At 37.5% G+C, this 72,089-nt stretch overlaps 2 protein-coding genes, 1 long non-coding RNA gene and 1 pseudogene across 4 annotated transcripts; 3 read left to right on the forward strand and 1 right to left on the reverse strand.

Moving 5' to 3' along the window:
• Positions 1-117: 117 nt before the first annotated feature.
• Positions 118-5,307, forward strand: LOC122027883. Of its 2 annotated transcripts, none has more exons than XR_006124558.1 (6): positions 118-674; positions 742-820; positions 898-999; positions 1,590-1,656; positions 4,834-4,913; positions 5,024-5,307. It is a non-coding gene; the product is annotated as an uncharacterized LOC122027883 (long non-coding RNA). The 2 variants fall into 2 exon arrangements; XR_006124559.1 differs by having other exon boundaries at positions 5,041-5,307.
• A 22,237-nt stretch (positions 5,308-27,544) lies between these two features.
• LOC122027054 (ABC transporter I family member 20-like) lies at positions 27,545-37,773 on the forward strand. The gene is made up of 7 exons (XM_042585857.1): positions 27,545-27,832; positions 27,936-28,069; positions 36,293-36,412; positions 36,582-36,677; positions 36,770-36,922; positions 37,008-37,085; positions 37,407-37,773. The coding sequence occupies exons 1-7, from the start codon at positions 27,640-27,642 to the stop codon at positions 37,644-37,646; spliced, it is 1,014 nt and encodes a 337-aa protein (XP_042441791.1). The 5' UTR covers positions 27,545-27,639; the 3' UTR covers positions 37,647-37,773.
• Positions 37,774-38,010: 237 nt separating this feature from the next.
• Positions 38,011-40,908, reverse strand: LOC122028091 (tRNA (adenine(58)-N(1))-methyltransferase catalytic subunit TRMT61A-like). The gene is made up of 3 exons (XM_042587108.1): positions 40,060-40,908; positions 38,866-39,110; positions 38,011-38,367 (listed from the first exon to the last, which is right to left on the reverse strand). The coding sequence occupies exons 1-3, from the start codon at positions 40,506-40,508 to the stop codon at positions 38,129-38,131; spliced, it is 933 nt and encodes a 310-aa protein (XP_042443042.1). The 5' UTR covers positions 40,509-40,908; the 3' UTR covers positions 38,011-38,128.
• A 2,231-nt stretch (positions 40,909-43,139) lies between these two features.
• Positions 43,140-43,294, forward strand: LOC122028439 (annotated as a pseudogene).
• The last annotated feature ends 28,795 nt before the right edge of the window (positions 43,295-72,089 follow it).

Below are 72,089 nucleotides of genomic sequence, written 5' to 3' on the forward strand. Positions count from 1 at the left end.
GTAGAGTTATTGGAGAAAGCCTGTTTGGAATATCCCTTAAGTGGGAGTTGATTAATCTCATTAACATAAGATTGGAATTATTTAACCCTAAGTAATAAATTCCATTAATTCGACCGAAGCCCTCTTTCCTTACCCGAGCTCGTCCTCTATCCGTCACAGACGCGCTGCTTCCTCCTCCCCGATTTCGCTAAACTTGCCTTCGGTCGAACCCCTCTTCCCCGACCATCTTCCCTACCTGATTCGCCTGATTACTCCTCCTTAACCCCTCTACTCACTAGGCCTCCTCCATCCTGATCATCGACGCCGAGCTCTTCCGACCACGCCACGCCACACGACGTCGCCGGATCACCGCGAGCACCAGCGACGTTACTCCTTCGCCTCCGGCTATCCGTCGTCGTCCCTCCTTTGTCCCTAATCTGTGCCCTAAATCTTTGCTGATCGCCTTCTCCTTTGTGTCGCCGCGATCATGCCGACCGCCCGCGAGCTTACAGCAGGCAATGATCTCCTACACGAGCACACACCTCGCCATCGTCGAGTCTTGGCTATCATACTACTAAGATTCCAGCGGCCCTCTCGATACCGACGACATTGCTACGCCGACACAGTTTCTTCATCGCCGTGCCCTAGTTTCCGGGTGCCGAGTCTTTCTTCCTCTTCACTAATCTGGATCAGGGGTAAGTCATGGTTCGATCTCATTTTCTGTTTGTGATGTGATGATTGATTGTTGACTGAACGATGTAGCTCCGGCCAAAAATCCTTGTGATGGCTGGGATACTTGTAGATATTAGCGATACGAACAGAACCTAAAGATCAATGGAAGGTAGGGTTCTTGTTTTAGGTTTGTGGACTTGGATTTGGGGCTAATACTCAACTGTAGATGATTTGATTATGTTGTAGGGTAATTGTTTTGGAAATCCACATCTTCACCCCGCTACGACTATATTTCCGGCAGCAAGCACACCTTCGGCTGTGGATCACCAGCTGATCGTCCGTGTTTAGGTGAGTTTCGTAGGTAGTTTCATGTCTACATTTGATACGATTACTGTGATGTGGATTGGATTGATTAATAGATAAGAGTGGATGAAGTTTGTGATCAGTTGTGTTAGATATTGGAATGTGTTTCTATGGAATTGGAAATTATCTCCTGTATTGCTTTGGTTAATTAGTTGTTGATGGTGATTGGTTGATATAGATTGTTATGTGATCATTCTTAGGATCATTGGATTGATTGTTGGTTGGATTATTAGATGTGGTGGTTAGAGATTGATTATGTGGAAGAATTATGCATGTTTGATTCATGATACTTAGTAATTGATGAAATTAAACTAGATTGGATAATTAGCGTAGGTAAAGGAAGTTGTTTTAAGAATAGATGTACCATTTGTTCCATAATGGGTTTGATTGAATCATTAGATTAGTTAACAGGTGGTTATTATTATTATATGAAGGAAAAGGGAAATTAAGTGAAGTTAATCCTTAATGCGAATTAATTAATGATCATTAATTAGGGGTTTCCCTAATTAGGCTTGGGGATTTTATTTAGCTATCTTATTTATATGGATGTAGCTAAGTAAAATACATTGATGCAGGACTCTAATTTTGAGATGGACATTTTTGACGAGGGATTGGTTTAGCATGATCAACAGTTAAAGGCAGGTACTTCCTACTTTGCTTCTTTTAATATTTTGATCTTAATGAATGAACTGTAATTTCGGATAGTTCCTGTATTTTCCTTGACTACACTCGTATTTTTCTTATGCTTAATACTTATCCACTCGATCTTTGAGTTACTCGTTTCTATATCTATACAATCTCACATTGTTGTCTATGATATTTAGCAGATACTAGATACCAGATGCTAGATATTAGATATTGGATATATATATATATGAAAACTAGATACCATGTTTACTTGTTTTGAATGTTGTATGTTTACATACCTTATTGAGCATGCTGGCTTCATGTAGCATACCTGAGTTCTGCTTATATATATATGATGGTTGTTACATTTTACGCATCATGTCATTGCATGCATGCCGGTGATTGGTAGCTATCCAAACATATGTCACAAATAAACTCCCAAATTAATGTAATAATCGAAAACCCATAACTACACAAGGAAATGTTTTAGTATAAGGGCCGGGTCAAATTTTTCGAGGATCATGCTAGCAACGTGCTTGTCTCGGATTTAGAACACTCTTTTTGGGTTTTCTAGTTATGAACTGTGATTTGACATTAAAGTGAAATATAAGACTTGAAATGAATTTGCAATCACTACAACTACCTCCTACAGTAGTAAATCCTTACTGAAAAAGAAATCAAACACCACATACCACACTTGCAATGAATAAAACTCAACCAAACTGAAATAACCAAAACTTACAATTTTGAATTAATCTAAAACAAACTAGAGAACTAATCTTAAGCTATCAGCATTTAATATAAAACTAAATCTACTTAACTAATTAAATTACCTAATGAAAACCAAAATGCAGAACTCACTTCAATTCATTGCAGAACAAAAAAAACTTAACACGAACTAAACACAAATCTAACTAGCCACACCAGAAATTAATTACTCTATTAAACTAACTTACTTATCAGCCAATGAATGGATTAAACAGGGATTGCTAAACACAAAAACATAGAAAGCAAAAGAAACTGCAGCAGTAATACTAGCAAAACAGAACAGAACAGAAATATGATAAATAAAATCGTGCAGTAGACAAAATTACCAACAAATCTATACTATGAAGTAACAAATTCAGATTCCAATTACAAAAACAGGCAGATCTACACTAAAGAATCAAAGTGCAATTAAACTAAACATCCTTACAATCCAAATCTCAGACCAAATCTTCTCCTCCTTGCCGTCGCACAAGGAACCGCAGAGAATGCTCCAACTGGTCTCGGAATGGCGCCCTCTAGCTCCAAGCTCAATTGGAATCACTCAATTAACCATAAAAATCTTCAACGAACCCGTGAACTCTAAAATCACGCACTGTTGCACTCTGGTTCACTGGCGCTGGAATCGCAAAGCTGGAAGGAGTGCTACGAAGGATGAATCGCTGTCGGAAATGGACCAGGATCACCGGAGGAACGCCACCGGTCTGATGAGAAAATCACGATCCGCTGCTACAGTATTCTGCCCATAGAATTAACTCACTGGAGACGCCCGATGGTCGGAAGCTGGTCGCCGGATGCTGAGGACCTCCACGCCGATGAAGAAGAGTTGATCCGCTGATCTGGATGCAGAGAGGAGCAAGCGATCGTGTAGAGAGAAACTGCACGATGAACAATAGCGCAAGCTCACTGTTCATCGTGCCAGATTTTTGATTTTATACTTATGGTTTTGGCTCAAATCAAGGTTTGACTTGGGTTCAGACTCAGTTGAACCAGATGTGGTTTGGACTCCATTTGGTTGGGTGAACCAAGCCTCCACTTGAATCATGAATCCATTTAGTACCCTACAAGACCAAATTCAAATAATGAGGAATAAATCATGCATTAGAAGGAAAAACATCATAAAGCGCATAAGGACTTTGTTTGGGTAAATATGATCAAAATTGGAGATTAAAATATGCAAATGTATATGGAACACCACATATTAACCCAAAAGTAATGTATCTAATCATAGCTTATCAAATCCCCCACACTTAATCTTGCACGCCTCGTGCAAGTGAACTAACTAAAGTAACAACTAAGATGGTACCTCCTTCTCCTAACTCTTCTAGATCATGTTCAAAAGATAGTAAAAGGAAGTTACCTGAAATTATCAAGTTTCATAAACTCAAACATTCCTGCATTCTATTCTTACCTTGGTTCAACACTTAATAATTTTATCCATCATGAATAAAATGAGAATGATAACATTTCTAATTTTCACAAGGTAATTTAATGTAGCTCTCATCCTAATCTCAATTCTTGAAATGGTAGAGATAACTCAAGCTACTCATAGCAAAACCACTACCATAAGCTTGCTTCTCATCTAATTTTTACCTCCATCACAGATATCAAGATGCACAATTATGAAAATTTACAACCATTATAAAAGAGAACAAAAGTATATGTGAATGAAAGAATTAATACTGATTCAGCAAAGAAGAAGACAAAGTTTCAACTTGAAGTGGAAGACATGGAACCAGAATATTATGTGATGATGAATTTCGGCCATGACATGAAATTCTACCTTTCCCATCTTTCAGTTAATAGTCAAGAGTTTGTTCTGCAGATTCAGCCTTAACATTCCTAATCAAATCTGTGGTTCCTTCATTCCTTAACTTGGTTCAGCTTCCTGCTCTTGATTAAATTCATCACTGGTATGCACAGCCATCTCTGATTTCTTTTCAGATTCTATGCAGTGATAACTTGTCCCGAGCTTCCCAGCATGTTTTTTTTTCTTCATCAAAATTCCATAACAAGTAAGCCTGGGCATTAGTTCAACTGATATTACATCAAGAGAACTGAATATGTCATCACATTGAACTTGTAATCAGCTAAAGTTCAAATCAAATCATGTGAATCTGACAAAAAAAAAATCTTCCACCATGTAGCATGGTTAAATGAAATTCTGGATCCTTACACAGAATTCTAGCTTTGTTTCAACTTTGCATTGTTTAGCCAACAAAAAATCTCAATACTTCTTCATCTTGCTTCTTGAGTCCCCTATCAGTGCATACTCGAACAATTAGTTCTCTTGCTTAATGTAACTCATTTTCAAAATGGCTTAGAAATGCTAATTCAGCAAATTGAGTCGCTGAATTTCAGTTTCGAGTTTCATAATTTGTAGAGGCTATAGAAGGCTGAAATACTATTCGTTTCTGCATCATGCAGGCTTTAACTTGAGTTGCTACCTTATTTAAACATTGCTCCAGATTTTTGATACACCTCTGATACACAACTACTGCATATTGGTAATGTTCAATTTCTGTATTCATTAGCCTTTCCAATGACACCGTATAACAACGACTTCCAATTTAGAAAATGGCACAGAAATAACCTTCAAAAGATTTTCTCTTTGCAGATTTCAGCATTTTGCAGATTTCAGCATTTCTTGATGAAAGATGTCCTTAGCACTACAATGGTATTTCCAAGTTCAGTGGTCTTCATTAGCTTTCCATTCCTGCACAACATGAATGTTCAGATTTGATCATGTTTTTGTAACTTTGAGCATAATTCTGTTGTACACAAATTTCAGCTACCAATCTTCAATTCCATTTAGCACTGCAAATCAGAATTACTGAGTATTAAAGTTTGGATTGTAAAGAGTTGGCCTCAAGTGAAGAATTCATTTGATAACTCATTTAAACTGAACTTGAATCTAAGTGTTATAGTTCAACAACAGCATAAAGGTTTGGCACAATTCATCCTTCCATTTCTGATTTCTAATTTTTTTTCTGCATTTCCTGTGTGTCTGCATCTCTGTTTATTGCTGTTATTTCAGCATATATCACTTTTGGTTTTCATTTGTTCAATTTCAGATCTGATTTTCATTTCCTTGAATTAAGTATCACTTCACACTTGAAATCCATCTCTGCCTTCTTTTGTTTTTTTTTTTCTACACCCAAAATCAGCCTTCAATTGCTATTAAGTGTCATTGATATTTCATCTTTGTAACAATTCAAATAAATCTTAGTAAAAGCTTATGATGCCAACATTCCATTTGTTGCTTCACGTTACAAAACTTCATCTAAGCTTCTCCTTTCCCTGGAATCATTTCTGAATTTTTGATACTCCATTCATTCGAAATTTTCTGAATTTGCATTGCTTCAACTTTTTCAGAATTGCACAGTTATGCATTTATCTCACAGAATTCTAAAATTACTGCTTCCTCACTTCAAACATCAGCAATTTATTTTCATAGAACTTTTCAATCATTAAATCAAATGATAGCTTGATTTCCATTTTATTTCAGCTTTAGTAAATCAATTAAAAAGCTTAATGCAATTTCAGAATTCCAACAACTTGGTACTATCAAAATCCTGTCCAGCAGGTTTGTAAAGAAATGGAAAAGTAATAAAAACATTTGCTGCTAAAAATACAAGAGTTTCAATTAATTACCAAGGATTTCAAGGTTAGTGACAAAAAATTTGGACACACTTAATACCCCATGTAAAACTGAATTTGTTTTCAGCTTTTACCTCACTATTTAAAGTACCAATTGCTACCTTTTTCTTCAACTTTTCAAAGTAAATGATACTATGTTCAAGTGCTTCGTATTCCAAAGGAAATAATACCTTCATATTCCAACTCTGCACTTCAATTCTACAGATTTCTAAAGCTCTATAAAAGACCACCATAGTATCAGTTTTCGGAATTCCAACCTGTTCACAATACTTCTAATCACAATTCAAATGTATCAATTATTGTAACAAAACACACATAGCCAACAACTTCCATTGCACTCCCTTTCTTTTCAGTACATTCACTTACTTCACCTAAACAAAAGAATCAATCAAAGACTAAACACCTCCCCCATAATTAATCATTTGTTTGTCCCGGCCAAAATAAAATCATCACATAATATCCAAGGTGACCACATCCAAAGAAATAAGACACGAGAAAAGTCTCCAAACCTCAGACAAATGAGACCCTTGATCACTTATGGGGTTACACACAAAGTAAAAGCATCTCCTAATGATCAGGTATGCATCTACACTTATGTAGTGACAAAAAGTAAGTACCGACTGAAACTCATGTAGTGATCAGATGCTACATAAGTATGGGGTTACACACAAAGTTTCTACATCTGATCACCCTCAGACAAATGGGCAAGAAGAGGTATCTAACAGGGAAGTAAAAGCAATTCTTGAAAAGACTGTGGGACCAAATAGAAAGGACTGGAGCAAAAGACTTGATGATGCACTATGGGCTCATAGGACTGCTTTTAAGACCCCTATAGGAATGTCTCCTTACAGGATTGTGTATGGAAAAGCTTGTCATCTACCAGTGGAGATTGAGCATAGGACGTATTGGGCAGTTAAAGCATGCAACTTTGATAATAGTATGGTTGGAGAAGAAAGGAAATTGCAACTTCAAGAACTGGAAGAGATTAGGTTGGAAGCCTATGAAAACTCACGGATTTATAAGGAAAAGACCAAAAGATTTCATGATAAACAAATTGAGGTGAAGGAATTCCGAATTGGTGACAAAGTACTTCTATATATGTCTCATCTCAAATTGATAAAAGGTAAGTTGAGATCTAGATGGGAAGGACCTTTTTGTGTTACTAACGTTTTCTCTTATGGAGTGGTTGAGATACAGGAAATGTCTACTGGTCGGATTTTTAAAGTAAATGGACATAGGCTTAAGAAGTTCCATGAGGGAGTTAATGGTCTAGTGATGGAGGAAATGGACCATATTGATGTCATCTACCCGAGCTAAAGGGGAGTCTCACTCTATCTCTTTTTCTTTGAAAATGAATAAATTTTAGGATTCTAGTAGTCTTCTTATTTCTTTAGATAAAGTTTCGGTTTCATTTTGAATTCTCTTTTTGCATTAATAAATTTTTAGTCTCTTTAGTATTTTTTATGCTTACATGATTATTATTTCGGACTTTAAGTTTTATGTTCATTGTAATTACCATTTCCTTAAGTTTGGTAGTCTTTATTTTAAGAATAAATGGTACTTTCTCCTTTTGATAATTCTTTGTATCATTTTTAGAGATTTGAAAAGGAATGTTAAATTTGATTATTGAGTTTAGAGATTTTATGACATGAATGAACTCTAGAATTGCATGAGGTTAATATTAATTGATGGATTCTTGATTGATGAAATGATATGATAACTTTTATTTACCTAGTGAGGTTTGAGCCTATTTGAATGATGCACTTGTGGCTTATTTCACTCTAGACCTTGATTTAAATTTGTTTAATACCACTAGAACAGTATTGAGTCATCTTTATGAAGTTTACTCCATTATCCTATTGCCCACAACTATATTTGCTATTTTTCTTGTCATGAATCATCATATCCTTATTCTTTTCTCGTGTCTTATTTCTTTGGATGTGGTCCAAGTGGGTCAAAGGGGTTGACCAGACACTTAGTAAGAAAGTCCTAGCAGGTCGGGGGTGACCGGATGCTAGGCATGATGTCCCAACAGGTCATGGTTGACCAGAAGTTGAGTTTTAGGGGCTTGGAACTTGATTAGGGCAAATCAAGTTGGACCAATCGATCGATTGACTCATGCCCAATCGATCGGTTGATCGATTGGGTGAGGTGCCATAACAAATTCTTCTCCCAATCGATCGATGGATCGATTGGGGAAGAATCGCTGGCGCACAGAACACCTCCCAATTGATCGTCCGATCGATTGAGAGCCTCCAATTGATCAGGCAATCGATTGGAGTGCTGGAAAACCACGGGACATAGTGAATCGATCGGGGAATCGACTCAAGCGAGTTCCAGAGAGCATAGAGACGCTCTGGATCGATCAACCGATCGATCCAAAGCCTCCCCAATCGATTGGGAGCAATCCAATCGATTGGGATCCGACCATTGGCGCTGGATAAAGTCATTGCGAGCGTTTTCTTCAGCAGTTCTTCACGCGATTCTTTACCGATCACACAGTGATTTCTCCATAGAACTCACCGCCAGATCTTGAAGTTTCTTGGAGCAAGGTGTTCTTGCATTTCCAAGGTCAAGAGGCATTCCAAACAAGAAGGGAAAAGAAAGCTAGGGTTTTATGCTGTAAAATCTTGTAAGATTTACTTGTATTTACTTCTTCTTTTCTTTTTGTGTGTGAGTCTTGTACAGGCTTCTCCGCCTTCGGTAGTTACCGTAAAGGAGTGTTTTCATAGTGGAGAGTGTGTGTCATGTGTGGATCTTTGGATTAGTCACCTCTTCTTGAGGTGGATACCAAGTAAATCCTTTGTGTTAGCGTTGTATTTGTGTTTCTTGTATTTTTCGCTGCATATCATCACCAAGAAACAAGCGACGATAAGACGACGAGCGCACGACGAGCTATTCACCCCCCCCCTCTAGCATATTTCAACCCTAACAAATGATATCAGAGCGAGGTCGCTTTTCACCAGAATCATCGCTGGAAGGGGCAACAAAACTAGAGGGTGAAGAAGTTAAAGCTAATTCAAAAGTCGAAGACTTCATCAAAAGGCTCAACTTCAAATGGAATTCTGAGATGGACTCGGGTTCGACACGAGGGTGCCTCCATCATTCACTATGACGAGCTTCGATTCTTGGAAATCAAGAATAAAAAATTTCTTGATGATGGAGATAGAGCAATGGTTTGCTCTAATGAAAGGCTTCGAAGCTCCAACAAATTCAAAATGAAGAATTCTCAAGAGGAGCAAGTGGAGCCAAGAACAAATTCCAAGATGTGAGGCCAATGATAAAGTGACCAAGCTATTGGTCAATCTATTGCCGAGCAACATCTTGGAGCAAATTGGAGAATTTAAAGATGCCAAAGAGCTATGGAACAAATTGGTCAAGCTTCGTGAAGAACCCTCCACTATACCAAATAAAGATGAATTCATAGAGGACAACACATTAGAGCAAGACCAAGAGGAAGATGTCTCTGAGGTTGAGAGGTGCCCAACACTGGAGGAAGAAGAAGAAAGTCCATCCTCAATAGAGCACGAAGATAAAGGCAAAGGAGTGTACTCCTTATTTCGTGTGCATGAGGTTTCGGAAGTTGAGAGATGCTCTACATTCGATGATGAAGAGGAAGAAGTCTCCACCTCTAGGATTGAGGGGGAGTGTGGACCATCATTGCCGGATCAAGAAGAAGCCTCTATATCCGGATCAAAAGGAGAAAGTGTCATCCCTACACATGAAGATATAATTATTTTAATTAAAAATAAAAATCATATTATTTGCTTTGAGTATAGGAAACATGGTCATTATAAGAGCAAGTGCTCAAAATTGGCCAAGAAGAAGGGTCAAGTGGCACCTAAGGGCAAGGAGAAGCCCAAAGAGATCGTCCCCACAGCAAAGAAGAGCAAGGAACACATTGTGTGTTTCTTGTGTCAACAAAAAGGACATTATCGAAGTCAATGTCCAAAGGGGAAGAAGACGGTCAAAGTCAAGGGAGGAAGCACAAGTCAAGGGGGAGCTTCCAAGGTAAAACCCAAGGTATCATTTATTGAGCTCATCCCCTTGAATTATGGTAAAAAGCATGCTAATTCTAATTTATTTCATTTTAATGCTATTTACCATAAAAATGGAAAGCATGATAGCATTGAAGAAAAACATGTAGTTATTCATACTAAAACTACCACACCTAAGGTTAGGAAGGTAGATAAAAATTTAGGCAAAAACTCTAGGAATTTTAGTTATAAGCCAAAAAAAAAATGCTCAAAAACACAATGAAAACCCAAAATCTAGAGATTTATAGAAAGAAAATCAAGTCTTGATAAAATGGAAAAGACCCTAAAAAGAATGAAAAATATCCTAAAAGGGCAAAATGAGCATAAACTAGGTCTAGGAAAGCAACAAGAGTCATCCAATGGTCATAGGGGTTTGGGATATAAACCTAAAACCAAGAAGGCACAACCTTCTTACCATAGGGTTCCATATAGTTATAGAACCAAGTCTAAGTCTAATGGTCAAGTCAAAAATACTAGGGAAGTTATCCCTAAGAGTATATTTACGTAAAATATGACTAAGACTACAAAGAAATCTAATAAAGTCATTAAGAAGGTCACAAGGGAAGAAATCCCTAGAGTTGACCTAGAAAAGGTGACCAAGGCTTCTAAGAAGCCTAACAAGGTCACTAGGAAGGTATCTAGAGAAGTTATCCCTAGTGAGTACCTAGAGCATCCAAGGAGCACCAATAGGTTTTGGGTTCCTATGAGCATTTTCTCAACCCCTTAGATGGGTTAGAGAGTGTCAACTCAAATTGGGAATATAGTTAACCCAACCTTGATGAAGTTGACATTCGGAGAGCATTTTCAAGGTTATTATTAACTTTTGAAAGTGAAGTGGATTTTCATTTACTCTTTAAAAGAGTAAAATGTGTCATAATTTGAAAATATTGATTTTATTTTAAATTGGCACAAATTGGAAAAACATAAAAAATACCAAGTTGAGATTTTGGTATTTTCTTAGGGATTTAAAGGCAAATCTAAGCCTTAATTTTAAGTTATTACTTCTTGAAAGAGTAAAGTGTGCCAAACATTGAGGAGTATACTTAATTTTAATTGGCACAATTTAATCATGGGTTAAAGAAATGTCAATTTGGATTTTGGCGTTTTCATGAGTAGATAAGGGGCAATATATGTAAATTTTAGGTTTAGCTAAGGATTTAAGGACACTTAGATAGATGATCTAGGTATGTTATTTCAGCTAAACTACCATGCTTTGTTTGCCCATCACATGTCATGACATCATCTTTGCACTCATGCTTTATTATGAAAACACAAAAATACCATGTCATGTCATACAGACATCATGTAGTTATAACAACTTTTCTTTTGAAAAATCATTTAATTCTGATGTATGTCATAACATATCATGCATCACTTTTAATTCCATGTAATTAAGGACTAATGACATTTATTAACAAGTAACATCGTTGGCGGATGTTCAAAATTCTCAAAATGCCTAGATAGAAATTCATGATCCCTAGTTTAAGGCAAAACCAAACTTTACATCTCACAAAAACTTATAAGGCGACTTGTATGTGTTTTATTGCACATTAGATACAAGTGAGATGTTAAGATGATAAACAAAACTCAAGATGTTGATTTAGTGCATCTAGTTGAGTTGTAGGTTTATCAAAACACATAGTTATGTGTTTTCCAATCATTGGGAAAGCTAATGTACAAGTCATGTGCATTGAGCCCAAAGAATATGGTTGGATATTGGTTTTGAAAATGATTTCAAATACACTTTGGAAAACCTTGGTGAAGACTATCTTTTGATAGTAATCATCATTGAAAATTTAGACACAAACTTGAAGAAAACACTAAAGTTTTTTCCAAGTTTTCAAGTTTGTGTCAATCGTTGAAAATATGAAGTATTTTCATAGAAAACTATTATTCCTTGAGAGTGTATACCCTAAGTAATGTCTACACGAATTTTCATGATTTTTAGAATTTTGTAGAATTTTTGGAAAGTTTCTGAAGTTTGCTGAAATCAATTTTCAGAAATGTCAGGCATTCAATCGATCGGGCGATCGATTGAAGTGCCTCAATCGATCGGGCGATTGATTGAGAAGGTGTTTTATGCGAACAGAAACGCAGTGGATCGATCCATCGATCGATCCACACCGTATGAATCGATCCATTGATTGATTGACACAGTGGTTTTGGCTGGGAAAGCTTGCTTTCAGCTGTTTAAACCCTTTTTCATCCATGTAACCATTCCTAACTCCTCAAAACACATTTGTTTACATTTAGGTGGAGTTTTCATGATGAAACAAGATTGGATTGGCTAAGGAAGACTAAGTAGAAGTTTAGGTTGAGGTTTGGTTTCATTATTGAATTTTTGAATCTCAAAACTTCTAAATTTTGGGTTTCCTAAAGATTTAGGGATTCCAAGTCATTGTTGGTGCAATGATAGAAGTTACGTGCATGTCTTTAGGAAGAGTTACTCTTTAAGGACATGAAATTTATTTTCTGACACGATTGAAGGTGGTTAAACCTTCGTTTAAAAAGACAATTGCTCAAGGTTGAGCATTGAAAAACAATGGAGAGTGGATATCTTCATTGAGGGGTTTGGATGCTCTAGGATGAGCATCATAACGTGGACTACTGCTCCAGGGTGAGGAGTTAATACAGTGAAGGATATGAGACCTTCATTGTTGGATTGAATAACGCTCAAGGGTGAGCGTCGAAGATAATGAAGGGTATGAGACTTTCATTATAAGTGTTGTGAACAACAAGTGAAGTTGTGAACAACGATGAATACCTCTTCAGGAGGAGAGTTCTTTTTTATGTGTGCTAATAGGGGGAGAATGTAGGGTTTAAGTTAGGCCTTCATTACCTAAAGAGGGAGTTTGCCCTCTAGGAAAGGGGGAGAATGAAGGAAACCCCCATTCATGCCTTGGTATGAAAGAAGTTGAGGCTATGAGATTAACCTAACTTAAAGGTATTGTCAAATATCAAAAAGGGGAGATTCTTGGTGCAATATTCCCTAGGTCAAGGTTGACCTGGTTGACTAACCTTGAGAAGGCTCAAGCTTGAGTCTTGATGTTTGGGTTTCAATATTTGATAATACATTGACAATACGTGAAGATTGCAGGTGCAATCGTTCATTTGGGCAGATCGTTGGTACAATTCTCCTTTGGTCAAGACCAGTTAGTTGAAGAAGAGTCAAGTAGGTCAAGACTAACTAGATACTTGACTGAGAAGTCCTGGTGAGTGAAGCTAGGCAGGTGGAAAATCCTGGTGAGTGAAGCTAGGTGAAAGACCTAGTGAGTGAAGTTAGGCAGAGGAGAAGTCCTGGTGAGTGAAGTCAGGTAAAAGGACCTAGTGAGTGAAGCTAGGCAGTATGAAAACTGGTGTCAACCATATTTCATGTCACGTGGTGCATCAAATTAATTAATATTGGAACATTTCAAAACTAAAAATAAGAGATGTAGTATGGAGTCCCAAGTCGTATTTTTCCAAGGTATACTAGTGAATGTGTGCAAATTCTAGAAGTAGTTCCAATCGAATGTGTGTGCATGTCAATGAATCAATTTCTTCAACTACAATTATAGTAGTAATTAAACTCAACTCAACTACTTTTAGAAACCGAATTAGCATTCAATCCTCAATTGCAATCTAATCCACAATTACACTCTAAAGCTCATTCACGAAAATATTGAATAGAGGTAAACAAACAATTCCTCCAATTAAGCATTCACAAATTACATTTGATCACAGCAACAAAAGGAAATCCTAAACAGATATTAAAACTAGCTAACTAAATCATCAAAACTAAACAAACTAATGTGAATTAAAGCTTCTAATTCAAAACACAAACTAGTTAGTGGACAAATTAAGAAGTTTATCAAGATCCAACTAAACAATATCAGAACTGGGGTTTCAAGTAAAGAAAACAAAATAGAATTGCATAAGAAAAACTCAAACAAAACAACATGGCAAAATAAGGAATCAGATCTTAGAATCTGAGCATGTTTGAGACAATTCAAAGATAAAATAAAGAAAACCTAATCTATGGCATTCCACAAACCCAAAACCTCGCCGCAAGCCTTCTTCATCCTGCTGTCAACAGAATTGCCTCAGAGAACGCCCTTATGGCAATCAGCAACAGATCTCGAACTTTCAACTAATCTAACCAATCGTTCATATCCTCAGAGAACGCCCATATAGCTCACAATCGGCTGGAGTTTACAATGCACAAGGAAACAGCGCTGTGTTCTGGAATTTGCGACACCAATCAATTGATCAGATCGATTCTGGAGTTGCGGATGGAATGGAAAACGAGAGTATGATCGAAGCCTCAGAGAACGCCCTTGTAGCTCCGTTGATGATGTAAATCGCGGATCGGAGAACGCCCCTGCATCCGGATTGCAAAAATGGACAGAACATTAGCTGCACGGACTGGAAAACGCCCCTGCCGCTTCTGTGACCTCGGACGATGATCGCCGGAGCTCAGGAATCGCCGCCGATGAAGAACACTGCTCTCAGATCTGGTTTTGGTGAACGGGAGCTGCGGATCGCGCGAAGAAGACGACACTGTAGATGAAAATCGCGACCGAGCCCGAGCACTGTAGCTTCTCACGCGGCCTTTTAAATCTCCTCAAATTCGATCCAACGATTGAGATACTTCGGAGCTCGGTCAACGGTGAAAGTTTGCCCAAAATATGATCTGAAGGTTCCGATGTTAATCTAGGGTCTGGATCTACTCTCCTGTAGGTCGGATCGATCAGATCATCACTGGATGGCCCAGATCTCTCTGATCTTCAACGGATGATCCAAATCAATCCATAGCTTGATCACCTCGTTTAGCCCTAGAATCGAGCCCAAATGTGGTCTGATTTGATCGGGTCCATGACCCTTTTGATGCCTACAAAATAAGAATCAAATATTAGCACCAAATACCATGAAAATTAGCTAATTTACAATTAGGTCCAAAATCAAATGCAATATTAAGATATGATGCTAACGTGAGATTAAACTATGAATAAACCAATAAAAACATGCATTATGATTCAAAATAATATAGCCAAAATCATGGTTATCAAATCCCCCACACTTAGTCTTGGACGTCCCGTTCAAGTCAAGAAAACTAAAAATCATCTCCACATAAATTTCCTAGCAATACCTAGAAGATAGTAAAAAGAATTTAACTAAGACCATCTAAAGATCACTAACAATCTTGAATACAATCCAAACAATAATCAGTAGGTATGGTAGTTTCAATCCAATTGAAAAATTAAGTAAGTTGCAATCTCACAAGGTATTCACCTATTCTAGCCCTCACACTCAAAAATGCATATATGTGGAGCTCACTCAATGCAACTCACAACATTTCACTACCATAAGCTTGCTTATTTTCTAATTCTCCACCACCATAAAACATAGCATACATGAATCAAAAGGATAATATCATCAAGAATTGAAATGGAAGCAAAAAGAACAATGAAAGTAGATAAAATGACAAAAGAAAAGAATTTTCATGAAAAATTAAGGAGATAAGAGTATTGGAGGAATATACTTGATGAGTTGACCAATTTGATGTATAAAGAGATGAATACCATTTGTTTTTATCAATTCAAAATGCCAAGCTAGCCTCCCCTCCAATTTAATAGCAAACCAAAAATCTTGATACTCTTCCTTCACCTTTGATACTCTTTTGATGTGCCACATTTTTTTTTTCCTTTCCTTCACTGTGTTTACTGAATTTCCACTTCAATTCTATCACTTCAAAGCTAAAACCATCTCACAATAATTAATCAACAAGAATCCCCTCCCCCACACTTAAACTCTTGTCCGTCTCGGACAATTAAACACCACATTGATTCCCAATGTATTAACACTCGAAGCCACTGTTTCTCTTTCATTTTTTTGTTGCAGCTTCTATGCTGTCCTAGCGCCATCAGATTCATCAAGATTGAATTCTGATATCTGGAATTCAGCTACAATCAATAAACATGATCTTATCTAAACCCAAAGAATCAAATCTACACAAGTTTCAGAAATCTAGACAAGACAAACATGTTCACATAAATTCAAACAATTAGCCCAAAACTTCAGATTCATTAACTTTCCTGCTCTTGTTGATAGAATTCAAACCAACTTCAGTTTGAAGCACAACTACAATCTCAGAAATCAAATTCTCAGCATCAACTTCAGAAAACAGCAAAACTGTATAATACATCTGCAATTCTGGTTGTTTCATTTGAATCTATGATGTACTGCAATTTCCTGTAAATTGATTCATGTTTCTATTTCTGATATTTTTAAAAACATAGCATCAAGGTTTCACAGCTAGAATCAGCAAGAGCAATTTAATCAGCATCAACAGTTGGCACAAAAATACATTCTATTCCGACAACAATAGTCCAAAATTTGGTGTGAATATCTATGAGTTGTCGCTTGAATCTTCAGCTTCATTAATCAAGACTTCAACACTGCAATGAGTCTGGAGAATTTCAGCAAATCAGTTCCATCGAATTACAACCATCCATGATCCATTGCAATTCCTGATCAGAGACATGTAACAAAAATTTACATGCATCATGCTTAATTTGACACATTCATTTACAGCTCTTATGAATATACCGCCAGCAGCAATTAATAACATAGCACTTTCAGTTGATGTCAATATTACAGCACCATTCGGAATACTGCCCTGTAATTTCATTACAAAATCGAGTGCTAAATTCCAGCTTCAACTAATAACAGTCCAAAACCTAGGTTGCAGATTTGGTTCAGTTTGAATTTAAGGTTTGTTTCCTGGTTTAGTATCAACTCTCTTATCTAAAAATCTTATAAACTTTAGAGAAGAAAGGTAACCATTTGTCAATACTTAATCAGCAGCTGAATTCCCCATCTTGCAATGATAACTAGCTTTAAACTCCATCTTTGTGCATCAATGTATAGATTTCAGTTTATTCTTCCATTCTGGTTCTTGTATCAGTTTGTCACTGTTTAGCACTTTCATTCAACACCTCTTTATCTTGTCTCTTAAGAACCCTTTACAATGCATGAATGAGAAGTTTACAGGTTCCAGCAACTCTATAAGCTACAATTCAAATCTTAATTTGGTACAAAACTGCCATATTTCTGCAATTCTGCACTTTCTTCATTTCTATCCCTGCATCTAGCTCTCAGTTTCAAAAATCTATTCCAGCAGGTCATACTGAGCAGCACAAATGCTAAGCAGAGCAATGCTGAGTAGATCAACATCAACACTTAGAAAAGTAGTAAATCCACTTCATCATCTCCATCAGATGTAACACAAGAAATTCAAATGCATCAGTTGATTTGAACAGCTTCTGCACATGTAGCTCCTCAACCTTTTTGAAATTCAAAATCTTCACTAAAATTCCTCTACAATCCGAAGCATGCTGATAAAATTCAGAAACTAGAATCTGTGCAGTTCAGTTTCAGCTTTCAGCATTGTTTCCCTATTTGGTATCAGATTCCTTGTCTAAAAATCTTGTAGCTATTTCTTGATTAGATGGAAAATGATTCCATCTAAACTTCCTACTGATAAGGAACTTGCATCCATAAATTGACACACAACATTTAAAATCAATTCACAGCCCCACAACTTCAACTTGCTGGAAAATTAGACAAACAAATTTCTGCACTTATCTCATTAAGTTAAACTGCCTCGGTCTCATGCTTTAAACTATACAAGAGTTAAACTTTAATCCATTTCAAACAGCTTCTGGAATTTAAATCTAGGGACAACAAGACATTGAAGTTTCCAAATTCCAGAATCAGATTTTTAGTCACATGAGACTCGAGGAGAATGAATTGCCATTTATCCTTGAGTAAGCAAGAACTTCACTTGATCCTTCCCCTTATCAGAACTTTGCTACAATAACTTGGCACGCCACATGTCAAAGTTGATACATCATTTACAGCAACAGACTCTTTCTGTTTAGAACCTTGCGACAGGAAAGCATTTTCAACCAGTGTCTGGAAATCGAATCTAGAGACAGCCAGGCATTGAAGTTTTCAAATTCCAGAAATCAGATTTTTAACTGATTAAGTATTGTTGCATCTCAAAATTCAACTAATCTCCAATAGATTTTAGTTGTGCTATACAAATTATATTAAGAACTGAATTTTTATTATTGCTGTCCAGAAACAGCAAACTATCTTAGCACAAAACTGGAATTCCATTTCAGCAATCAGCTTCACAAATATCTGCCCCTTATAAAAGTTCAAACATCCTGCTTTGTATTGAGTTGAGCTCTACATTAACTTGTTGACATTTCCAAATTGCCACATATAAATTCAGAGCACTTGCAATCGATTCAAGGAAATGTTACACAATTTTGAAACTTCACAGTTTCAAGGGCTATATATTTTTTTTCTCTTATCAGATCTCATGATATCCCCAATTTCAATTCATTGAAAATGTGATCTACACCACAGAATCCCAGTAATGAACTAACAGTAATTAAGATTTCAGCATTTCCAAAACCTTCTTACCACATATGTCTCTTACAATTTTGAATGCAACATAGTATCAAGCCTTACACTTCAAAACAATTGGAGCTCACTCTTGACATGATAAAACTCAAGATATGAATACATTTAGCATACAATCTAAAGAGTACTTAATTCACAACAACATTCTTCCAAAACTCCATAATTGGCTTGAATTTTCCCATCCATTAACAAGTGCATCCAAAAAAATTCAAAAAACATTTCACACCTCCCCCACACTTAATCCTTTATCATCTTGCAAAATCTAACTCATCAAGTATTCAAACAAAAAGACTCAATTAAAGAATGACAAGCAAGGATTATCAAGAATTAAAATGCTAGATGAGAATGTATAAAGAAAATTGTGAGGAAAGGAATTGGAAAGTATGAAGGGAAATAAAATTGACAAAATCCTCAATTTCCATGCACACAAATGCTATTGTGACTTTGAAAAGAAACTAAGCAAGTTCTAGAATTCAATTGTTGTAAGTACATGCCACACAAAAGAGAATATAATAATGTATAGGCTTAAAGTGGTCCTCCCTCGGTAATTTTTATGCAATCATGCCTAATTGATCAAATTGGAATCCCCCACCAAATTAACCAATATCATGCAAGAAAAACATCCAATCATGTTAAATAACCTAAAATTGATGATCAAATTTAAGAGACTTTTACCATCTCAAAAGTATCACTAAACAATTCATGGAGACTTTTATTCAAACGACATGCTATGTATACCAAACTAAATACAAAGTATGAAAATAAAATGCAAATTGCAAAGTATGGAACTAAAGAACGTATAAAGAATTTATTAGAGAAAAACTAAACACAAGCATGAATTTAAATGCAAAAGAAAGCTAAATTAGAACCAACTCCCCTTTCATTCCCGGTGGTTGAAGAAGGTCAAGCAAAAGAAGCCACCCCGGTAGTGGAGTATCCTTGGTTGTAGTCAACTTCTTTTTATTGAACATTTTTCCATCGAAAGCTTTTTCTGGAGGTCTTAAGCGGTTCAGTTCAAGCATCCACTCCGGAAGCTTATGTTCTCCTATAACGTCAATAAAGGAAAATCCCTCCCACACGCATGTGGGGTAAAAAGGAAATAGGAGAATATTAGTGTGGGTAGAAAATTTATCAAGAAATGAATCACAACTAATGAAATCAACAAATGGTACCTCTATTGAATTTTCTGATGAATCACAAAAATTACTCACCTTGTCGTTTTGAACGATACCTGGAGTGATGATTGTTACCTCCTCTTCATCATGATATAGCACATGCTCTTGTTCTGGTGGTTGTTCATCCTCATGTAGTGATTCTTGGGTACTTGGCTCCATAGCACAAGTCCCTACACTTACATCTTCAACTCTTGGTGATTTTTGAGGTAATGCTTCCATTAAGCAATCCCCTACACTTAAATCATCTTCAAAGAAATGTTCAGAACCTGAATCACTAACAAGATCTTCAACAACAAAATCAGTAGGATCAAAAATTTGCATAATCACATAATCATCACAAAAGATACTAGAAAAATTATGCGAATCAATGGAAGTAGGGTCAGGCCTGACAGAATCGCTACTTTCCATCTCTCCACTGGAATTTCGTGCTTGCAGTTGATTTATTGATGATGCAATCTGATCTAACTAAATCTGTATGTTCTGTATCCTTAAAAACTGTTGCTCTTGATACTCACTCGTCTGTTGCATAATCTCCTTGAGTTTCCATGTTGTCTCATCCATCTGAGGATTGTGTTGAAAAGAATATGGTTCAAATGATGTTGAAACTTCTTGAAATCCATATGAACTCTGGTAAGCTGGATATGGCTCAATGAATGGTCCTTGTGCACTTTCATACCTGAAACATGAATTGTCCACCCAATTAGCATTAAAACCATTTGAAAATGACTCATACCTATTTTGTTGATCCATGTTTGGGTAAATTTGATACTCGGGTTGAAAATGATAACTCTCCATTCCACCTCCAAAATTCTGAAAATATGGATCCATGCTAAAGAAATCTCTTGTTCTTACATATCACACTAACAAACAATGTTAGAAGACTCAAGAGCATAAAGTTTCAATCTCATGAAAACATAAACAGTAAAGGCACTTAAAAATTCAAGAACAAATCAACATGAAAATACAAAAAGAATAAGCAAACAAATCAACCAAGAAAAATGCTAACCAATTAAAATCACACAATGATCAATCTAAAATTAACACACATTGCTAGTTAGTTCCCCGGCAACGGCGCCAAAATTTGGTGTCAACCATATTACATGTCACGTGGTGCATCAAATTAATTAATATTGGAACATTTCAAAACTAAAAATAAGAGATGTAGTATGGAGTCCCAAGTCGTATTTTTCCAAGGTATACTAGTGAATGTGTGCAAATTCTAGAAGTAGTTCCAATCGAATGTGTGTGCATGTCAATGAATCAATTTCTTCAACTACAATTACAGTAGTAATTAAACTCAACTCAACTACTTTTAGAAACCGAATTAGCATTCAATCCTCAATTGCAATCTAATCCACAATTACACTCTAAAGCTCATTCACGAAAATATTGAATAGAGGTAAACAAACAATTCCTCCAATTAAGCATTCACAAATTACATTTGATCACAGCAACAAAAGGAAATCCTAAACAGATATTAAAAACTAGCTAACTAAATCATCAAAACTAAACAAACTAATGTGAATTAAAGCTTCTAATTCAAAACACAAACTAGTTAGCGGACAAATTAAGAAGTTTATCAAGATCCAACTAAACAATATCAGAACTGGGGTTTCAAGTAAAGAAAACAAAATAGAATTGCATAAGAAAAACTCAAACAAAACAACATGGCAAAATAAGGAATCAGATCTTAGAATCTGAGCATGTTTGAGACAATTCAAAGATAAAATAAAGAAAACCTAATCTATGGCATTCCACAAACCCAAAACCTCGCCGCAAGCCTTCTTCATCCTGCTGTCAACAGAATTGCCTCAGAGAACGCCCTTGTGGCAATCAGCAACAGATCTCGAACTTCCAACTAATCTAACCGATCGTTCATAGCCTCAGAGAACGCCCATATAGCTCACAATCGGCTGGAGTTTACAATGCACAAGGAAACAGCGCTGTGTTCTGGAATTTGCGACACTAATCAATTGATCAGATCGATTCTGGAGTTGCGGATGGAATGGAAAACGAGAGTATGATCGAAGCCTCAGAGAACGCCCTTGTAGCTCCGTTGATGATGTAAATCGCGGATCGGAGAACGCCCCTGCATCCGGATTGCGGAAATGGACAGAACATCAGCTGTACGGACTGGAGAACGCCCCTGCCGCTTCTGTGACCTCGGACGATGATCGCCGGAGCTCAGGAATCGCCGCCGATGAAGAACACTGCTCTCAGATCTGGTTTTGGTGAACGGGAGCTGCGGATCGCGCGAAGAAGACGACACTGTAGATGAAAATCGCGACCGAGCCCGAGCACTGTAGCTTCTCACGCGGCCTTTTAAATCTCCTCAGATTCGATCCAACGCCTGAGATACTTCGGAGCTCGGTCAACGGTGAAAGTTTGCCCAAAATATGATCTGAAGGTTCCGATGTTAATCTAGGGTCTGGATCTACTCTCCTGTAGGTCGGATCGATCAGATCATCACTGGATGGCCCAGATCTCTCTGATCTTCAACGGATGGTCCAAATCAATCCATAGCTTGATCACCTCGTTTAGCCCTAGAATCGAGCCCAAATGTGGTCTGATTTGATCGGGTCCATGACTCTTTTGATGCCTACAAAATAAGAATCAAATATTAGCACCAAATACCATGAAAATTAGCTAATTTGCAATTAGGTCCAAAATCAAATGCAATATTAAGATATGATGCTAACGTGAGATTAAACTATGAATAAACCAATAAAAACATGTATTATGATTCAAAATAATATAGCCAAAATCATGGTTATCAAAAATCCTAGTGAATGAAGCTAAGTGAAAGTCCTGGTGAGTGAAGTCAAACAGATGGGAAGTCGTAGTGAGTGAAGTTAGGCAGATGGGAAGTCTTAGTGAGTGAAGCTAGGCAAAAGGGAAGACCTGGTGAGTGAAGCCAGACACGTGGAAATCCAGGTGGGTCAAGGTTGACCGGGCACCTGGTATTGAGAAGTCCAGGTAAGTTAAAGGGTTGACCAGATACTTGGCACGAGGAGAAAAGTCTCAGTGGATCAAAGAGATTGACCTAACACTTGGTAAGGAAGTCCTAGCAGGTCGGGGGTAACCGGTGTTAGGATGTATACTAAAAGTCTAGCTTTTGGTATAAACATTTATCTAGAAATAAGAATCACATTGGTCAAATGTCTACATTTATGATAAATGTAGTTGTTCAATTAATTTATATTGTAGATAACATGGTGTGTGGTGTCACACACAGAGGATCATGTTATCAGTACCTTATAAATTATAAACAGTAGCTCACGACCAAGATAGAAAGGAACAAACCATTGGAAGGTCGTAGTGTAATTAGATATTAGTTTATCTTAACTATATAATTACACTAGTACACTTAGAGTGTATTGGGTAGGACCATTAGAGGTCGTTTCTTTTTATACTGACTTTATAAAGGAACAAAGACCTCAGTTATTATGGAAGTGTGTGCTCTTAATCATAATATAATAACAAGCACATATATTTGATATTTATTTCTTTAATTTATCAATGGGTGAAATTTAGTTCGATAAATCAATAAGCCCGATAAGTTGGGAAATGATATCACTTATAGTGTGTGTTGTTGATTATAGAAGGAAACTGTGTCCTAGTAATCTAGGTTGAGAATGTCCCCAAGAGGAGCTCATAAGGATTGTCATGTTAAACCCTGCAGGTGGACTTAGTCCAACATGACGATGAAGTTGAGTGGTACTACTCTTGGAGCTAGATATTAATTAAGTGAGTTGTCAGTAACTTACTTAATTAGTGGACATTTGTTATCTTAAACACAGGGAGACTAACACACTCATAATAAGAAGGAGCCCAAAATGTAATTTGGGATTGGTGCAGTAGTTCAATAATAGTTCTTTAGTGGAATGAATTATTATTGATGAAATTAAGTTGTGTGTTCGGGGCGAACACGGGATGCTTAATTTCATCGGAAGACCAAAACCAATTCCTCCTCTCGGTCCCTATCATAGCCTCTTGTATATAGAGATTTATACCCACCACATACCCACCTTCTTACCCATCCAATGGGGCCGGCCAAGCTAGCTTGGAACCCAAGCTAGGGCCGGCCAAGACCAAGTGGATGAGCCAAGTTGGTGGCCGACCAAAGCTTGGGTCCCAAGCTTAGGTGGCCGGCCACTAGAGTATTAAAAGGATTTTTATTAAAATTATTTCTTATGTGGATATCAAGGTTTTTAAAAGAGAGTTTAAAAATTAAAAATTTCCTTTTATAGCTTTCTACAAAAGATTAAGAGAAGAGATTAATCTCTTTCCTTATTTGTAGATTAAAAGGATGATTTTAATTTTTAGTAAAAACTTTCCTTATTTGTAAATCATCTATATGTTTAAAAGAGAGTTTAAAATTTGAAATCTTTCCTTATTTGTTGATTAAAAGGTGGATTTTAAATTTTAAGAAAACTTTCCTTTTTAACCATGTTCATGATTTAAAAGAGAGTTTAAAAATTAAATATTCCCTTTTATAAGTTTCTACAAAAGATTAAGAAAAGATTTGATATCTTTCCTTATTTGTAGATTAAAAGAGATTTTAATTTTTAGAGATAACTTTCTTTTTATCCACATGTTTAAAAGAAAGATTTTAATTTATTAAATTTCCTTTTTATAAACCAATCATGAAGGAATAAAAATTATTAGAGAAATTTTATTTTAAAATTTCTGGAAATAAATTAGGAAGGTTTTAATTCTTGATTGAATTAAATTTCCTTTGCTTAGATTATTGTGGCCGGCCATGTTGATTAATAAAAGAGAAATTGATTTTATATCAATTAAATTTATTTTTCATGGCAAAGGAATTAAGGAAGTTTTTATTAAAATTTCCTTATTTGCCAAGACCAAGGATTATAAAAGAGGGGGTAGAGGTGCCTTCATGACAAGAACTCTATTCTATTTTTCTCCCTCTTTTTCTTCCTTGGTGTGGCCGACCATCCTCTCCTCCTCTCTTCTCTTTGATGGTCGAACCTCATCCTTCTTGTGGAGATTCATATGGTGGCCGGATCAAGTTTAGAGAAGAAGAATAAGAAGGAGAGAAAGAAAGTTTTGTTTCTAGCATCCCTTGGAGCATGGTGGTGGTGGCTGAACCTCTTCATCCTAGGAGAAGTTTTGATGGCCGAAACTTGCAAGGAAGAAGAAGGTGCTTGGTGGTTCTCATCTCGGAATGTCGTTGTCCACACAACGTCTGAGGTTAGAAGAGTAATACGGTAGAAGACCTAGAGGTTTTTGTTTGCAAAAGAAAAAGGTATACTAGTATTTAATTTCCGCATCATACTAGTTTTATTTCTTTGTAAAAATACCAAATACAAGAGGCATGCGATTCTAGTATTTCGAATTTGTTTTCGATGTTGTGTTCTTTTGTTTTTTCTTTTCCTTGTGATTTGATTGTTCTTTTCGGTTGACCTAAAGTTATTTAAGGAAATTAAATATTAGCTTTCCTTAAAAGGCTTTGTCTAGGCGGTGGTGGTTGTTCCCATATCCAAGAAGGCCATGTGCCTCGCCATGCAGTCCTGGAAGCCAATTTTGGAAATTAATATTTAATGAAATTAATAACCTAGGTGATTTGGATCAAACGTGTTAAGTTCCGCAGGAGATGCAAATCTAAACCTAAAAGAACAAATAAATTAAACTTAGGATCAAACGTGTTAAATTCCACAGGCGATCCGAGTTTAATTTAAAAGAACACATGGTAGCTAGGAAAAGGTTCAGACCTTTGTACAAAATTTTATACAGTGGAACCATTAGGTTTTCCGAGTAGCAACCAACAACCGGATGCTAGGCATGATGTCCCAAGAGGTCATGGCTGACCAGAAGTTGGGTTTTAGGGGCTTGGAACTTGATTAGGGCAAATCAAGTTGGACCAATCGATCAACCGATCGATTGACTCATGACCAATCGATCGGTTGATCGATTGGGTGAGGTGCCGTGACAAATTCTTCTCCCAATCGATCGATGGATCGATTGGGGAAGAATCGCTGGCACACAGAACTCCTCCCAATCGATCGTCTGATCGATTGGGAGCCTCCAATCGATCGGGCGATCAATTGGAGTGCTGGAAAATTGTGGGACATAGTGAATCGATCGGGGAATCGATTCAAGAGAGTCCCAGAGAGCACAGAGGCACTCTGGATCGATCAACCGATCGATCCAAAGCCTCCCCAATCAATTGGGAGTAATCCAATTGATTGGGATCCGACCATTGGCGCTGGATAAAGCCGTTGCGGGCGTTTTCTTCAACAGTTCTTCACACGATTCTTCACTGATCACATAGTGATTTCTCCACAGAGCTCACCGACAGATCTTGAAGCTTCTTGGAGCAAGGTGTTCTTGCATTGCCAAGGTCAAGAGGCGTTCCAAACAAGAAGGGAAAAGAAAGCTAGGGTTTTATGCTGTAAAATCTTGTAAGATTTACTTGTATTTGCTTCTTCTTTTCTTCTTGTTGTGTGTGAGTCCTGTACAGACTTCTCCGCCTTCGGTAGTTACCGTAAATGAGTGTTTTCATAGTGGAGAGGGTGTGTCGTGTGTGGATCCTTGGATTAGTCACCTCTTTTTGATGTGGATACCAAGTAAATCCTTTGTGTTAGCGTTATATTTGTGTTTCTTGTATTTTCCGCTACATATCATCACCAAGAAACAAGCGACGACAACACGACAGGCTATTCACCCCCCACCCCCCAAGCATATTTCGACCCTAACACGTTTATATTCCAAAAAAATTCTAAAAATTCTTTAAAAAGTTATATGAGGTTATTTCTCCAATAATATTTATTATTTGATTATCATATATTACATTAATTCTATTAAAATATTTGATCTTATTAATAATATACATAATATTAGAAATTATTTATATGATATTTATAAAGATTATAGTATAAAATATGGATTAGAAACTAATATATCTAATGCACAAAATATTAGTGCTAATAATTTAAAACCTATAAAAATATAATTTTTATTAAAAGAACGTTATTTTTATTAAAAAACGGGCGAAACATCTATGAGGATCTTCAAGTTTTAGACGGGGACTTGAAAATTATTTTTCGACATCTTTTGATTTTAATGAAGTAGATAGCAAGTCAGATTTTAATATTCTATAAGGGTGTTACAGACAGCTCAAAATTTTTTCATTCTCTCCATAATGGCAAAAGAAATTTTAATTTGTCCGGTTTCAATCATTATTGTAGAATAGTCGTTAATCCCAAAGGTAATATTGTGGATGAACAACGATCTACTTTGTCTCTCGACTCTTTGAAAATCTAAGGAACAACGATCATTACTTGATGATTGGATGAGAGCTAAAAAAGAATCTAAGGAATGTAATTTTCAGATAATGAAGTAAAAGATTTTAATACTTAAGGAATGAACTCTACGAGAATAGGAAATGGAACTGTGAAATAACGTCACTTCATAAAATAAAAAAGTAAAAAGTAAATGAACTACGTAAGATTTGATTCCTCTGAAGAGATACGTAATCAACTTAAATAAATATAAATCCTTCTTTACATTTTTAAAAATAAATTCATAATTTTAATTTTTTAATATAATAATTTTGAATCATAGTGAATCGTACATATCGTAAATTGACGATTTCAAATGATGAGCTAATAATTTCAAACTACGAATCATAATCATCTTGATACTTAAATTACAAACCGACGTATTTACCCTTGAATGTATCGGTTTCACCTAAACCAAGTCTAATGAGTGTCTTATTTTCATTCGAAAACGGATCAACGGCAGTAGATGCGGGACGTAGTCCACAAAACACCGCGTAGCTGCAACCTGTACTCTGCCAGAACATTATCCACAACTCTTCGTCCCCGTTCGAGACCCACCTTCTGAAAGAAAACGGGAGATCGATGGCGGACGATTGCCCCGCCGGCTCAGCTTCTGGCGCTGGAGGTGTCCCTGTGGTGGAGATTAAGAACCTCCGCTTCACGTATCCTGGAATCGACGGCCACCCGCCTCCGGGATCCACACCCCTGATCGACGAATTCTCACTATCGCTTGCAGCTGGCGAACGGTGCCTTCTTGTGGGATCCAATGGAGCCGGTAGGTGATTTGTTTCCTTTGTGTGCGATTTGAGTTGACTGCGAGCCCATGTTGAAAGTGGGAGGTTCTGATCTCGTCTTGGTGGATGTGGATTTGAATTTAGGAAAGACTACGATACTGAAGATATTGGGTGGGAAGCACATGGTGGAGCCTGAGATGGTTCAGATCTTCGGGAGGTCGGCCTTCCATGACACCGCTCTCACCTCTTCTGGCGATCTTTCTTACTTGGGTGGAGAGGTAAGGCATGAGACTTTTCTAATAGCTGGGGATTCGGGTTTAGATTTTGAGATAATTGGAAAATGGTGACAGAAAATTTGAAGTTCTAACAGATTTTGAAGAAAAAAAATTTGCATGCTTAACAAACAGATTGGCTATTATTGTTGTAACAAGTATAGCCTCCGGAAATCTTGATGAAATTTTAGTTGGATGTTGATGGTATTTGATCATTTTGACATCAGATGCCATTTTGACACCATATTGCATCTCTAATGATCGAAACATTGTAATACTTTCAAAGTTTCATTATTACAATTAGTCAAATTGTTAAATTAGTTTTTTGAACTTCTAATAAATTATGTTTACACTTGACATGATGAGTCATCAAAAATGTCATTTATGCCAAACTGTGCTGAGGAAGAGGTACGAGTGTGCTGATTTTGGATAATTTACAACTTTTAATGATGTGCTTTCATCACAAAATGTCATATATGCCAAACTGTGCAGGGAATAGTTACAAGTTCTGATTTTTAATGATGCGCTTCCACATGCTTTTTAGACCTTGAAAGAAGGAAATGGATGGATTCCTTTTATTTGGGTCACTATAATAGATGGGATTTTTTTTTTTTTTAGAAGAAAAAACTGCTAGAGGAGAAAGAGCCTCTAGGGACAAAAGACATGAGGTTGAAGAGAAAATCAAAAAGGAATCATGTGTGTGTTTAATTTCCGGTGGACTAAAGTATTTCATCGATATTTTCTTCTATTAAACTTGATCTTATTTTAGATGTTCCGATATACCATATTCTCATATAATATGCTAATATTTATAATACATTAGGAATCAATGGAACTATTTCAGTAATATTCTACTATCTCAACTCCCAAGTTGTTAGAGTGTGCTAGAAGCCTACAACAGTTAGAATTTAAAGTATGCACATAGAGGATTTATTTATTAAAATCTTGATTCTCCAAGTTGTATTTAGCAATTATCCATTAAATTTCTAATATTGTCTATTGGTACTTCTCTTATTGTTGTATAAACATCTTTCTGTAACTAGTTGAATTGCATATGAGTTCACATTTATGAGAAAACTAGTTTGTTTAACCAAGATATTTGAAAAGGTTATTATTATAAAAGCAATTTATCTTGATTGTGCATGCTATATTTGCGTCACACAGCTATTACCTTCGTGCTGTGATAGTTTGAACACATTGCAATTAGTATCAGATTAAGTTGTTACCATGACTTACAGATGGGAAAAAATTTTCTTTTTCACTCTTTAGTTATAGAAAAAAAAACAATGTTGTAACTATTCCAACTAATTTAGTGCACTTATGGATGGCAATGGGTCGAGTTCGGGTCGGATTCCATATCCTTCCTCCTCATACCCATCGCATATTGGATATTCATCTCTATTCCCATACCCATTAAAGAATCGGATATTTTCTATACTAATAATTTTTCTTCTTTCTATCCAACTATCATCATTCAACAAAAACATATTAGAATTAACATCATATTAAAAAAAATTATATAATTTAAAAATAGATTAAACATCTATATAGCCTATTCCTAACATCAAAATAGTTAGTGGGTTTTGGGAAAAGAATATATATATATATATATATATAAAATTTAATCAGGTATTCGAATTGGATATCGGATATTAGTAATATCCTCCTCCATTCGAGTCAAATATCAGAACCTCCATCGGGTTCGGAGGAAATTGTCATCCCTAAACTGTACCTAGGAAGAAAACATAATCCTGCAAATCTCTACTCAGAAAAGGCCTCCATTTTTTAGGAATGTTTGATGGCCAAAAGCCTTTTGATTAAAACCATGTATTGCCTCAATGTATGCATCACAATATACAATCCACATTACATAGACTAAATGGGTTAACTGATAAGTTGGAGATAATGGAAGAAAGTAATTATTTCAATGTCTTGTTCTAATCTTTAGATTTCTTTTCTATCCTAGCCTTGACTTCGCACCATTTATTTAGTTTTTAATGGTGAACAACTAGCATATCGGATGAATGTTTGACATTGGAGTTTAGAATTGTCATTAAAATGTATACATACTTGTCAGTAACATGTGGGGGCAAATTCTGTCGTATGTTGACTGAACAGCTTGCATTTAAAGAATTTAATTAATTATGTAAGATTGGGTTGTCATTGCTAGAATTGTCTAATTTTGTAATGTGATTTATGGTCAATCTCAAATTATGCAATGTGGTGTAAAGTTTGATTTCCTAAAAGTTGAACTATTTCATCACGAGTATTGTTTTTTTTGACATTCATCATTTTCATGTTGACTTTCACTGTATTGTTTCTGTATTTGATCCTTCTTGTGATGCAGAAGGTGATAACGCTCACCTTAGGCGTCCCTCCACTACCCACTCTAAGGCCTTGTGGAAGGAAGATAAAGCATGGTACTGAGCGGCCTCTTAGGTGGGAGAAACTTATTCCCTAAGGGAATGAACCCCAAGGGATTCAAACTTTTCTCTACCACCTAAGTACCAACTTAGCTGCACTCATGGATGCTGTATTTGACCCTTCTTGATTTGTGTTTGAGTTGCATATACAATCGCATAATTTTTTTTCCTGACCAGTTATAAACAACACAACATGGCCATTAATTCCTTAAATAGTAGTTACATATTTTGAACTATAAAACAATAGAACAGTGTCAAGATATTGATAGTGCAATCATCTTTCAAAGTTTTGACGTTTGAGAATATATCTAAGTCTGGTCAGTTTGACAAGGGTTGATCCAAATCGGACATGATATTTGATGTGAGTAAAGTCTAGTCAAGTCAAAGTTGACAGATAACTAGTAAAGAGAAGTCTAGTCAGAACCAGATGACTAGAAAGGTCCTAACTAGAGGTTAGACAGTGAAAAGTCTACCAAGTGGCTAGTCATAATCGGAGGTTAGGTAAGAGAAAGTCCTAACTAGAGATTAGGAGGATGAGAAGTCTACCGAGTGACTTGTGAAGGTTAGGCAAGAGAAAATCCTAATTGGAGGTTAGACGGGTGAGAAGAATACCGAGTGACTAGTCCTAACTGACGGATAAACAGGTGAGAAGTCTCCTACTAGTCATAAGGTTAGGCAAGGGAAAATCCTAATTGGAGGTTAGGTGGCCGACTAAAGGGGGGTGAATAGCCCTGCAAAATAAACCAAACATTCCTCGAACTTTTGTAGCTTCATTAAACTAACACTTGCATAAACAAAATAAAAGACTGAAAAAGAGGTAAACTAAGAGTAGAGGCACGAAGGGGTTACTTGGTTACAACCGAGGAGGTTGTTAATCCAAGTAAGTTGAAAGCTCAGTAAACAGTCTCTTCAAATAGAGAAGCCTTTTACAACGTTGATGGCTCACAAATAAATAGTAGAATAAACTAAAAGCGTTTACAAGTATTGCTATGAACTATTGGGACCAGGGTTGTATTTATAGCCTTGGTCGGGGCGCCTAGAAGGGTTCCAGGCGCCTGGGAGGGGATAAACTTTTATCTCCATTCCGCAACGGAACGTGCCACGTCGCGTTCCAGATAATTTTTTGTTCTGGGCGCCCGGACCAGCTTGGGGCGCCCCAGATCGAAAAATTAGCTTTTGTTGATTTTTTTTTGTCTCGGTCTTCCGCTCCGTTTCCGCTTGTCTTGGTCCGGGTCTTCCGCTCCGGTTCCGCTCACATTGGCCTGGGTCTTCCGCTCCAGCTTCGCTCGCTTGGGTAATCTCAACCATCCGGAATAGGGCTCATCCGAACTCAACTTCTGGCCTTCTCAAGCAATCTTTCGCTCCGGCTTCTCGTCCCTCAGAAACGTCGCGCGCCTCCTCATCTGCCCGCGTACTCTTCCGCAACACTTCGTCTTTCAGACACACCTAGTGCATCGGCTCTCTTTCGTGTTGTCCTTCTCGTTAGCTGCGTCTTTCACTCGACTTCATGTGCTCCTAAGTTCCTGCACAGTTAGACACAGGGGTTAAATACCAACAGGATCTAACTTGATTTGGTTGATCACATCAAAACCACCTCGGGGTACTTACAATCTCCCTTTTTTCTATGTGAGCAAACCCAAGTTAAGTTAGGGTAACCCATAAACAAATAACAGTTATAATTTTTGCAAGTAAAATTTTTTTTTTGCATTAATTACCCTCCCCCTAGACTTAATCTTTACTACTCCCTCTTTTGTTCACATTAAAAATGGGGTACTTTTAAAATGACTTTGGAAAAACTAACTTTAAAGTTTAAGGGAAAAACAAAAAAATATAAAAGTTTAAGTTTTAAAAACTTTGATTTAAAAAGCCTCCTTTAATTGTTGAATTTTAAGCAGAATAAAAAGTTTACATTTTGATAATTAGTTCATAAAAATTTTCTAACAGGAAAAAAAATTTAACAGATTGTTTAAATCAAAATTTCACAAAAAGTCAAATTGTAGGCAAAAATAAAAAGTTTGCATTTTAATAATTAGTTCATAAAATTTTTCTAACGAAAAAAATCAACAGATTGCTTAGATTAAAGTTTAAAAAAAAAAATAACTTAAACAAATTTGACTAATTAGACCTAAATAAATTTTTCTAACAAAAATTTAAAGCATTAATTAAATACTTCATAGTAAGTCAATTAAATATTTATTTCAATAATTGGCTTCCAGACTCTGGCGAGGCACTAGGCCTTCTTGGTTATTGGAACAATATCCACTTTCTAAACAAAGTTTTTAAAGAAATTAAACATTTAATTTTGTTTCTGAAGCCCTAAGTCCAGAAAAACAACCTAATATGATTTTAGAACCAGTACAAATTCCTACCTATTGAATTTACTAAGAATTTGGGAGGTACGTAACTTATGGGGACTTTTCTAATTTGTCCCTGGTATTTTCTAATGTACCAGTTTAGCGTACTATACTTTGGTTTTTGAAAGTTATTCAGTTTCAAACATGCATGATCATTTTTCAAACTTTCAATTTGTATTTTCAATTTATAGTTTTTTAATTTTAAACCATTAAATAAATCTAAGGGGCATGTATTGGCTAATTGTCTTTCAAGTCTATATATTTTTTTTCTAATTTTACTAAATCCTTAGAAGGAATCTTAATAAATTGAAATGACTTTTCAGGAGATAAGGCACGTACCTGACTTACCTCATATTCTGATGCTCCCCCTTCATTGTAGCTTTCCTCTGATGATCCTCCCCCTTCATTGATGCTCATCAATGAGTTGCTTTTGTCTTCGTTTTGATGGTCTGCCATTAGGGCTAGTCCAACGTAGGCTTTGATTTCGGATTCGAACAACGTGTCGTCCCATGTAGCCTTTAGATTATGCTTGGGCATGGCTGACTTCTTATTCTTTTCCTTGTCCTTGTTCTTCAATTTTGGGCAGTTATCTTTTGACATGCCCTTCTTCATTACAGTGGTAGCATCTTACTTTCCTTTTTCTTTTTGTACCCTGCACTTGATTAAATTTTTTAGTTTTAAATAATTTTTAAATTTTCTTACCATGAGTAACGTTTCGTCGTCGTCAAGTGATGTTTCTGAATCTGGTTCGTCCATTTTTTCTTTTAAGACAATATTTTGCCTTGATTCCTTCTTTATACCTGCACATCTTGACTTTTGAATTTCAAAGGTTGAAAAAAGTTCTTTTAAAGTGCTTACCTCTAAATCCTTAGAGATGAAATACGTATATACTAAGGTCGACCATTCCGGAGTTTTAGAAAATGTGTTAAGCGCGTACCATAGCGAATCTCAATTAGTTACCTTTTCTCCGAGATTCGTGAGTCTGGAGATGAGCTCCTTGATTCTTAAGTGGAGGTGTACGATGGTTTCACCTTCTTCTAATCGGAGGTTGCTGATTTGGTTCCGGAGCGGGTCCCGTTTCGTTAGTTTTGCCTCCAAGGTCCCTTGATGTAGTTCCAGGAATTTCTCCCAGAGCTCCTTGGCTAACTCGTAGGTTCTGATACGGTTGACTTCTTGAGGTGGTAAAACACTAAGCAGATGAAACTCTACTTTGTTGTTTACCACGAAGTCGGCTTGCTTTTTCGTCCACTGATATTCTTCTTTATCTTTCGGGGCTGCAAAACTATATTTCATAATTATTAATAATTCAAATCTGTTTTGAAAAATACCTCCGTTTTTTTCTTCCAGCTCAGGGAATTCCTCCTCGAATTTCGGTGGGTAGATGCTTGGTCCGACCATCTTATGTGCTTCGTTCGGAGGTTAGTTCTTTTAAAGCGAACCTGCTCTGATACCAATTGTACAACTCTTGGCGGTCGGCCAGAGGAGGGGTGAATAGCCCTACAAAATAAAACGAACCTTTCTCGAACTTTTGCAGCTTCATTAAACTAACACTTGCATAAATAAAATAAAAGACTGAAAAAGAAGTAAACTAAGAGTAGAGGCATGAAGGAGTTACTTGGTTATAACCAAGGAGGTTGTTAATTAAAGGAAGTTGAAAGTTCAGTAAACAGTCTCTTTCAGGCAGAGAAGCCTCTTACAGCGTTGATGGCTTACAAATAAATAGTAGAACAAATCTAAAAGTGTTTACAAGTGTTGCTCTGAACCATTGGGACCAGAGCTGTATTTATAGCTCTGGTCGGGGCGCCTGGAAGGGTTCTAGACGTTTGGGAGGGGATAAACTTTTATCCCCGTCACAACGGAACGCGCCACGTCGCGTTTTGAATAATTTTCTACTCCGGGCGCCCGGACCAGCTCGGGGCACCCTGGACCGAAAAATCAGCTTTTGTTGATTTTTCGATCCTGGTCTTCCGCTCTCATTGGTCTGGGTCTTCCGTTCTGGCTCCGCTCGCATTGGTCCGGGTCTTCCACTCTGGCTCTACTCGCGCTTCTCATCCCTCGGAAACGTCACACGCCTCCTTCTCGTCTGCCGTGTACTCTTCTGCAGCACCTTGTCCCTCAGATGCACCGAGTCCGTCGGCTCTCTTCCGTGCTGTCCTTCTCGCTAGCTGCGTCTTTCGTTCCACTTCCTCTGCTCCTAAGTTCCTGCACACTTAAACACAGGGGTTAAATACCAATAGGAGCTAACCTGACTTGGTTGATCACATCAAAACCACCTTAGGGTACTTACAACTAGTTCTAACTAGAGATTAGGTAACGGTAAGTCCAAGCTGGTCTAGAGGACTGGAGGCTTAGCAAAGGGAAATCCTAGGAGAGTAAACCCTAGGTGGTGAAATCCTGAGTAAACCCTAGGTGGTAAAGTCTTGGAGGAGTGACTCCAAGAAAAAGATAAGCCTAGGTCAGGTAGACTTACAGGATTAAGGTCTAGGTTGCTTGTTTGTTGTTATATGCTTGCATTGACTTTAGTTGGATATCACAATTCCTTTTTTAAAATGGGTACAGGCATGTTGACATTATCCTAGTTAGGATTACTTGTTATAATAAATTTTAGTTTGGTCAATAGATTGAAAAGTTTCATATTTGTTTTGATTTGGTCTGAAGGATGCCATGGGTTCGGCCTTTTATTCAACTGATAAATATCTCAAAGTTACATGCACACATTACTGCTCTAGGCATTGCCTTCAATGATTGAGCACACAATCCCTCTAGAGAATTTAAAAGTTCTGCTTTGAATTCCCCAATTCCTAAAGCATCCTTGTCATGATAAATGGTGCAATAATTTGCCTCTTTGTTGCTGTAGATGAATTTTATTTCCCGATCTCTCGTTCTTAACACATGTATCTTCTCCTGAACTCCCTTGAATGTTGTTGACCATTTTAATGATGTTATGATGGTTTCTCTACAATCCAATTCAACCTCCACCTTCCTGAAGCCCAAGACCCTTTCTAGTACTCGTCAATTCTGCCTCCTAGGAAAATGTGGGATCTATCACCTAGTCTGTTTGTTGCTTCCGTGTCTGTGTGTACATGTTCATTGTCCTTCTCCATTCAACTCCTCCCTATCCCAGGCTTAGTATTACCCATTCAAGTCAGTGTGGTTTCTTTGATTCTTTGTCAAGATTCGCTTGGTTTCCCCAAAACCATAATTTCCAAACTTCTATAGTGAACATCAAGCTCCATTCACTACCTTGATCCAGGTTTGTCAATCCAGATCCGTAAGCAGGTTTCAGTATAGAATATTGAAAATGATCTCTCAGTATAGAATATCAACAAAAGTCTGGAATTGATGCCTTACCATGTTGTAAATTTCATATTTCTTTGTGCAAAATACTTTGAAATATTGAACGTATTTGATGGAAGACTTATGGAAGTTCATTTTATTGCTTGTTGATACAGTGGAGGAGAGAAGTTGCTTTTGCTGGTTTTGAGGTGTCGATTCAAATGGATATTTCTGCTGAGAAGATGATAAATGGTGTATCTGGCATTGAGCCCAATAGAAGAGATGAACTGATTAAAGTATGCATTAGTCCATTCATGTGAGGGTGCCTCACTACTGATTGTCTTTGAACATACAATCTCACCTGATAGTATTGCACTAAAGTTGTCATGAAAGAGAGGCTTGAAGATTATCTATATAGTTATAATTCTTTATTCGGACAAGATGACTTTATATGGCTATATGCAGGTTTTAGACATTGATTTATCATGGAGAATGCACAAAGCATCTGATGGTCAAAGGAGACGCGTTCAAATTTGCATGGGTCTTCTTAAACCATTTAAGGTTAAGCAATAGCCACCTGTGATACTCAGTTATATCCATCAATAAGTATCATGTTACAACCTAGACTATTACAGTTTGGTTCCTTTTTATAGGTTCTTCTTCTTGATGAAATAACAGTTGACTTAGATGTCCTTGCAAGAGCCGACCTTTTAAGATATCTCAAGAAGGAATGTGAAGAACGAGGTGCCACCATTATATATGCAACACACATTTTTGATGGTCTAGAGGACTGGCCGACACATGTTGTAAGTTTGCAGCACAGATCTAGCTTTTTCAATATTTTATTTGGATTTTTCCGCTCATATTGATAGGAGCTAATGGCATTGGCAGGTATATGTGGCTCATGGAAAATTGCAATTAGCACTCCCTTTGGAGAAAGTCAAGCAGATGAGTAATTTATCATTAATGGTAAGTTAATGTTTGGACGTTAACTGAGATGAAAGTAATCATGGTTTTTATGGAAACACGAGGCATTCAGTGGCCCTCTTTGATTCTTGATTACCTTAGATATTCCATCCTGCTTCTCAGTTGGAGCTGCCTGTTTTATCAGTTTATTATATTTTATATTGGCATCTTATTTGGAATAACAAAGGAGGCTATCCTCTACTTAGATGAACAATTACACTTGCAAAAAAAAAGTTGTCTATTCGAAGGAACAGCATAATTCTCTAGCTTCCACAGCATAATTTTGACTTTCTGATTGAACTTTTTGTATTTGATTATTTTTAGCGAACAGTGGAGAGTTGGTTGAGGAAGGAAAGGGATGAAGACAGGAGGAGAAGAAAGGAGCGAAAGGAAAGTGGGCTTCCAGAATTTGAAAAACCAGTCAAGGGGTCGAGAGTAACAGGTGATCCTGCCCGGATTGCGATCCGAGTGATGAACAACGGCTGGGCCGCTGGAAGACTTAATTCAACTGTCGCGGGGGAGGAGAATTTCTTTTTGAGTTCCAACAGGGTCCTTAGACAATAACCTCAGCTTTGCTATGTTCTGTTCGTGCGTGATCAATTTATAATTTTCATGAAAATAAAAGGAATTGTTTTTATGCTAATGATATCTATTGAAGCACTAATGAAGTTCAGATTTACAATTTCAGTCAGTTGGAACTCGATCAATTAAGCCTTTTATTCTACTCTGTGGAATGCTTATATACTATGTCTTAGTTTTCAAGGAATGCATTTACTGAATAGGTAGAAATGAGCAAGATACGGGACCTGACAAGCCAGACGAGACTGGTGGGCTAAGCAACCGGGAGAGTTAACAGTAATTATTTATTTCAATTACTTGACTTGTTAAGAAAATAAATAGATCTCTATATTCTAAATAATCTTGACAGTGGATAAAAGCATGGGCTTCTAATAGCGAACCGTTCCACAAACATGGAGCTCTTTGTAACTCAGTGAACTCTAACGTTGTTGACAAAACTAGGATTATAAAGAAATAACACTCTTTTCTCAGCTGCAAGCGAGTCTTGCAAACGTCAGATAGCCTGTGTGTCCCCTGGATTCTTGGCAAGGTCTGGCTGTAACCGTAGTAGCTGTTCTCTCCCCCTGGCTATCATCGACATCATGGGGCGTGCAATGTCTTTTCTTGCGCATAGGACCAACAGGGCTCTCATGGTCAGCCTCTGATGTTGTCATTCTTTCCTCTCGGATTTCATAAGTTCGAAGTAGAACCTCAAAGGTCCTTATATCTGTATAAAACATGTAGATCATTCGATAACAACAGAAAAGGAATCGGAATTGGCAGAAAAAGAACAGAGTTGGAGCAAAAAAAAAAAATGTTGAATACAACTAAACAACCGGCACCTAGAATAAGTTGCTGCATGTCTCCAATTAGCCTAACGTTTGGATCTAATCAGAGAGATAACAAAGGAAAGAAGAATAAACAAATGAAAAGTGATGGACACTAATAGGAAAGCATAATTCTTTTCAGATATGATGCATCATACATTTATGAAGAGTGTTTGCACTATTCTTTAAACAAAAACACTATTCTTGAAGCTATGAGGATACTCAAGTCATTTTTTGCTTTGTGATGGTAAAGCTCACTATATTACTTGTTTGGATTAGTTTTGGTAAACTACAACTGGAGAATTCAGATAATGATAGAAGGAATAAATGCGATGGCAGAAAAAGAACTATAGGCAGGAATTTTGATTGCGGAAGATAGCACGTGATAAATAGGCAACCTGTAAAACCTGATGTCAAAACCTCACACGAATGCTGCACTTGCTCGATGCATGGAGAAAATGAGCACAATACTCCATCTTGCTTCAACATTTTCCGAACAGATGGCAACGCTAACCAAGGTTGGGGAAGATCCAAAAATACTGAATCTGCAGCTCCACAGAATTCTTCAGGAAATCCTTCCCCTTGAATGTCACGAACTGAGACGGTAACCAAGCTGCTCAATCCGTTCCTTTCAAAGTCTTCTCTGAGGAAAAAGAGCAGAATTATTAAGTCATATAGTTCATTGGGATGCTGAGAAAATATATTGAATACATAAGAGTTGGAAAATATTAGCATCATTAAACATGAAAAACCATTTTTTATATAGCAAACAAATCTTCAACAGAATGAAATAAAAGACCATTTTTTCATTAAAAGCACTTTACATTTTCATATCTATAGAGTTTCATTCAACCCCACATTATCTCTATAGAATTGCTTTGAAATGCTTCCTATATAAGAAAAGTATGGAACATTAAACCCCACATTACCCCATTGTTATCCATACTTGATCACTCTAACAGCTACACCTTGTCCCATGATTCACCACTTTGATTTTGGAGGCAATATTGTTAATGGACTTTAGATCCACATTTGGAACCATGGCGAGAACCAACATGGCAACATCGTTCTCCCAACTATTCTTCTACATGTATCTGACCTATTCCCTCATCTCTCCTACTAGTGAGATCTCTTGAAGGGTAAATATATGCCCCCACGGACATAGCCGAGTTGGTATTTAGGTAATAGATTGCCACATGAGAGCAAGGATCGAATCCCCTAGGAACAATCTTATGGAATAAAATCTCTCCTACCTAGAGAGGTCGATTTACTCCCTTCATCTCGCTGTGGAGCTGGCGGTGAGGGGCGCTTGGAGTGAGCAAGTCACCTTGAAGTGCAAGTATGCACAATATGACAATTTTCAATTACAGAAGAAAAAATTGACCCAATTGGAATGGAGTAAATAAATGGAGTAAGCTTTCTAAAATCTGAAAACATAAAACACAATAAGGTACTCCAGAAACATCCTTTTTATTACAATAGTGACACTCCAGCGGCATCATTTGAAGGGCAAGTCCGAGGGCAAAGTGAAACATCTGCCCAATAAGCTTTAGCACTAAATCACGTGTACAACGCAATGTAAGATAGCTTACCTTGCCAAGGTGGCTCTTTGTGCGTGAAAGTCAAATGTGTAAACGTGACCAGAAGGTGCCACGGCTCTAGCAAGAGAGGTAGTCAGAGATCCACTTCCAGTGCCAGACTCGAGCACAAGGCAACCTGGCACAACCTCAAGGTAGGAGATGACAAAGCTGATGTCCGCAAGGTACAAAATCTGTGTCCTGTGGCTCAGAACTAAGGTCCATAGCTCGGGCGTGGGTGCCAGCAGATAGATGAATCCACCCTTGTTGCTCAACACTTTGGAGCCAAAAGGTTGCCCGATCCAGTCCGAAAGCTTGAACACCCCAAACCTGTTCTGGAAGTCCAACCCCTTCTGCACTTTCACGGCCTTTATCCTGTCATGCCTTTCGTACACGATAACCAAATCTCCGTCACAAATGCAGCGCTGCAAGGAGCTCCTCTTCGAAGGATCAAGGGACAACATGGCCACTACGGTGCAGAGGAGAGATTGAAAATTACGATTTTGGCGCTCACTAGGTTTAGAAGAATAGCACTGATACTACAATAACTGGATCTAACACAAAATGGATCAGAAATGCGGTAGGGAACGAGGAGGACGAAGGGGATGAATAGGGAGGAGAAGGCGGTTGGCCGCCGGATAAATTGGTTTCCGCAGGAGGAAGAGACGAACGAGATGAATGAAATATGCAGGAGGGAAAGATTGAGAGGAGCTCGCCGCACTCAGGCCTGCAGCACTCGCCGCACCGAGAGGAGGTTTAGGAAGAGGAGATCTCGGCCTCACCAGCACTGTGGAGTGGAAGCGTTTGCTAGGATCGTGCAAAAAAAAACACAAAAAACAGGCGGCCGGCTGGAGCTAGGGTTTACTTACACAATCATAAAATAATTATATTAGGTTTTTATGCTAATGATATCAATTTCTTTTTTTTTTTTTTTTTTTTTTTTTTTTTTTTTAAAGATGTCCATAAAAAATTCAACTGGTTACAACCGAGTAGATAATTTTAAAAAAAATCCATCACATGTCATAATTTTAAAATTACCAAACATCGGCACTAGGGGGGCCGCTAAGGTAGCGGATCTATCTTTTTTAAAATTACCAAACACACTTCCTATTTCATCCCAGTTCAAATCAATTCAACTGAAAAATAAATCAATTGAATCTATTTCATTCTGTTTAAAAAATTCATCAATCAATTTCGATTAAAATCAACTGATGAACCTATACGAAATAAATTCCTATATTTCATCTAGTTCTTTTGATTATAAAAATACTATCAAACATCAATTTGACCCAATATATTAAAAGCAATGATTTTTGAACATAAATTAGTTTTTTAAATACATTCGTATTCAAAAAACACTACTTCCAATATATTACATCGAATTAATATTTGATAATATTTTTACAATTAAGAGAACTAAACGAACACATAGAAATTGATTTCATGTCATTTCAAGGTCTTTAGGTCCATCAGCCAATTTCAATCGAAATCGACTGATGGACTTAGAAGAACCTAAATAAAATCAATGTAGGTTCATTCAACCAAAATCGGTTGATGGACCTAGAGAGCTTGGAATGAAGTGAAACTGGATCCTATGAGTTCTTCTAGTTCTTATGATTATATCGATTTTCTCAAATATTACTTTGACCCAATATATTGAGAGCAGTAATTTTTTAATACAAATTAATTTTTTAAATATATTCATATTTAAAAAATCACTGCTCTTAATATATTTGATCAAATTGATGTTTGATAATATTTTTATAATCAGGAGAACTAGACGAACACATAGGAACTGGTTTCATGTCATTTTGAGGTCTCTAAACCCATCAGTTAGTTTCGACCAAAATCGGCTAATGGACATAGAGACCTCGAAATGATATGAAACTAGTTCCTATGTGTTCATCTAGTTTTTCTAATTATAAAACTGCTATCAAACATCAATTTGACTGAATATATTGAGAGCAATAATTTTTTAAATATAAATTAATTTTTTGAATACATTCGTATTTAAAAAAATCATTGCTCTCAATATATTTTGTCAAATTAATATTTGATAGTATTTTCACAATCAGGAGAATTAGACTAACACATAGGAACTGATTTCATATCATTTCGAGGTCTCTAGCTCCATTAGCCGATTTTAGCTGAAACTGACTAATGAATTTTTTTTTTCAAACACAAAGAAAGAAATCAATTCAACTGGAAAATTTTTCCAATCGAATTGATTTGAGGATGAGGGTAAAATGAGAAGTAGGTATGCAATTTGGTAATTTTAAAACTATGATACGTGATTTGAGTATTTTGAAAACTTATCTACTAGGTTTGGTAAAAAACTGTAAAAAATTTTGTAGAGATTTTTTTTATATATAATGAAGAAAGGAGTAGGTTTTTATATTTTTTTTAATAAGTCATCACGTATAATATAATATATAAATACATATAAATTAGTACCTCAAACTCATAAATTGGACTTGATAAGGGTGAGTTAGACCCATCGAGTAGTGCAATTCCCCAACAGCAAGCTACTGTAATGGACTCTCGAACGAATACTATATTTGATCTTAGCCAAAAAAGCCGAGAAAGGTGTGCTTTCTAACCGTCAGCCCTAGGTATTTATAGAAACTTCTCCATTCATGGTGTTGTCCATTCTAAGACTATAGAGAATCATAATAGTGCATATTTTTTATATATATAAAAAAGACATTAACTTAATTTTATTTTGGACTTCACAAAAATTAGTAAGTAAAAGATGCATATTCTTAATAAAATAGTAAGATAGTAAGATTAATGTAATCAATTGACATAAAAAAGCTCAATTAGAGAGTCTCATTCTATTTTAATATCTTACTATTTAATTAAGAATCTCGATCTATAATAATTCATTTTGGTGAAGTACAAAATTAAATTATATTAATGTCTTTTTATCTTTTCATACCGAAAATAATTTTAAGGCTTATTAATAATTTTCTCTAATTATTTTTTATATAAAAATATGCACTGTCATGACTCTCTTTATGCTCACATCTTAGAATTAACAATACTACGAGTGGAGAAATTTATATAAATACCTTGGACTGATGACATTATAAAGCATACTTTTCTTGGCCTTTTAGCTAAAATCAAGTGTAATATCTGTTTTTATCATTTTAATATCTAATATAAAAAATTAAATTAATTTTTTATGAGAAAGAGTCTATTATAGTAGTTTGGTTCGCATCATTACCTGTTGGTGCAGGGTGCACCAGAATCGAACCTGAATTTTGATATTGTCAAATATTTAAGTTAAGTCTTGTTATGATCTAACAAGTTGACTAAGTGTGCAGGTTGTTTATTCAATCGGAAAAAGTCCTAGTTGGAGGCTAGGCAAGAAAGACTTAGGAGATCATGGAAGCTAGGCGGAAAGACTAAGTGAGTTGAGAGGATTCAACACTTGGCGGAGAAACTTGATAGATTTGGAGGATTGTAGATTGAGGGAAAGTCCTGGGTGGCCGATCCAATGCTAAGCAGTAAAGTCTAAATTGTTGGTGCAGCGGGACTGGCAAGAGAGGAGTGGTGAATTGCCTACACATAAAACAAAACCCTCCTCATTCTTTCAACTCAAGAATAGCAACAATAATAAAATAAAACAGAAATAAAAGTAAAGCAGAGAAGAGAAGACTCAGGGTTTTACTTGGTTACAACCTAGATGGTTGTTAATCCAAGACAGTTAAAAAAACACACTATGATTCTCCTTCACTATAGGCGGAGAAGCCTTTTTACACACTAAGAAAGCTCACAAGTTGTTAGGAATTTATTACAGAGTTGAGTCACTAATTCCTAGCTCCAATGGGCCTTTATATAACTCCTAGAAACTCTATCTCGAGTCTTGAGGGTGCCTCTAAAGGGGTTGAGGGCGCCTCCAGCAGAGGCATCGGATAAAACTTTATCCAAAATTGAAACGGTCAAGTAGACTAGGTCGAAGGCGCCTTCAATGGCATTGAGGGCGTCTTCAATGTTGAGGGTGCCCTCAATGCTGTTGATGGCGCCTTCAATGTTGAGGGCGCCTTCAATGTTGAGGGCGCCCTCAATGCTGTTGAGGGCGCCTTCAACCTGCATGGTATAAATAACTTTCAGCTTCTCTTTTCTTCTTCTTCTGATGCTCCGATCGCTTGGGTGATTTCGGCCAGCCGAAATAGGGCTCACTCGAACCCAATTTCTGACCTTCTCCTCGAGCAGGCTTCCGTCCCGGCTTCTCGCCCCTCGAACGTCTCACACATTCTTCTCATCCACCAGAGTAATCTTCTGTAGCTCTTTCGTCCTTCGGACGCACCGAGCCCGTCGGCTCCCTTCCCGTGTCGTCCTTCTCACTAGTTGCGTCTTCTGCTCGCCTTCCTACGCTCCTAAGTTCCTGCACACTTAGACACAGGGATTAAAGCAAAAAAGACCCAACCTAACTTAGTTGATCACATTAAAATAACCACAGGGTTCAACACAAATATGTCTGAAGGACCATGTTTGGCAGGTAGGTTAAGGTAAGTAACTGGAGGAGTGATAGTGAGGTCATGTTCCTAAAAGGAACAACCTAAGGTCGCTGATCTAACTGAAGAAACTAGGAAGGTTTCCAAGTTAAGATCAAAATAGTTCTACTGTTTAATACTACTCATGCATCAAATATATTATTACTGTGCTAACCTCTGTTTTACAGGATTATATGTCTAACACTATTTTATAGATCCAGCATGATCGGTCGATCGAACGCAGGAATCGGTCGACCGAACTAGGTTGACTCAAACCAGATCAGAATCGAATAGAACATAGCTTCCGATCTAAGCTTGATCGATCGACCAAGCAAGCTAATCAGTTGACCGAACCTTGATGACTCAACACAAATCAGATCGAGCCGAAGCAAAGAAGGTGTTGGTGCGGAAAACATCAGACGATCAAACCTGGGTTTTAATTATGTCAAAGGGTCCAAAGTTAAGTTGTCTTGTGATCTAACAAGGTTGATTAAGCTTGTAAGAAAGTCCTAAGTTGTCTTAGGCAAAAGTCCTAGCCGTGGCTAGGCAGGTGGAAAATCCAAGGAGGAGGTAACCTTAAGTTCTAGGGGTGGTAACCCTATGCTATGGAAAACCCTAGGGGGTGGTAACCCTAGGTGATGGAAATTCCTAGCTATGGTTAGGGAGGTGTAAAACCCTAGGGGGTGATAACCCTGGGTTATGGAAAACCCTAGGGGGAGGTAACCCTAGGTCCTAGGGGTGGTAACCCTAGGTGGAAAGTTCAGTCGATCTGGAAGACCGGTCTGGCAACAGGTAACTTCTCTTGAGAGGAGTATGCGAGGACCCGTTCCCCGGTGAGGGAACAGTAGGCGTCGGTTCAACCTAGGGTTTCTAGAGGAAATCCGAAGTCAGAATCGAACAGTCTGAAGGCTGTCAAAGTTATTTATTTACATATTATCTGCTATATGCTAACTCTATTTTGTAGGAGACTAACACTTTTTAGGATTAGGATTGACCGAGATCGGTCGACCGAACGTCAAGATCGATCGATCGAACCTTTAAGCAGCAAGATCATAGTTCCAACGAGTGGACCGAGTTCTATTAGGGAATTGGTCGACCGAACCTTAGGATCGGTCGACCGAACTGAGGATAAGCAGTGACGTTGTTGAGCCGAGTTGATCGGACCAGATGAGCTGGGGATGGGTCGACTGAACGGCGGGATCGGTCGATCGAACGATGGGATCGATCGAACGAATGGCGGGATCAATCGACCGAACAAAGAAACTCTATCCAAGCAGCAGAATCAGAATTGGATGGCAGACCAATTCCGGTGGGATCGGTCGACCGATCAAGTTCGAGTCAAACCTGATCCCAAGCTCAGTGGATCTGGATCAAGTCTGAAGAAGCTATAAAAAGGAGCCTCGACCAACACTGACAAAACACAATTCCAAGATCAAGAGTGAACAACTGTTGTTCTCTCTGATGCTACTTTGATAATTGACGAAAGACAAGACTAACAACAGAATTCAGAACGATCTTCTAAGCTACGCGCTACTCTGAAACGACTCAACAATGCTTAGCTGCCCTGACAATTAACGATTCTGTTTCTTTATCTTTGAATTGTCGGTAACTTTATAATATTGCTGTTGTACTTCAAACTTATAATCGTTATTCGAGCTATTAGTGATTGCCCACCTAAAGCGATCAACGATCACGGGCCTTGGAGTAGAAGTCAGCACAGGCTCTGAACCAAGTAAAAGAAAACTTGTTAGCGTTGTTAGAGTGTATACTAAAAGCCTAGCTTTTGGTATAAACATTTATCTAGAAATAAGAATCACATTGGTCAAATGTTTACATTTATGATAAATGTAGTTGTTCAATTAATTTATATTGTAGATAACATGGTGTGTGGTGTCACACACAGAGGATCATGTTATCAGTACCTTATAAATTATAAACAGTAGCTCACGACCATAATGGAAAGGAACAAACCATTGGAAGGTCGTAGTGTAATTAGGTATTAGTTTATCTTAACTATATAATTACACTAGTACACTTAGAGTGTATTGAGTAGGACCATTAGAAGTCGTTTCTTTTATACTGACTTTATAAAGAAACAAAGACCTCAGTTATTATGGAAGTGTGTGCTCTTAATCCTAATATAATAACAAATCACATATATTTGATATTTATTTATTTAATTTATCAATGGGTGAGATTTAGTTCAATGAATCAATAAGCCCGATAAGTTGGGAAATGATATCACTTATAGTGTGTGTTGTTGATTATAGAAGGAAACTGTGTCCTAGTGATCTAGGTTGAGAATGTCCCCAAGAGGAGCTCATAAGGATTGTCATGTTAAACCCTGCAGGTGGACTTAGTCCGACATGACGATGAAGTTGAGTGGTACTACTCTTGGAGCTAGATATTAATTAAGTGAGTTGTCAGTAACTTACTTAATTAGTGGACATTTGTTATCTTAAACACAGGGAGACTAACACACTCATGATAAGAAGGAGCCCAAAATGTAATTTGGGATTGGTGCGGTAGTTCAATAATAGTTCTCTAGTGGAATGAATTATTATTGATAAAATTAAGTTGTGTGTGCGAGCACGGGATGCTTAATTTTATCGGGAGACCAAAACCAATTCCTCCTCTCGGTCCCTATCGTAGCCTCTTAATTATAGAGTACTATACCCACCTATACCCACCTTCTTACCCATCCTATAGGGGTCGGCCAAGCTAGCTTGGAGACCAAGCTAGGGCCGGCCATGGGTATGTTCATGGGTGAATTCATGTGGCCGTCTCTATTAAAATAAAAAGGAATTTTAATTTTAAAATTTTTCTTATGTGGATAATATAATTTAAAAGAGAGTTTAAAAAATTTAAATCCTTCCTTTTATAAGATTCTACAAAAGATTAAGAGAAGAGTTAAAATCTCTTTCCTTATTTGTAGATTAAAAGGTTGATTTTAATTTTGTTAAAAACTTTCCTTTTAATTATATTCATGATTTAAAAAAAAATGTTTGAAAATTAAAAATTCTCTTTTATTAGTTTCTACAAAAGATTAAGAAAAGATTTAATATCTTTCCTTATTTGTAGATTGAAAGGAGATTTTAATTTTTATAGATAACTTTCCTTTTTGGAAATTATCCACATGTTTAAAAGAAAGATTTTAATTTATAAAATTTCTTTTTATTAACCAATCATGAAGGGATTAAAATTATTGGAGAAATTTTTATAAATTTCTAGAAACAAATTAGGAAGTTTTAATTTTTGTTTTAATTAAAACTCTCCTTGTTTTGGGGAGAAGAGTGACCGGCCATTATAATTTGAAAAGAGAAAAATATTTTAATTAAATAAATTTTCCTTTTCAATGGCAAAAGAATTAAGGAAGTTTTTATTAAATTTTCCTTATTTGCCAAGACCAAGGATTATAAAAGAGGGGGTATAGGAAGCTTCAAGGAGAACATCTCTATTCTATTTTTTCTTCTCTTTTCTCCTTGGGTGTGGCCAGCCCTTTCTTTCCTCTCCTCTCCTTTGTGTGGCCGAAATCTTCTCATGGTGGAGATAGCTTTGGTGGCCGGATCTAAGAAGGAGAAGAAGGAGAGAAAAGAAGCCTCTTTTCTAGCATCTCTTGGAGCATGGTGGTGGTGGCCGAACCTCTTCATCCTAGAAGAAGTTTTGATGGCCGAAACTTGCAAGGAAGAAGAAGGTGTTTGGTGGTTTCTCATCTCGGAAGATCGTTGCCCACACAACGTCCGAGGTTAGAAGAGTAATACGGTAGAAGATCAAGAGGTTTTTCTAAAAGGTATAACTAGTATTTTTTCTTTCCGCATCATACTAGTTATTTTTGGAAATAATACTAAATACAAGAGGCATACGATTCTAGAGTTTCAAATTTGTTTTCGATATAGTGTTCTTTTGTTTTTCTTTTCCTTGTGATTTGATTGTTCTTTTCGGTTAACCTAAAGTTATTTTAGGAAATTAAATATTAGCTTTTCATAAAAGGTTTTGTCTAGTCGGTGGTGGTTGCTCCCATATCCAAGAAGGCCATGTGCCTCGCCACGTCAGTACTGGGAACCAATTATGGAAATTAATATTTAATGGAATTAATAACTTAAGGTGACTTGGGTCAAACGTGTTAAGTTCCGCAGGAGATCCAAGTCAAAACCTAAAAGAACAAATAGATTAAGTTTTGGATCAAACGTGTTAAGTTCGCAGCGATCCAAAATTTAATTTAAAAGAACACATGGTAGCTAGGAAAAGGTTCAGACCTTTGCACAAAATTTTTGCATGGTGGAACCTCTAGGTTTTCCGAGTAGCAACCAACAATTGGTATCAGAGCTAGGGTTTTGCCTCTGTGTATTTGGTATTAGTTTAATTATGCACATGTCATACATAATTTAGGCAGGTTAATAGTAGGATGTGCTAACTTTGTGGATGCAGGATCCAACTATTATGGCTTTTAGTTATTATGTGTGTGATTGAACCCTTGGACATGTCAAGGGCATTTATATGTGTGTGCATGATTGTATTAAAATACAGCAGGAGCTGTATTTAGTTTTATTAGGATTTTATTTTTGATCTAGATACATGTACATTCCTTTTATGGAATATAGGATCAAAATGTAAAATTCTATTTATGTCGCGGATCGAATCTTGCAAAGCGTGGAACCTTCTAAGGACCAGAGGCGCAGCGGAACTAGGAGCAAGATGGATGCGATAGCTAGACCCGGTGGCGGTGGCCAAATATGGCAGCAGCTTGGGATGACAACACACGGAGGACAACTAGAGATAAAAGCCATAATAGTTGAAAATTAGATTTTCTATTTATTGCTTTTATATTGTGCTGTGTGTGCATGTTAGTATACATGACTAGTAGGCTAGCATAGTTAAAATTCCTCGTTTATAAATAACTAAGTGGGAGAGAGATTTTTAAATAAATCACATGGTCTCCATTACTGGTTTGTAAGTGATGCAAACAAGCTTGTGCGTTGGCTCTGAGTGCCTTCCTCCATAACGGATGAGCTTGTTTGTGGATCACTAGAACAGACTTCCATTTTTGGATGACTATAGGAAGTTAATTAAGAGCGTGTGATCTTCCCCAACGGAAGGGGCATAATCTTATTAATGGACTTAGTGTCAAGTAATGGTATACACTTAGACACATCTAATAGTATCCTCCCCATCGGAGTCACTGCTATTATTTGTGTGACCAAATGAAACCAACTATTAATTTGTCATAAAACTAGGTTGACAAGATAATAAAATTAAAGGGTTAAAACCCCTCTTACAAATGATTGATTTTGTATATGTCCACACTAACGTGGCATACAAAATTAACGGTGTTTGAGATAATTTTATTTGTCATAAAGATACGTTGACAAGATAGTTAATGGGTAAAATCCTCCTTTTACAAATGTTGAATTTGTATACGTCCACACTAACGTGGCATGCAAAATTCACGGTGTTTGAGGTGTTGGTGAATTTAAATAATATTGTTTGAGGAATCAATATTTTATTTTAAATTCAAAAAGTTTTGACCAAATATTTGATCAAAGACAGATCAACTATTAATTTTATTCGTCATAAAGTAAAGTTGACGAGATAATAAAATTAATGGATAAAATCTCCTCTTTGATTTTGTATACGTCCACACTATCGTGGCATACAAAATTCATGGGGATTTTAAAGAATTGATCTTGACCAAATATTTTTGTGATTCTTAGGATTTAAAATGTTTGTCAATCCCCTAGTTGTTATACTATAGAAAAGACTTAGTAGTCTCAATTGTAATGATTGGAAATAGGACTTGGACATTAAGGTAGACTGTCTTCTTAGAACTAAGAACAATATAGGTGTATTTAATTCATTAGTTGAAACATGTTTAGTGGTGTTATCTACCAGAACCTGGAGTGTAGATACAGATGCCATTAATCATGTCCGTAATTCATTGCAGGGTTCCAGGAAACCCGGCAACTAAATGAAAATTAAAACACCGTCTACATGGGCACTACTGTAAAAATGGTAGCTGTTGCAGTGGGAGATGTTTATCTTTTGATAAGAATAAAACATGGATTTTTGAGTAATTGTCTTTACGCACCAAGTTTAGAAAGAACTAGTTTTCAGTTTCTAAACTATTCAAAGAACTTGATATTCTGCCTCTTTTAAATAACAAAGTTGTTATTAAGAAAAAGAGGAAAGTTATCTGTTCTGGTACGTTGGTTGGCAATTTATAAATCCAATAACTCTCACGATGCAACAAATGGAAATTAGTAACACATCTACTAACTTTAAGAGAAAGTAACCTTCGAAAATGAACCAATTATATCTTTGGCTTCTAAGGCTAGGTTATATTAACTTGAGTAGGATTCATTGGTAGCTGATGAACTTTTGGGTTCATTAGTAGTGGAAATCTTTCCAACCTACGAGTCTTACTTGGAAGGAAAAATAACCAAGAAGCTTTTAAGTTTAAGGGGTATGAAGTCAAAGATATATTGAAATTGGTTCATTCTAATTTGTGTGATCCTATGACTATCCAGACAAGAGGTAGTATTGAATATTTCGTCTATTTTATAGACAACTATTCAAGATACAAATAAATTTACTTAATGTACCACAAGACTAAGTACTTTGATTAGTTCAAATAGTACAAGGCTGATGCGGAGAAATGTTAAAGTAAAAGTCACTATGGTTAGAACATAGTGGCAAGTACCTCTTGGGAGAATTTAGGAGTCACTTATCAGAAGTAGGGATTCAATTCCAACTAACTGCACCTGGTACACCCCAACAGAATGGTGTAGAAAAAGGAAGGTATAGGACTCTTATGGAAATAAGTAGATTGATGAGTTATTTAGAATATTACCAAAATCATTTTTAGGATATACTCTGGAAACGGAAGTGAATATAGTACCTTCCAAAGACAGAACTCTCTACTCATATAGAATTGCCGAATAGGCGTAAGCCTATTTCGAAGCATATTCGGATTCGGGTAGTCCAGCACATATGCTGAAGAGAGACAATGATAAGTTGGACAGGAATTCACTTGTTTGTGGGTTATCCTAGAGAAATGAAAGTAGGTTTATAGTCTTAAAAATCAGAAGGTCATTGTTAGCATCAATGACCGATTTTTAGAAAAGGACTATGTAATAAACCACGTGCCCATAAGAAAATTTGTTCTTAAGGAAATAATAAAAGACATGTCTAATCTAGTACCAATTGTACAAGATGAGATACCACAAGGAAACTGCAACACGTATCACAAATGATACACAATTGCAGAAAGTGCCTTGTCGTAGTGGGAGGGTTGTTAGGCAACCTAAAAAGATTCATGTTTTGGGAGAGTTTTTGGACTCGATCCCTGGAGGACATGAACCTGATCTCCGGACATATGACGAAACACTCCAAGATAAAGATGCAATATCTTGGCAAAGAGTAATGAATAACAGAATTAGAATATATGTATTCTAATAAAATCTGGAAGCTTGTAGAACCACCAAATGATGTAAAAGCCTTTGGGTATAAAAAGGTCTATAATAGGAAAAGAGGGATAGACAGGAAGGTAGAAACTTTCAAAGCAAGGCTAGATGAAAAAGGAAACTTTTTCACTGGTAGCCATGCTTAAGTCTATCCGGATACTTTTATCTATTTGGTAAGTGGATGTCAAGACAACATTCCTTAATGGAAGTCTTGAAGAAAGCATCCATATAAAGCAACCAGAAGGGTTCATTGCAAAGGGCTAAGAGTATCTTGTGTGCAAGCTCAATCAGTCTGATGCAAAGCTTCAAGGTCTTGGAACATCTAGTTTATCAAAGTAATCCAGACCTATGGATTTATTGAGTAAACGGATAAGTCTTGTGTATACAAAAGGTGTGATGGAAACGTGGTGGTATTTCTTGTACTATACGTAGATACCATTTTTGGTAGTTGGAAACAATATCAAAATGTTGTCAGAAGTAAGGGTATGGTAGTCCAAATAATTCGATATAAAGGACTTGGGAGAATGTATATATTTTTGAGATCAAAGGATCGCAAGAAAAATATACTTATCCTAAGCTTGATACATCAGAAAAATCCTTGCTCGTTTTAAGCATGCAAAACTCCTAGAAAGGTTTCTTACCTTTTAAGCATGGAGTGTCTTTATCTAAAGAGATGTCTCCGATGACATCAAAGGAGATTGAGGGCATGTAGGCAGTTCTTTATGCTTCGGCAGTTAGACAACCTAATGTATGCTATGCACGAGATCAGAAATCTGTTTTGTCAAGGGCATAGTTAGCAGATATCAAAGTAACCCTAGACAAGGGCATTGGACTGCAGTAAAACATATATTAAAGTACCTTATAGGAACTAGAGATTATATGCTAGCTTACAAGGCAGTTAATTTAGTCCCTAAGGGTTGCATGGATTTTGACTTCCAATCGGATAGGGACAATAATAAGTCAACCTCGGGGTTTTGTGTTTACTTAAGGAGGTAAAGTCATAACTATGAAAGAGTGATAAGCATAGGTGTTTTTCTGGACTCCACCATAGAAGCTGAGTATATGGCAAGCCTCTGAGATAGCCATAAAAGATGAATGACTCAATAACCTCAAGATAGACTTAGATATGATTTCTGGTTTGTCCAAAGATTATTACAATTTATTGTAATAACATTGGTGCAGTAGCAAACTTGAAGAAACCATAAGTCTATAAAGTAAGAAAACACAATAGAGCGCAAGTACCACCCAATACGAGAAATCGTATAAACGAGGAGAAGTTGTTGCCGCCTAGATTACATCAGATGATAACCTAAGGTCCTTAAGGCAAGAGCTTTTTGAAAGGCATGGGAATCAGATGTATATGGCCGCTTAGTCTTTTAGTATAAGTGGGAGATTGTTAGAGTGTATACTAAAAGCCTAGCTTTTGGTATAAACATTTATCTAGAAATAAGAATCACATTGGTCAAATGTTTACATTTATGATAAATGTAGTTGTTCAATTAATTTATATTGTAGATAACATGGTGTGTGGTGTTACACACAGAGGATCATGTTATCAGTACCTTATAAATTATAAACAGTAGCTCACGACCATAATGGAAAGGAACAAACCATTGGAAGGTCGTAGTGTAATTAGGTATTAGTTTATCTTAACTATATAATTACACTAGTACACTTAGAGTGTATTGAGTAGGACCATTAGAAGTCGTTTCTTTTATACTGACTTTATAAAGAAACAAAGACCTCAGTTATTATGGAAGTGTGTGCTCTTAATCCTAATATAATAACAAATCACATATATTTGATATTTATTTATTTAATTTATCAATGGGTGAGATTTAGTTCAATGAATCAATAAGCCCGATAAGTTGGGAAATGATATCACTTATAGTGTGTGTTGTTGATTATAGAAGGAAATTGTGTCCTAGTGATCTAGGTTGAGAATGTCCCCAAGAGTAGCTCATAAGGATTGTCATGTTAAACCCTGCAGGTGGACTTAGTCCGACATGATGATGAAGTTGAGTGGTACTACTCTTGGAGCTAGATATTAATTAAGTGAGTTGTCAGTAACTTACTTAATTAGTGGACATTTGTTATCTTAAACACAGGGAGACTAACACACTCATGATAAGAAGGAGCTCAAAATGTAATTTGGGATCGGTAGTTCAATAATAGTTCTCTAGTGGAATGAATTATTATTGATAAAATTAAGTTGTGTGTTCGGGGCAAGCACGGGATGCTTAATTTTATCGGGAGACCAAAACCAATTCCTCCTCTCGGTCCCTATCGTAGCCTCTTAATTATAGAGTACTATACCCACCTATACCCACCTTCTTACCCATCCTATAGGGGCCGGCCAAGCTAGCTTGGAGACCAAGCTAGGGCCGGCCATGGGTATGTTCATGGGTGAATTCATGTGGTCGTCCCTATTAAAATAAAAAGGAATTTTAATTTTAAAATTTTTCTTATGTGGATAATATAATTTAAAAGAGAGTTTAAAAATTTAAATCCTTCCTTTTATAAGATTCTACAAAAGATTAAGAGAAGAGTTAAAATCTCTTTCCTTATTTGTAGATTAAAAGGTTGATTTTAATTTTGGTAAAAACTTTCCTTTTAATTATATTCATGATTTAAAAGAAAGTTTGAAAATTAAAAATTTTCTTTTATTAGTTTCTACAAAAGATTAAGAAAAGATTTAATATCTTTCCTTATTTGTAGATTGAAAGGAGATTTTAATTTTTAGAGATAACTTTCCTTTTTGGAAATTATCCACATGTTTAAAAGAAAGATTTTAATTTATAAAATTTCTTTTTATTAACCAATCATGAAGGGATTAAAATTATTGGAGAAATTTTTATAAATTTCTAGAAACAAATTAGGAAGTTTTAATTTTTGTTTTAATTAAAACTCTCCTTGTTTTGGGGAGAAGAGTGGCCGGCCATTATAATTTGAAAAGAGAAAAATATTTTAATTAAATAAATTTTCCTTTTCAATGGCAAAAGAATTAAGGAAGTTTTTATTAAATTTTCCTTATTTGCCAAGACCAAGGATTATAAAAGAGGGGGTAGAGAAAGCTTCAAGGAGAACATCTCTATTCTATTTTTTCTTCTCTTTTCTCCTTGGGTGTGGCCGACCCTTTCTTTCCTCTCCTCTCCTTTGTGTGGCCGAAATCTTCTCATGGTGGAGATAGCTTTGGTGGCCGGATCTAAGAAGGAGAAGAAGGAGAGAAAAGAAGCCTCTTTTCTAGCATCTCTTGGAGCATGGTGGTGGTGGCCGAACCTCTTCATCCTAGAAGAAGTTTTGATGGCCGAAACTTGCAAGGAAGAAGAAGGTGTTTGGTGGTTTCTCATCTCGGAAGATCGTTGCCCACACAACGTCCGAGGTTAGAAGAGGAATACGGTAGAAGATCAAGAGGTTTTTCTAAAAGGTATAACTAGTATTTTTTCTTTCCGCATCATACTAGTTATTTTTGGAAATAATACTAAATACAAGAGGCATACGATTCTAGAGTTTCGAATTTGTTTTCGATATAGTGTTCTTTTGTTTTTCTTTTCCTTGTGATTTGATTATTCTTTTCGGTTAACCCAAAGTTATTTTAGGAAATTAAATATTAGCTTTTCATAAAAGGTTTTGTCTAGTCGGTGGTGGTTGCTCCCATATCCAAGAAGGCCATGTGCCTCGCCACGTCAGTACTGGGAACCAATTATGGAAATTAATATTTAATGGAATTAATAACTTAAGGTGACTTGGGTCGAACGTGTTAAGTTCCGCAGGAGATCCAAGTCAAAACCTAAAAGAACAAATAGATTAAGTTTTGGATCAAACGTGTTAAGTTCCGCAGGCGATCCAAAATTTAATTTAAAAGAACACATGGTAGCTAGGAAAAGGTTCAGACCTTTGTACAAAATTTTTGTACAATGGAACCTCTAGGTTTTCTGAGTAGCAACCAACAAGCGTTGCTTGTCTTTTTCATTCTTTATTCTGCTGCATTTACTTTGAGTTTTCCTAAGCGAACGAAAAAGCAATGCACCCCCTCTAGCACGTCTACGATCCTACAATTTCTGCTGCATTCTGTTTGAGCAATTTTTGTTTTTTCATCCATTTTTTCAAAAAATAAATTCTTACACCTTTCATTTTTTCCCTCCAAAATTATTTTTAAAAAATTCATTTTCATTTTTTCTCCATTGTATTTTCAAAAATTTGTAATAATATTTTTTAATTAATTTTTATTAATATTTTATTTTTTTCAAAATTAGTGAATTGCTAGTTTTTCTCCCGCACTACTAATCCAAGACCAACTCTTGGAACATTTGTTATTATTTTTTTTTCGTGTGCGAGATTTTTTTTTTATGGCCTACCAAGATGGGAAAAGCATCGCACGCCTACCACTCTTGTCCAGCGAGAATTTCGGATATTGGAAATGTTGGGTTTTTCGGGCCGCGAAAACCGCTTTTTCACGTCGCGGAAATCCCGAAACTCCCTAGCCAACGGATCCGTGTGAAGAGTATAGAACAAAATTTTACATGTACGAGTTTACTAACTAGATCTACTCTTAGATCTATATGTTTAGAAAATTACCCTTGATGCGTGCCCTTTTCGAATCCCGCTCGTCCAAGGAAGTGCCGGATCTCAAGATTGTCAACGTAGACAATCCTCTAGAAGTATCCACACGAACAAGATGTGTTCTCTAACACACAAGGATGGAGAAGAGAACACCACAAGTGTGCTAGCACTTCTTGATGCTCTCGGATGGGATTGGAAGAAGAAGAAAGGAAAAGAAGAGAACACACTCCTCTAAAAAAAATCTCTATGTGACTTTCACTAACCTTTCTTCTTGGATTAGACTCACTCTCCTTTCTTCTCCCTTGCTTGAAACCCACGACCAAGAGAAGAGAAGGAGCAAAAAGAGAGCTTGAGGAAGAAGATGATGTGAATGTGAGTGAATGAAAAATTCATTCTCATTCAAAACCAATAAGGTAACCCCCATTCTCATTAAATGTGGCCATTAAAGAGAATAGATTTGTAACCCCCATGAGGTGGCACACTTTGATGATGTGGCACATCATCATTAGTCCTCCTAATGCCAAATCACTAATGATGTGGCAAATAGTCAAGTCAAACTTGACTCTTCCTCTTCCTCTCAAGTCAAGTCAAACTTGACTTAATCTCTCTCATGGTTGATCTAATCCAACCATTTAATTCAAGCCAATTTAATATAATGAATCTAATTCATTTAATTAAATTGATTCAATGAGTCATAATCTAAATTAGACTCATTGAACACATGAATCAACTTGAGTCCAACTCAATTAGCCCAATTAGGATTACTCTTAATCCAATTTGATTCATCACATGAATCTAATCCTCTTGGTTCATCATATGAACCTAATCTTCATCCACTTGTTCTTTGTGTGTGACCCAATAGGTTCTTGTAACGTTGGCAATGCCCCTAAACCCATTTAGGACCATAAGTAATGAGTGGTATCTAGCAACACATCATTACTACCCAATGTTATAAGAATGTTGAGATCCAACATCACCTTGTGACTACTAATTGTGACTCCTCACAAAATATGACAAGTGTCCTTCTATCCTATACATCTAGATTGATCAATGTGAGGCATAGACCGTGTCATCCTCTGATCAATCTAAATCCTGAACTCCAAGTAGACTCACTAAATCAAATGAGCTCAATATCTCATATTGACTCATTTGGGCATGGTCATGCACTTCGTGGTCTCACTCTATCAAGAATACCGATGTCTCTCCCGTCATATAGGAGGAATAGATCTCATCTACATCACTCACATCCCTCTGCATAATTTGTTACATACCCAGTAATTGCCTTTATAGTCCACCCAGTTATGGGTGACGTTTGACGAAACCAAAGAACATAACTCCTTATGTAGGGAACCATGGTGACTTCAGGTCTAAGGACTAGTAATCATACTAATAGCCACATGAGAAAGTATATGACACTCATATAATGATCCATGATACTTTCTCATGGCGGGTCATTCAGTATACATTCTCTAATGTATACCCATGTGTCAACTTGATATCTTTATATCCATGACTTGTGAGATCAAGTCATCGAGTTGACCTACATGCTAGTTTTATTGCATTAACATTGTCCCTGAATGTTAATACTCGACTAGGAATGATTAAGAGTAGTGTTCCCTATATCATCTCACTATCGATTCAACCAATCGATTGATATAGGTAAGAACATTCTACTCAAGGACGTTATTATGCTTAGTTTATTTGGCACCAATCCAAGTAAGTATAATAACCAAAAACCAAATGCCTTTATTTATATAGAATATGATACAACAAGTCCAAAATACAATCATCAAATGATTGGCTCTAGGGCTCTAGCTAACAAGAAAGACCAAATGGAGCACCAACTGAAGACCCAAGTAGAGATATGGACCATAGTCTAGATCAGATTTATACTCCCCACTGAAGAAGGTGTGGAGATATGGAGTTAACTTAAAATTGTAACTTGATAACTTAACTAATAAGTGTTTGATTTGTTTGATCCATGCATAATTACCATGGATACACATATAAGTAATTAATTGATAAATATCATTCATGATTACTAATTGCTTAATCTATATTAGGATAGATAAGGACTCAGTCTTGATCAACGCTTGACTAGTTAGACTTAGGATTTCTAGAAAGGAAATTAAATATTTAATTTCTTTAAAAGGCTTTGTCTAGAAGTGATGGATGATCTCATACCCAAGAAGGCCTAGTGTCTCGTCATAGCTTGGAAGTCAATTATTGAAATAGATGTTTAATTAATTGACTATTAAATCTTAGTCTAACTCAAATGTTGATCAGTCCTTAGATTGAAATTTAAATTGAAGATTAAATTAACCATCTTACAAAACTATTAAGGTTCCTTGATTGACAATCTAGATAAGGGTGAGATAGACCTATGTTTAAAATATAAAGTAGTTAACCAAACCTAAATTAATTAAATTGAATTAAGTTAACTAAAAATTAATTCAATTAAACTAAGTCAATTTAATTAATAATTAATTTTAAAAATCTAATTAATCATAATTAATTTCAAAATCAAAATTAATTTCAAATTCTTAATTAATTTCACAAGTATAGCTAATTTCAAATCATAATTAATTTCAAAAATGTTAATTATTTTCAAATCATAATTAAATTATAATTATTTTCAAATCATAATTAATTTCAAAATATTAATTATTTTCAAATCATAATTAAATTATAATTATTTTTAAAATCATAATTAATTTTAAAATATTAATTATTTTTAAATCAGAATTAAAGTTAATTATTTTCAAAAAGTTAATTAGTTTCAAATCATAATTAATTTCATATATTTAATTTCAATTAATTCTAAAATCCTTAATCAAAGTAAATTATTTTCAAATGATTTAATATTTAAAATCTTAATCATAATTACTTTAAATATTATTTTAAAAGTTTTAAAATTCAAAATTTAATTACGTAAACATAAATATTTTCAAATTCAAACTTAATTATTCTGAAACTTAAATTTAAAATACTTTTGTCTTCAACATTTTGAAATCTTCAAATTCAAACTTATATTTTAAAATTTCAAATTCAGTATGTTTAAAATTCCAAATTTAACTAAAATTATTTTTGAAATATACTTCAATATCATAAATATTTTTCATAATTAAAGATAAAATCAACTTAACTTAACTCCGTCTCACACACACTCATAAGCTGAACATGCTTGATAACTTAGAATGAGTAAGATAGAAAATCAGGAAAATAAATAATAACTTTGTATTTTTTATTTACATGCTTGGACTCTAGGACCCTCAAATATTTTTGACTTTAATTAAGGAGGAGTGAAAGGAAAGGTAAGACATTAATTTTTATTTTGTTAAGACAATGTTTTTCAAAGTTAAACTTTTCAAAAGTTTAAAATACTTCTGAAAGAGGAAGTTAAAATTTCTAAACTATTTTTGAAAAAAATAAATTATTTTTGAAAAGACAAAAACTAAGCATTTAATAAAGTATTTTTCAAAGAAATCATTTACTTAGTTAAGTATTTTTATCAAAATATTTTTAAAAGCTAAGTGTTTATCAAAATCCTTTTAAAAGCTAAGCTTTAATGAAAATAAACCTTATTTAAAACAAACAATTTCAAATATTTTTCTGGCTAAGTACTTAAGCTAAGCTTTTATCAAATTTTTTTAATTACTTAACTAAGCTTTAATAAAAATTCCTTTTTATGATGAGTACTTTTAACTAAGCCTTTTTCAAATCCTTTATGAAGCTAAGTATTAAAGCGAAGTTCTTATCAACTTCTTTTGAAAGATAAGTACTTGACAAAATAATTATTTTCAAAGCTAAAATTTAGCTAAGGTTTTAGAAAAAGCTAAGACCGTTTCAAAACTTAAGATTAGCTAAGTTTTTTTTTCAGCTAAGTAATTTTCTAAGCTTAAGTTTAGCTAAGTCTTTGTTGAAAAATCTAATCATTTCAAAGCAATTCTGATTTAGCTAAGTGGTTTTCAAAGAAATTATTTTCAAAGCAGAGTTTAGCAAAGTTTTTTTTTGTGCTACCCTTCAGGGGGAGCTTAAATTAAACAACGTTAAACTTTTTTTAAACAACCTTCTCTCCTTTTTTATATATGTCAAAGAGGGGTAGAAAAGTTAAAATTTAAGAGTTAAACATAATTTTAATGAAAGGGAGAGCGTAAGGGAGGTTTTTATAAATTATTATACTCCTTTATTTATTGTTATGCTTTACTTAACTTTGAACCGTGCTGCCATAATTAAAAAGGGGGAGATTGTTGGTGCGGGAAACATCAGACGATCAAACTTAGGTTTTGATTATGTCAAAGGGTCCAAAGTTAAGTTATCTTGTGATTTAACAAGGTTGATTGAGCTTGTATGAAAGTCCTAAGTTGTCTTAGATAAAAGTCCTAGCCGCAGCTAGGCAGGTGGAAAATCCAAGGGGGAGGTAACCCTAGGTCCTAGGGGGTAGTAACCCTAGGGGGGAGTAACCCTAGGTCCTAGGGGGCGGTAACTCTAGGTGATGGAAAGTCCTAGTTGCGGTTAGAGAGGTGGAAAACCCTAGGGGGTGATAATCCTATGTTTTAGGGGGTGGTAACCCTAGGTCCTAAAGGGTGGTAACCCTAGGTCCTAGAGGGTGGTAACCCAAGGTTCTAGGGGGTAGTAACCCTATATTATGAAAAACCCTAGGGGGAGATAACCCTAGGTCGTAGGGGGTGGTAACTCTAGGAGGAAAGTTCAGTCGGTCTGGAGGACCGGTCTAGCAACATGTAACTTCTCCTTAGAGGAGTAGGTGAGGACACGTTCCCCGGTGAGAGAACAGTAGGCGTCAATTTGACCTAGGGTTTCTGGAAGAAATATGAAATTAGAATTGGATAGTCCGAAGGCTATCTAAGTTATTTATTTACATATTATCTACTATGTGCTAACTCTATTTTATAGGAGACTAACACTTTGTGCAGGGTTAGAATCGACCGGGATCGATCGATCGAACGTCAGGATCGGTCGACCGAACCTCCAAGTAGCAAGATCATAGTTCCAGCGAGTGGACCAGGTTCGACCAGGGGATCGATAGACCAAATCAAGGGTAAGCGGTGATATGGTTGAGCCGAGTTGATTAGACTAGATGAGCAGGAGATCGTTTGATCGAATGGCGGGATCGGTCGACCGAACGAAGAAACTCTATCCGAGCAGCAGAACCGAGATTGGAATACTGACCAATTTAGGTGGGATCGGTCGACCGAACCTGGGGATCAGTCGATCGATCCCGTTCAAGTCAAACATGATCCCAAGCTCAGTGGATCTAGATTAGGTCTGAAGAAGCTATAAAAAGGAGCCTCGACCAACACTGACAAAACACAATTCCAAGATCAAGAATGAAGAACTGCTGTTCTCTCCGATGCTACTCTGATAATTGATGAAAGACAAGACTGACAACAGAATTCAGAACGATCTTCTAAGCTGGGCGCTACTCTGAAATGACTCAACAACGCTCAACTGCCCTGACAATTGACGATCCTATTTCTTCATCTTTGTATTGTCAGTAACTTTATAATATTACTGTTGTACTTCAAACTTGTAATTGTTATTTGAGCTATTAGTGATTGCCCACTGAAATCTATCAACGATAGTAGGCCTTGGAGTATGAGTCACTACATGCTCTGAACCAAGTAAAAGAAAGCTTGTTAGCATTGCTTGTCTTTTTCATTCTTTATTCCGCTGCATTTACTTTGAGTTTTTTGAAACAAGCAAAAAAGCAACACGTGCTATCCACCCCCCCTCTAGCACGTCTACGATCCTACAGAAGGAAGACTGTTGTAACGTCCGAAAATTCTCAAAACTATTTTAGGAATATTCTATGATTTTTCTAGAATTATTAGATATTTTTCCGGAATTTTCCGAGTAGCGGAAGTAGCAAAAATTATTAGAAAAGTAAAATGGCTTAAGCGGGAATCGAACCCGGGACCTCTCGGGTTCGCTAAACCTTTAGTTAGCCTTAGTAACCGGTGAACCCAGCAGGGCCGTGCTGAAAGGGAAGGGAATCAATTATATTTATAATTGGTTTGGCCGAATTAATTACTTAGTATAAATAGGAAATTTAAGTTGGGGTTTGGTTTATTTTTAAAAACTTGGTTCGGCAATCCCTCTCCAAAACCTCACGCCGACGCCAACCCCTCTCCCCTCTCCTTCTCTCGGCGCCACAACAAGGGAGGAACTAGGGTTCTCTCCCTAGGGTCCCAAGGTCACATTTCGGCGACGATTTCAGCACAAGGACGTTCCCCTCCGCGAGTAGAGCACGTGGACGCGAGCAAATCGTCGAGAAGTCGTCTCCACCGGAATTTCTAGCGATTATATTTGTAAGAAATCTAGCACACAAGGTAAGAAACCCCTCACCTGCAGTATAAGTAGCTCTCGCGTGTTTTCTTTTATGCATTAGATTAGTTTATTGAATTTTGTCAGCATATAGGGTGTATTTTAACTCTTCTCACAGATTTAGGGATTAGTGAGCATCTCTAGATGGGCCGAGCATGTGTATCCTCTGTAGATAGGGGTTTAGACGCTGCTGGGTGCCTAGAGGTGGTCTCCCTGATCGAGAGGAGAGTTAGAGAGCGCCATATGCTCGACAAAATGCATAGCACAGCCTTATGATACAGTGGGCATTTAGTTAAATGCCATAGAACATGTTAATTAGCATGATTAGTTTTATTTCAGCTTTTACGAGACTAGATGTCCAAATGGGTGGGCTCCCACAGTCGCCTCTAGGTTCAGACAACCTAGTTTTAGGTTCAGATAACCTAGATTCAGCAAAATAGTATTAGCTATTTCAGTATTTTACTTTTCAGTGGCACTGTATTGGATTAGATATCCATTGGGTTGGGCTCCCATAGTCGTCCCTAGGTTTAGCTAACCTAGTAAACCCTACTAGATTCGGAACTTGCAATCCCGGGCCTAGTTAGGGATGCGCGCACAGCAAGTACAGTTGCCAGGGCCATCAGCAGCATGTTTAGTATTTTCACTTACTATATGTATATGGTTTTCAACCTTTCACAAATTAGTTCGTGAATTCAGTACAGTTCTAGCAGTAGCTCAGTTTTTTAGTATCAGCTTAGTTCTTCATTGATACCATGTGATTGATATCATGTTCAGCTTTAGATATGCCATGATTGTATGCTTATATGCCATGCCATGTTTAGTTTATTCAGTATACTTAGCATATCCTTTCAAACAGCATGATTTAAAATCATATTTGCATCGTATGCATGTTTTAGTGAGGTAGATGGTTTCTTACTAAGCTTTTTAGCTTACAGATACTATTTTCCTTATACTGCAGATACAGGTAAAAGGAAAATGGACTAGCAGAGGAAGCTGGAGGCCAATGCGGAGATGGTGTGTGTGGCAGGAACTGGAATAAAAGATTTTTAGGGGACTTAGCAAGTTTAAACCGTAAACCTCTTTAGTGTTTTGACTTTCATGCACGTTTAGTTGTGTAATGCTATGTACCAGTGAACTATGTGTCATGTTAAGTTTAGAATACTAGTTTTATGTTATTAGAATTTTTCTCATGTAGTGTATAACTCATATGTGAGATTTTGGCACGCCCAAGTGCTGAAATCAGAGTTTCAGGCTGAAATCAGAGTTTCAGGCCGAAATCAGAACTCTGATCGGTCTACGACCGATCGGGAGTGGTTAGCCGTTGGATCGGTCACCGACCGATCCATCGCCGGTCAGAGTTGGCCTCTTATGGATCGGCCACCGACCGATCCATCAGGCGAACAGAGCATCGACGCCACCGATCGGTCGACCGACCGATCGGTGAGCTACCGATCGGTCTAGCCGACCGATCGGGTACTCTGGATTGGTCAGGACCGATCCACCGCATCTGAGGGAGCATATGGATCGGTCTGCCGACCGATCCAGAGAGTTGTTCCGTGCCAGTAATAAGCTGGATCGATCACGGGATCGATCCGACAGCCCAATCGATCTATGGATCGATTGAAGTGCCTGATTACAGCTAGCAAGCCATCCGAGAGGCATAAATTATCTTACTTTACAGCATTTAGTTCAGTAAAATTTTAAATTAGCCAGTTTTCATTCCGCATTAATAGTCCAGCACAGCATAACTGTAGCGATCAGCCTCGCAGCCTAGTCAGTAGGAGGTGGGTAGTTACAGAGTGGTATCAGAGCAGTGTTCCATACTTCCTACACACACATCAGCATTGAACCTACAGCTTCCAAGTAAGAATACCTCTACTTTATTTATGCTTTTTGTTTCCTTGTTATAGATCATGTTTATAAATAAACTGCTACATGATAGTATGTGATAGTATATAACATGATAACGATAGTTATACAATTATGATTGTAATAGTTATGCATGTTCTGTCCTCTATGTCTTTAGCAATAGCACGAGGACGCCCAGCTAGAAGGGCACTAGCTACTGAGCCCCAGCAAGAGGCAGGCAGTTCAGTGCCTCCCCCAGACCATAACCACCTTAAAGGATAATCAGCAGAGTACCCCCACAGTCACCCCAGAACCGAACCTGACGACTCCAGAAGTCTTAGAGGTTCCACCAGCCCAGCCTGCAGCGCCAGCGCCAGCACCAGTACCAGCACCAGCAGTCCCAGCAGCTGAGCCAAGAAAGGAAGCATATCTAATCCAGTGGCAGCGAGTCAAGCCAGAGAACTTCTCAGGCACTAGTGAACCATGGGATGCACAAGCCTGGTTCAAAACACTGGAGAGCACGATGGAGCTTCTGGACTGGCCAGAACACAAGAAGGTGAAGTGTGTCTTCTTCTGCCTGATAGGAGACGCACGCATGTGGTGGGAAAGAATCAGAACGAAGCACCCAGTGAACCAGATGTCATGGGCTGATTTCGAGAAGGAATTCTTCGAGGAGTTCTTTCACATACGGGTTACAAATCGCCACTACGACGAGTTCACTGAGTTTCGTCAGGGAAACCTTTCAGTTGAGGAAGCTGTGAAGAAATTCAACAGGTTGGCTCGTCTATGCCCAGAGCTAGTCAGCACAGAGAAGGAACGAATCCGGTTTATGCTCAAGATGCTGAGGCCAGAGATAGCAGTGAACGTGGCTGGTGGCATACATAGGCCACAAACCACAGAGGAGTTAGTGAGCAGTGCCTTGACCACAGAGCATTACCAGAATAGCATAAAGCAGCAGAAACAAGTCTCCTCAGAGTCCAAAGGCCAAGGAAACTCTCACACTCAAAAACAGCAAGGCCACAGCTCTAACTGGAAAGGAAACTCCAACAGCAAGCGCAAATCAGGGAGTGACCCAAAAGGAGGACCATCTAGCAAGCGACCCAGTTATCCAAAGTGTGCTACTTGTGGAAAATTCCACCCAGGGGTTTGTCGCAAGGGCACACGAGGATGCTTTGAATGTGGACAAGAAGGGCACATGGCCAAGCAGTGCCCGAACAAGACCGGTCTTCCTCAGCCACAGCAGATTCAGTATGCAGGCCAGCCAGCTCAGTTATATCAGATGCAGGCCGCTCTAGAAGGTCCACATATCAGCCAGGGCAGATTAGAAGCTCCTCCAGCGATGGCGAATGCCAGGATCTACTCACTCACTAGAGAGGACGTAGCCAATGCCTCGACAGTTGTCACAGGTCAGATTAGCATTTTACAGTATAGTGCTACTGTTCTATTTGATACTGGGGCAAGCCATTCATATATAGCCAGGTTGTTCTCCGAAAAATTAGAAATACCCTCAGAGGTACTCAGTGGTCAGTTTTTGACGGCACTACCTTCAGGAGAGATCATGGCATCCACGCACTGGCTCAGAGCAATGCCGGTCATTATAGCAGACAGAGAGCTCTTTTGTGATCTGATAGTGCTAGAGATGACCGACTATGACGTTATCTTTGGAATGGACTTTCTGATCAGATATGGTTCTACCATAGAGTGCCGTAAACAGAAAGTCATCTTCCAACCTGAAGCAGCAGTGCAATTTGAATACAGCGGGGAACCAAAGAGAAAGGCCAAGAAGTTTCTCTCAGCTATGAAAGCACAGAAGCTACTAGATTCAGGATGTACAGGATTCCTAGCACACGTAGTCAACGCCAGCCAGGACAAGAACCAACAGCTAGCAGAGGTTCGAGTCGTATGTGACTACCCAGTAGTCTTCCCTGAAGAGTTACCAGGCTTAGCACCAGACAGGGAGATTGACTTTGAGATAGAGCTCATTCCCGGTACAAATCCTATCTTCAAAGCGCCTTATCGCATGGCTCCAGCAGAACTGAAGGAACTTCAGGAGCAACTACAGGAGCTGCTTGACAAGGGTTTCATACGCCCGAGTCATTCACCATGGGGAGCTCTGATTGTTCGTGAAGAAGAAGGATGGAAGCATGCATAGACTACGGATCACCGAACCAAGTCACGATCAAGAATGTGTCCCTTCCCGAATCGATGACCTGCTCGACCAGCTAAGGAGCAGCAGTGTTCTCTAAGATAGATCTCAGATCAGGCAGTAAAGGTTAAAGAAGGATATACCCAAGACAACATTCGGAACCAGATACCGACACTACGAGTTCGTAGTCATGCCCTTTAGCGTGACCAATGCCAGATACATTCATGGATCTCATGAATAGAGTATTCAGGAGTATTTAGATAAGTTTGTTATTGTGTTTATCGATGACATTCTTATCTACTCGTGAACTCAGGAAGAACACTCAGAGCACCGAAATTAGTATTGCAGACCCTTCAGTTCAACTATACGCCAAGTTCACGAAATGTGAATTTTGGCTAGATCAGTGTCCTTCCCGGGTCACATCATCTCAAAGGATGGTATTATGGTAGATCCCAACAAGATAGAAGCAGTAAGTAACTGGAAGAGACCTAAGAACGCCAGTGAAATCAGGAGCTTTCTGGGATTGGCAGGATATTATAGAAAGTTTGTAGAGGACTTCTCCAGGATAGCCTCCCCACAGACTAGGAAATTTCAGTGGATAGAGGACTGTGAGAACAGCTTCCGTGAGCTAAAAAGGAGATTGACTAGTGCTCCCATTTTGGCTCTACCGGACAACACCAGCAGCTTTGACATCTATAGTGATGCCTCTAAGTTGGGATTGGAGCAGTCCTGATGCAAAATGGCAAGGTGATCGCCTATGCCTCCGGACAACTCAAGGATTATGAGAAGAATTACCCTACTCATGACCTTGAGCTTGCAGCAGTAGTGTTCGCTCTCAAAATTTGGAGACATTATTTATATGGAGCTCAGTGCAGTGTATACGGATCATCGAGTCTGAAGTACTTCTTCACGAAGGATCTGAACATGCGACAGAGCAGATGGCTTGAGCTGGTCAAAGACTACGATATAGACATCCTCTACCATCCAGGAAAGCCAATAAGGTAGCCGACGACTTAGCGTAAAATCCGCTACCTTATTATCTCTTCATGACCATGTCACCGCCCCTGAAGGAGATCGAGATTTCGGTCTTGAACTCATCGTTGACAGCTCTCTACTATGACCTTAGAGTCTACTTTGCTTGGTGATATTCACCACTCAGAGCGGGACCACAAATTCGGAAAATCAAGTAAGGGCTAGCGTAATCGAAGTAGAGAATTGAGTGTCCGATAGCGGGTGTTGTATTTTGGTGATGGACTCTGTGTTCCAGATCGGGAGGAGCTACTGAGACAGATTTTAGATGAGGCTCACAAGACTTCCTATGCGGCATCCAGTTCCACCAAAATGTATCAAGACCAAGAACCAATTTTGGTGGCCCGGGATGAGCGAGACATCGCCAGATATGTTAGCATCTCGCCTCACCGCCGAGGGTCAAGGCGTAACATCGGCGATCAGAGGAGTTCGCAACCTATCTGATTCCGGAATGGAAGTGGGAGGATATCTCTATGGATTTCATAGTGGTGCCCGAACCACGAATGGTTTTGACGCCATCCGGGTAATAGTCGACAGTTGACTAAATCAGCCCACTTCTTAGCTATCAAGATATCCTACTCCATGGAGAAGCTAGCTTAGTTGTATCTCCGGGAGATCGCCGGACTACATGGAGTCCCACGAACCATCATTCGACAGAGATAGCAGATTCACATCACACTTCTGTGCAGTCAGCGTTGGGCACTAAGTTAAAGTTCAGCACAGATTCCATCCTCAGACAGATGGTCAGACGGAGCGAGTGAATCAGTACTCGAAGATATGCTCCGAGCATGTGCCCTAGATTTCAAGGAAGTTGGTGCAAATATCCGAGCCTAGCAGAATTTGATACAACAACAGCTATCGTGCCACTATCGGCATGGCACCCACGAGGCTCTCTATGGGCGGAGGTGTAGATCTCCAATCATGGTATGAGAGTGGTGAGCAGAAAGAGCTAGAACTTCAGACAGATCTAGTAGCAGATACCACAGCCGCTACACCAGATCCGCCAGAGGATAGAGACGGCTCACAGAAAAGCTATGCCGATACACAGACCCTTAGAGTTCTCAGTCGGGGATACAGTGTTCCTCAGAGTAGCTCCCATGAAGGGAGTGATGCGTTTTGGGAAGAAGGGCAAACTTAGTCCCAGATATGTGGGACCATACCTTATCAGCAGAAGAGTGGGCAAGGTAGCATATGAGCTAGAGCTACCCCAGGAAATGTCAGCTGTCCACAACGTATTTCATGTCTCTATGCTGAAGAAGCATACCCCAGATGCCACCCAGGTGATTGAGCCCCAGTCGGTACAGATCCGCGAAGACCTCAGCTATGATAGTCGGCCTATTCAGATAATAGACCGAGCAGTTAAGAAATTATGGAACAAGGAAATACTATTAGTCAAAGTCATTTGGCACAGTCACACAGCAGAAGAGGCAACTTGGGAGACAGAAGCCAGCATGAGACAGAAGTACCCAGAATTATTCTAAGTTCGAGGACGAACTTTTTATAAGGTATGGGGGATTGTAACGCCCGAAAATTCTCAAAACTATTTTAGGAATATTCTATGATTTTTCTGGAATTATTAGATATTTTTCCAGAATTTTTCGAGTAGCGGAAGTAGCAAAAATTATTAGAAAAGTAAAATGGCTTAAGCGGGAATCGAACCCGGGACCTCTCGGGTCCGCTAAACCTTTAGTTAGCCTTAGTAACCGGTGAACCCAGCAGGGCCGTGCTGAAAGGGAAGGGAATCAATTATATTTATAATTGGTTTGGCCGAATTAATTACTTAGTATAAATAGGAAATTTAAGTTGGGGTTTGGTTTATTTTTAAAAACTTGGTTCGGCAATCCCTCTCCAAAACCTCACGCCGACGCCAACCCCTCACCCCTCTCCTTCTCTCGGTGCCACAACAAGGGAGGAACTAGGGTTCTCTCCCTAGGGTCCCTAGGTCACATTCCGGCGACGATTTCAGCACAAGGACGTTCCCCTCCGCGAGTAGAGCACGTGGACGCGAGCAAATCGTCGAGAAGTCGTCTCCACCGGAATTTCTAGCGATTATATTTGTAAGAAATCTAGCACACAAGGTAAGAAACCTCTCACCTGCAGTATAAGTAGCTCTCGCGTGTTTTCTTTTATGCATTAGATTAGTTTATTGAATTTTGTCAGCATATAGGGTGTATTTTAACTCTTCTCACAGATTTAGGGATTAGTGAGAATCTCTAGATGGGCCGAGCACGTGTATCCTCTGTAGATAGGGGTTTAGACGCTGCTGGGTGCCTAGAGGTGGTCTCCCTGATCGAGAGGAGAGTTAGAGAGCGCCATATGCTCGACAAAATGCATAGCACAGCCTTATGATACAGTGGGCATTTTAGTTAAATGTCATAGAACATGTTAATTAGCATGATCAGTTTTATTTCAGCTTTTACGAGACTAGATGTCCAAATGGGTGGGCTCCCATAGTCGCCTCTAGGTTCAGACAACCTAGTTCTAGGTTCAGATAACCTAGATTCAGCAAAATAGTATTAGCTATTTCAGTATTTTACTTTTCAGTGGCACTGTACTGGATTAGATATCCATTGGGTTGGGCTCCCATAGTCGTCCCTAGGTTTAGCTAACCTAGTAAACCCTACTAGATTCGGAACTTGCAATCCCGAGCCTAGTTAGGGATGCGCGCACAGCAAGTACAGTTGCCAGGGCCATCAGCAACATGTTTAGTATTTTCACGTACTATATGTATATGGTTTTCAACCTTTCACAAATTAGTTCGTGAATTCAGTACAGTTCTAGCAGTAGCTCAGTTTTTTAGTATTAGCTTAGTTCTTCATTGATACCATGTGATTGATATCATGTTCAGCTTTAGATATGCCATGATTGTATGCTTATATGTCATGCCATGTTTAGTTTATTCAGCATACTTAGCATATCCTTTCAAACAGCATGATTTAAAATCATATTTGCATCGTATGCATGTTTTAGTGAGGTAGATGGTTTCTTACTAAGCTTTTTAGCTTACAGATACTATTTTCCTTATACTGTAGATACAGGTAAAAGGAAAATGGACTAGCAGAGGAAGCTGGAGGCCAATGCAGAGATGGTGTGTGTGGCAGGAACTGGAATAAAAGATTTTTAGGGGACTTAGCAAGTTTAAACCGTAAACCTCTTTAGTGTTTTGACTTTCATGCACGTTTAGTTGTGTAATGCTATGAACCAGTGAACTATGTGTCATGTTAAGTTTAGAATACTAGTTTTATGTTATTAGAATGTTTCTCATGTAGTGTATAACTCATATGTGAGATTTTGGCACGCCCAAGTGCTGAAATCAGAGTTTCAGGCCGAAATCAAAACTCTGATCGGGCCATCTCGCTGGTGTATGCGGTTGGATCGGTCCACCGACCGATCCATGCAGATACAGAGTTGGCCTCTGTTATGGATCGGTCACCGACCGATCCATTGTGCGAACAGAGCATCGACGCCACCGATCGGTCACCGACCGATCGGTGAGCTACTGTCGATCTGCCGACCGATCGAGTACTCTGGATCGGGCGCAGACCGATCCACCGCATACTGAGGCGAGGAGCATATGGATCGGTCCGCCGACCGATCCAGAGTTGTTCTCCGTGCCGATGCTAGCGGTCGATCAGGCATTTCAATCGATCTATGGATCGATTGAAGTGCTTGATTACAGCTAGCAGGCCATCCGAGAGGCATAGATTATCTTACTTTACAGCATTTAGTTCAGTAAAATTTTAAATTAGCTAGTTTTCATTCCGCATTAATAGTCCAGCACAGAATAACTGTAGCGATCGGCCTCGCAGCCTAGTCAGTAGGAGGCAGGTCGTTACAACTGCCTTATCAGTCGACCAACCAGAGGATCAGTCGACCGAACAACAAAGACATTAATGGCGCATTAATGAAGAATCTCGACGAACGGGGAAAGTTCACCGTTCAGTCGACCGAACCATTAAACATCATTAATGCCTGAGGATTGGATCTCAGCAAAGAAGGCAGGGAGTGGGTTCGGTCGACTGAACCTAAGGACTGGTCGACTAAACGTTGACTTTTCTTATAAAAGTGAAGCTCAAGATTTGAGGCTGAACAACGAATCTATTCGAAGTTGATCTCTGTGCTAGCTGCTATTCATACTACAATTACTCGTCTTCA

The sequence above is a fragment of the Zingiber officinale genome, chromosome 10A, assembly GCF_018446385.1.
Source record: "Zingiber officinale cultivar Zhangliang chromosome 10A, Zo_v1.1, whole genome shotgun sequence".
In the NCBI taxonomy this organism is placed as follows: Eukaryota; Viridiplantae; Streptophyta; class Magnoliopsida; order Zingiberales; family Zingiberaceae; genus Zingiber; species Zingiber officinale.

Bases quoted from the DNA above. Each gene is read 5' to 3' on its own strand.
- LOC122027054 (XM_042585857.1), top strand. From the start codon at position 27,640: ATGGCGGACGATTGCCCCGCCGGCTCAGCTTCTGGCGCTGGAGGTGTC. The intron at 36,413-36,581 runs GTATGCATTAGT...GGCTATATGCAG, and splicing joins GAAGAGATGAACTGATTAAA to GTTTTAGACATTGATTTATC. The intron at 36,923-37,007 runs GTAAGTTTGCAG...TGGCATTGGCAG, and splicing joins AGGACTGGCCGACACATGTT to GTATATGTGGCTCATGGAAA.
- LOC122028091 (XM_042587108.1), bottom strand. From the start codon at position 40,508: ATGTTGTCCCTTGATCCTTCGAAGAGGAGCTCCTTGCAGCGCTGCATT. The intron at 39,111-40,059 runs GTAAGCTATCTT...CTTTTTCCTCAG, and splicing joins CAAAGAGCCACCTTGGCAAG to AGAAGACTTTGAAAGGAACG. The intron at 38,368-38,865 runs GTTGCCTATTTA...TGTTTTATACAG, and splicing joins TTTGACATCAGGTTTTACAG to ATATAAGGACCTTTGAGGTT.